We start from the raw sequence: 72,089 nt of genomic DNA, 5'->3' as shown, positions 1-72,089 counted from the left end.
ATAAGTCAGGCAGAGAAAGACAAATACTGTATCACTATATGTGGAATCTAAAAATAAAACAAATGAGTGAATATAAAAAAATAGAAGCAGACTCTACAGATACAGAGAAGAAACTAGTGGTAACCAGTGGGGAAAGCGAAGGCGGGAGGGGCAAGATATGGGTAGGGGATTAAGAGGTACAAACTATTATGTATAAAATAAACAAGCTACAAGGATATATTGTACAGCCCAGGGAATATAGCCAATATTTTGTAGTAACTTTAAATGGAATATAAGCTATAAAAATTTTGAAAGGCGTCATAGGAGTGATGGTGGTCCAAAGGAGCACCCTGGAGACAGAACCTGCCTTAATCTATGTTGAAAGAGAGGAAGACTTCACCTGAGAAGATCGCCTGGGATGAAGAGGGCAGATGGTAGCAATGCTGACTTACAGGGAGTCAGAATAAGTAGGAGTCAGAGGGGCCAGGCAGGGGATGGTAGTTGGCTGAGTCCAATGGGGGTCTCCAAGATCCCCACAAAATTCCCCCAGGAGATAATGAGCCCTTATTTGGCCATCTGCCACACGTAAGTGGGCAGATTATAACTGTCCGGGTCTGATCCAACATTTGCGGCCCCTCAGCTCTTCTCTCTCTCTTCCCTTGAATCCCAAAGGAGAACAGTAAGTAGGGGACACTGAGTAGAGAGGCCAGGTGAGGGAATAGAACGGTGCTAACCCTCTCCTGGCCACACTGCAGGCTTCCCAGCCTCAGCCAGGATGGACCCGAGGAGGGGAAAGGCTGTGAGTTAAGTGTGTGGTTGGCATTTTGCTATTGGACTGTTTCATATCCAAAAGGGACAAGAAATGCTATGGCTCGGATATCCATCCAAGGGCAGGGAAGAACAACTCTACAGAAAAGTGTAATGATGCAGTGTTGAGAAAGAATGGAGTTGGCTTCTGCTCTTTCCATGCACAGTCCAGCTTGGATGGGGGGCTTTGGGAGGTGGGTGGGGAGAAGGGGAGCAGGCAACAGAGCAATGCTCTCTCTAAAGGAATGCTCTCTCTCTAGGCATTTTTAGTGGACTTTTTCACTTTCTCTTGTGTAGCTTGGAGGTGGTTGATGGGTGATGGTGGCAGAACTGGTTCTGCAGAGATAGTCTGGCTTCTATTCTCTAGCTTTGAAGCATCGGCCAAACACACGGAGAACACAGGAAAAGTCACATTTCACAGCCTGTTACAAAAGGATAAAATGAGTTGATGTGAGCTAAATATTTTGCACCTTGCCTGGTACACAGTAGGCACCAGGGAATGACAGCCACTGTTGTTTCTTTATGGAAGTTAAATAATCTCAATTTTATAGTAGGCAGAATAGTTGCTAAAATTCACCAGAATCTTTAACTGTTATCTATAATCTGAAATTCCACTCTCTGAATAATAATTTTTTTAGAAAGTGGTTTTTCATTATGGGAATAAAAATGCTGAATAATTGCCTCTAAGTCTAAAATGTGTCACCTGAAGAATTACAATAGCCTCCTAAGCCTGCTTCTCTTCTCCCAGTTCTCTATTCTGCTCCAGAGTGATGGCTCAAAAACAAATCTCACCACTATTATTCAACATAGTTTTGGAAGTCCTAGCCATGGCAATCAGTGAAGAATAAGAAATAAAAGGAATACAAATTGGAAAAGAAGAAGTAAAACTGTCACTGTTTGCAGATGACATGATACTATACATAGAGAATCCTAAAGATGCCACCAGAAAACTACTAAAGCTAATCAATGAATTTGGTAAAGTTGCAGGATACAAAATTAGTGCACAGAAATCTCTTGCATTCCTATACACTAATGATGAAAAATCTGAAAGAGAAATTAAGGAAACACTCCCATTTACCATTGCAACAAAAAGAATAAAATACCTAGGAATAAACCTGCCTAGGGAGACAAAAGACCTGTATGCAGAAAACTATAAGACACTGCTGAAAGAAATTAAAGATGATACCAACAGATGGACAGATATACCATGTTCTTGGATTGGAAGAATCAAGACTGTGAAAATGACTATACTACCCAAAGCAATATACAGATTCAGTGCAATCCCTATCAAATTACCAATGGCATTTTTTACGGAAGTAGAACAAAAAATCTTAAAATTTGTATGGAGACACAGAAGACCCCAAATAGCCAAAGCAGTCTTGGGGGAAAAAAGTGGAACTGGAGGAATCAGACTCCCTGACTTCACACTATACCACAAAGCTACAGTAATCAAGACAATATGGTACTGGCACAAAAACAGAAACATAGATCAATGGAACAAGATAGAAAGCCCAGAGATAAACCCACGCACCTATGGTCAACTAATCTATGACAAAGGAGGCAAGATATACAATGGGGAAAAGACAGTCTCTTCAATAAGTGGTGCTGGAAAAACTGGACAGCTACATGTAAAAGAAAGAAATTAGAACACTCTCTAACACCATACACAAAAATAAACTCAAAATGGATTAGAGACCTAAATGTAAGATCGGACACTATAAAACTCTTAGAGGAAAACATAAGAAGAACATCTTTGACAGAAATCACAGCAAGATCTTTTTTGATCCACCTCCTAGAGTAATGGAAATAAAAACAAAAATAAACAAATGGGACCTAATGAAACTTAAAAGCTTTTGCACAGCAAAGGAAGGCATAAACAAGATGAAAAGAGAACCCTCAGAATGGGAGAAAATATTTGCAAATGAATAAATGGACAAAGGATTAATCTCCAAAATATATAAACAGCTCATGCAACTCAATATTAAAGAAACAAACAACCCAATCCAAAAATGGGCAGAAGACCTAAATAGACATTTCTCCAAAGAAGACATACAGATGGCCAAGAAGCACATGAAAAGCTGCTCAACATCACTAACTATTAGAGAAATGCGAATCAAAACTACAATGAGGTATCACCTCACACTAGTTAGAATGGGCATCATCAGAACATCTACAAACAACAAATGCTGGAGAGGGTGTGGAGCAAAGGGAACCCTCTTGCACTGTTGGTGGGAATGTAAATTGATACAGCCACTATGGAGAACAGTATGGAGGTTCCTTAAAAAACTAAAACTAGAATTACCATATGACCCAGCAATCCCACTACTGGGCATATACCCAGAGAAAACCATAATTCAAAAAGACACATGCACCCCAGTGTTCATTGCAGCACTATTTACAATAGCCAGGTTGTGGAAGCAACCTAAATGCCCATCGACAGACAAATGGATAAAGAAGAAGTGGTACATATATACAATGGAATATTACTCAGCCATAAAAAGGAACGAAATTGAGTCATTTGTTGAGACGTGGATGGATTTAGAGACTGTCATACAGAGTGAAGTAAGTCAGAAAGATAAAAACAAATATCGTATATTAATGCATGTATGTGGAACCTAGAAAAATGGTACAGATGAACCGGTTTGCAGGGCAGAAGTTGAGACACAGATGCAGAGAACAAACGTATGGACACCAAGGGGGGAAAGCCACAGGGGTTGGGGATGGTGGTATGATGAATTGGGCGATTGGGATTGACATGTATACACTGATGTGTATAAAACTGATGACTAATAACCTGCTGTATTAAAAAATAAATAAAATTAAATTTAAAAAACGAAAAAAAACTAATACTAAACTTTCTTTGGTTTATTTGTATGGAAATATGTTAATATAAATGTTTCAGACATTACATGAAATTCCTAAAAATCTTATATGTTCTGGTATAATGTTATAAGTCATAATTCTAGTTATTATTTTAAAATGTGTATCTCAGAAATAACAACAACAAAAAATCAGAACATGGCATTGCCTTGCTTTAAAACCTCTGATACTTCTGTTCCTTGCAGAATGAAAACCACACACCTCAGCATGGCTTGCGAGTTCTTTTGGAACCGGCCTTAGCAGTCTCATAGCAATGATGATGAGATCACACACACACACACACACACACACACACACACACGCTTATACAAATACACATGGGATGACTCTCAAGAATCACTCCTCTGTGCTTTTGCTCCTACTGTTTCCTCTGCCTGCATCCTTTATCTGCCTGGTGAAGTCTCATCTTTCAAGCACCAGCTCACCTGTATCCCCTCCGCAGCTTTCTGCAAGGCGTCTCTTGCTCCCTGTGTTCCAGGAAGAGGGCTCACCACATCCTGTGATAGATATTCTTCTTCCTAAGAATCCAGCACAGTACCTGACAGAATAATTGTGTGTGTCTAGAAGGGCAGGGGCTGGGGATAGATTATGCTACTCAACAAAATCAAAGAAACAAGAGGACATATTTTTTTAAATGACAAACGTGGAAGCAAACTAAATGAATTTAAAATGTCATTGAGGGACTTCCCTGGTTGCGCAGTGGTTAAGAATCCGCCTGACAATGCAGGGGACACAGGTGCGATCTCTGGTCTGGGAAGATCCCACATGCCGCAGAGCAACTAATCCCGCGAGCCACAACTACTGAGCCCGCGTGCCACGATTACTGAAGCCCGTGCACCTAGAGCCCGTGCTCCACAACAAGAGAAGCCACCGCAATGAGAAGCCCTCACACTGCAATGAAGAGTAGCCCCTGCTCACTGCAACGTGCAGCAACGAAGACCCAATGCAGCCAAAAATTAAAAAATTAATTAAAATGTCATTGAAATGAGAACGAAGCATGTGTGACAATGTGTACATACTTTCAACCCACAAAATAAGGAGACGATGATATCATGACCTTTATGTTCAAGTGGTTTGATATGATATTCTGTCCAGTTTTACTTTAATCACTGGAATAGTATAATCCAGCCTTAAAATAAGAGCTATTTATTTCTATATTCACCAGGAACAAGTAATTTGTCAGGTGTTTAGAGAAGAACCTGATTTCCTTATTACTGTCAACAGCACAACCTCTGAATGAGGATGTGGGCTACTAAAAATAAAAACAATGTTTGATACATTTTTTCCTATTTATCTATAGGGATAAAAAGATAAGCTAGACTTTAGACTGGAATTTTAAAACGCCCAGAAAAACACATTTCTCTAGTTATGTCTGTAGACAATGAGGAACACTGGGCCAAATTCCAATAAATGATATTCAGATTCACAGCACGGAAATTAAAGGTCATGTTTTGATGACATGCACGTGGTGAAGAGACGTGGTGAAGCAGAGTGGGTGTGAATTAGTAGGGTTCTCCTCTTCCATCTTCTGCCCAGAAGGAAATAAATCGGTTCATTTTACAAGTGCAGATTATCTCCAAAAGTCATACTGGGAATTATGTTCACCTGTCTAATAGGATAAAATTAATCGGCAGCAAAATGTATGTCATAGTAAAGGCAGAACAACAGAGAGGAGACAAAGTATAAATTCTGAACCCTCTAGCAAAATATTGCAAGATGTGTCCTTTTAAATTTACAGACCCTGGCGGGAGCTTTTTGCAAAAAGTTTGGTGAAGAGTTAGCTGAAATTAGGATTCTCTGGGGGAGGGTAATCCAAAATGGAAGAATGAGGTCCACAAAGGGCAAAGGGCAATTCAAGCCCTCCTATCACCAGGCTGCAGAGTGCTGATTCCCCACGCCAGGCTTCACTTAGACACTTCTGGGCCGTCGCTCCCTCTGTCTCTGCCCGGACTGTCCTTTCCCAACCTTCTCTGTTGCACAACATCTTACTAATCCTTTATGACCCAGTGCAAATGTCACTTCTGTGACCCTCCCACCCTGACCCTGAGTTCCCGGAAATAGCACTTTGTACATGCCTTTCTTATAGTGTCTATCTCTGCATCATGACTGTTAACTTATAATTCTATCTTGTCTTCTAAACGGAGCCAGTTTGATCTTTCTGTTGCCAGCACCAGGCTCAGTGTGAGCACTCAATGAATGCTTGGTGGAATAATGAATAAATTAATGCATTGATGGAAACTAGATTTCTGGACCAAGCCTGTCGATGTCATCCCTCATTTAAACTCTGTAATCCTAGTTTCTAGTATCCCTTTGTTATAAGGGAATGCAATTCAATGGTTTTTAAAATAATTACAACTCTAGCATTCTATGGCTGTGTTCTTTATCAGTTAATTATTCTGCATAACAAACTACCCCAAGACTTAATGGTTTACTATTTATTATTTCTCTAGACTTTGATGAGTGCTTTTTCCTCTGGTCTGGTCTGGGCTCACTCATCCAACTGCATTTAGCTGGCTGAGATGGAAGGTCCAAGATGGACTCACACGTCAGGGGGACTTGGTGCTAGCTTTCAGCTGGGTGCCTTGATTGTCTTCCAAGATTCCTCTCATCCTCCATCCATCCACTAGAGTAGCTTACTTACTTGGACAGGCTCCATTACATAAGCGTTTATCAAGCCTCTGTTTAGTTATACATGGTGTTCTCGTTGGCCAAGGCAAGTCACATGGCCAACCCCAGCCACAAGGGAGGGAACTTAATTAGACTCTACCATTTGATAGACAAAGTGGCAAAGAATATGTAGTCATTTTTAATCCTCCACTTCATAGAAATCCTATTAAGTTAATTGTATCATTGTCGCTGTTGTGAATGGACCTTTTTTTTTTTTTTTTTTTTTTCTGTTTTTCTTCCTTCCAATATTTCTACCCTTCAATTTAGGTTCTTATCCAATTTCACTGGTTAGCCCTTCCAGGTAATTGTTGAAAACTAGTTCTGAACTTATCAGGAAAGCTTCTGTTATTTCACCACTTATAATATTGGCTACTGATTAAAGTGGATATTCTTTACCACCGAGGGAATTCTCTCTCTCTCTTTTATTTCACTAGGGTTTTTGTTGTTGTCGTTCATTTGTCTTAATTAGTAATTCATGTTGAGTTTTAACAAAAAAGAATCTTTTAGTATGATTATTTGTTTTCTTTTGATTTATTAATATGATGGATTACGTTATGGGCATTCATTCCATTTCTTAAACAAAGCCTCCCTCCCCCACCCCCCACCCTCTGCTGCCAGGTTTGTGTGCATGGTTGGGAGGGGGACCACTGCCCTGAATACAGACGGTCCATTAATCCCAGTCTTCCAATCCCCGTTCTCCTGCTTGCCCCATCTGTTAACATCTCCATCTGTGCCGACCAGTGCAACGGTGACCAGCCGCAGGAAGCAATTAAGCACTTGGTATGGACCAAGTATGAACTGAGGTGTGCCATGAGTGCAAAATACATATTAGATTTAAAGGCTTAGTACAAAAAATAGTAAAATCCTTCATTTGGAATTTTTATGATGAGGACATGTTGAAATATTACTACTTTGGATATACTAGGTTCAATGTAAGTATATTATTAAAATTAATTTTGCTCGTTTCTTTTTTATTTTTTTAATGTGGCCACTAGAACATTTTTAATTACTTTTACTTAGATGAATACATATGTACATACCTAACGACATATATCTGTATTGGACAGCAGATCTAGCTGAATTCTACTCTTTGGTTGTAAACATTCCTGAAATAGTTTGACATTCCTATTCGAAGATGGTTGAACATACCTGTGATAGATGGTAGCAGTAATGGCCCGGATTTGCTCTCATCACACTTTATCCAGACCCCAGAAAATCCCTTCCCCACTCACTCTGAGCTTGTCCATGTGACTTAGCAAATGTGAGCAGAGGCTTGAAGAGTGCCTGTGCATCAGAGCTGCCCTCTTGCTACTAGAACCCTGAAGCCACAGGTGAAGCAGCCCTAGGCAGCCTCCTGCAGGATGACCCTAAGGAGAAAGTCCATGCTGTGCTAGGCAACCCAGCTGTCCCAGCATAGCCTGGCCCCCAGCCCAGATACCACAGACACGTGACTAAGCCCAGACAAGACCAGCAGAAGCATCACCCAGCCAAGCCATAGGATCAAAAGAAATAATAAAATATTATTGTTTCAAGCCATGAAATGTTGGTATAATTTTTATGCAGCAAAGGCCAACCGATTCAGTATTTTCAGTCTTTGAGATATCATGCTATCTGTGTAGTGAGGATTGGTCATAATTCACTTTAATTATATATAAATGTAAAACACATTGCCAAATTATCTCAAGTCTGTTACAAATGGATTTTAAACTAGCTAAATCTTCACCAGTGTGTCATTTCTTACCAATGTTCTCTCTTTTACTTTCACCTGCCTTATCACGCAGTTCACAATGTACATACCTTATAGGTTTCTCTCAAGAAACTTCCTCCTCTCCTAACCATTTATAGATAAGCACTCTCGCCTCCATGAAGTAGGTTTTATTGCCCCAACAATAAGTAACTTTTCATAGGTGATGTGACGAACGATTTAGCACTTCTGAATTAGGTCGTTACTTCTCCAGGGAGCCTTCCAGCTGACTAATCCTCTAAAGCCAACCTCCTCCCCATGGGATCAGCAGGTCCCCAGGCAAAAGAGGGAGCAGGCGTCTTTCAATTAATTAAATCTGTTATTTAGAGCAGAGCGACCAGCTAACTTGGCCAGCAGCCCAGTAACATCATGATCAGAATTGTTCATGAATTGTACCCTAATGAAATCAATTGTCCATGAAATTTAAAACATATTCAAATCAAATACCATGTAGCTGGGGTCTGATAACAGAAGAGGGTATCTATCGACTGACCATCCTCCAGGTTTCTTAAAGAGAGATTCCAATCCCAATGTGTTCACTTTCTTTTGATTCTGCCTTCCTCATTATACCGGCTGTGGCTGTATTTTGCATCCCCTTAACAAAGTATTATTCCAATTTGGAATTTACATTTGAATTGTATTATTCCAATTTGGAATTTTGCATTTGCATTGTCCAATTATATATGTACATTCTACTTTCAGAAATGCTCCATTACATTTTCAATGACTGAGAAAAAAATTTTAATAAGCTTTAGACTTCTGTATCAATACTGGCCAGATATTTGGAATTCCCTGGTGGTCCAGTGGTTAGCACTGGGTGCTTTCACTGCTGTGGCCCCAGGTTCAATCCCCAGTTGGGGAACTAAGATCCTGCAAGCAGCAAAGCATGGCCAAAAAAAAAAAAATGGCCAGAATCAACTTCTAACATTTTTATATAATTCCTTCTGCAAAACGAACTCAATTTTAAAAGCGTCTAGGTTTTCAACACTTGAATTTGACTTACAGAATGAATACCTCAGGTCTAAAAACAAAAGGAGTATGAGCCTAGGGTTTATGCTCTCACTGGTTTGCAGACTGGACACCCTTGTTCTAATGCCACCACCTCATATGTTGCCTCTTTATCATATATCCTGTAGCTACAGAAAACTAGATGTACCTAAATATTACCTTTTATTTCAAGTCACTACCACATCACCCATATGAACACACTGCTCTCCGCTATGCTCTTAAGACTTCTAGGTTCCCATTTTTATTATAAATTTTAGAAACACTATATAAAGAGTATAATGAGGTTTAAGCTGATATCACTCAAATACAGATTAATTCAGTTTCATTAATGTTAATAAAATGTTATTTTAAGTACCTACTTTATGTTACCTATTTTATAAAGGTTATCTCATTCATCCTTATACCAGTCCTGTTGAGTAGAAACTAACTGCTCCATTTTAACTTGAAGACAGAAGTTAAGCTTCTGAGAGCTCAGATGGGCCCAATGGTAAGCAATGCACAGCAGAGCTGGTTGACACAGAAGGTCTGCTCTGTGTCAAAGCCGGTGCCAGTTACCTTCACTCCATCATTCTGAAGTCGCCTCTCCTCTCTGCACCTCTGAATTCACATTAGGAAAATAAGGAGATTAGAGTCCCTGCTCTCTTGGTTCTTCCAGCCCCAGCGTTAGCTTATTTGCACATACCACGGTGGGTTTGCCCATTTCTCCATTGCTGGGTTTTGTCCACGTCTTTCTGACGGGTAACTGGGTCATGAACTGAAGTATGCCTGTCCGGTTGTAAACATTATATGTTGTTATTGATCCAGGTGAACTGAAAAACTGATAAAATGCCTGACTGATGGCATCAAGCTTCACACTGACAAGTTTTGCAAGTTTAACAGGTTCTGTTCTGAATTGCTTCTACAAGATTGAGGTGGAGAGGAATGCTGAACTGAGGAGAAAATGGCCTTTCTCAAAAGCTTATGCTTAGAAAGGTCTCGATTTTTTAACATTTGCTTCCTAGCCACTAAACAAATCTCATGCCAACCATAAAGTGAGTAATATGCATTTCTGCATGTTTCGATAGCCATCTAGATGTTAGTGATGTGTAACTCCTTTATCTGTCATATTTTAGTTGTTTCAGTGAAATTCACCCCACTTCTGTCTGCTGATGTGAAACATAGCTGTGCACGGGAACAAGACAGGAAAAAAACTTTCCAGAACAATTCTACACTGTTTTCTACTCATCAAGGAGTGTCAGAAAACAAATATGTGCTGCAAGTGTCCAGGCAAGGGGATTATCTTGTCCTCAAATCAGGAGGGAGACCCTTTTTTATATTCCTTTTTCATTCCCAAGTCCAGAGGACCCTTCAGTCAAAACAACTGCTTGTTAAATTTATTCACTTTTACTTCATCCAAAATAATTAAATCTTATGGGATGGAGCAATAGTTCCCCATAAAGCCACTATAGTTCTGTTTGATATTTTTAAGCTAAAATTTCCTCTTAAATCTAATTTAAACTTCCTAACTGAAGTTTATGGACTAAAAGTATATGGTCTTTGCCTGTGTTACTAGGTTCAATGCATTGCTCACATGTATTTAGAATTCACATAGCATGACTTTGTAAACATAACATTAGGTCATTCATAGGATTGTCCTAGCTGCTTAGCTACCACAGGAAAGTGTATTCAGAGTTCCAGGAAGAAAAAAGAAAATATGTTTCTTACTATTTCTAAGTATACAGTACTCACCACTATTATGAATAAGGCATTAATAAAAATGACCTTCTGAAAGAAGAAATAATGTAAAAATGAGAAAATTTGTTCTATGGATACTCTGTTTACCAGTCTACAACATATTTGCCAAATATATTCTTGAATATATGCCAAATGTGAATTGTGAGGCTCATGACTGATTTATATGTTGAATTTTGCCCTTACTATTTGTTGCTAGCTAAAGAGTGTTTCTGTATCATGTGTAAACGTGAAAAATACTTAGAAAGACAGAAAAATACCACCCAGTTTTTCTTTCTGGTATATGTGCATATTGTTTATTGTGTGTACATTTCTGTGAATGACTTGATGTGACATCAAAAGAGAATTCAGCTCTTCCACTTTTCACGTAAGACCAGGCCTAGTTATAGCCATAAAAGACTGTACATTCACAATTATGGAAGAAAAATTAGTGTCATAAGAATATGGGACTTGACTTCAAAGTAAGAGAAATTGAGAAACTTAGTTGGCCATGAACTTTTTTTTTTTTTTTTTTTTTGAAGGCACCTTTTATTTATTTATTTAAATTTACTTATTTAATTTATATTTATTTTTGGCTGTGTTGGGTCTTTGTTGCCGCACGCGGGCTTTCTCTAGTTGTGGCGAGCGGGGGCTACTCTTCGTTGCAGTGCATCGGCTTCTCATTGCGGTGGCTTCTCTTCTTGCGGAGCACGGGCTCTAGGCGCACGGGCTTCAGTAGTTGCGGCACGCAGGCTCAGTAGCTGTGGCTCACGGGCTCTAGAGCGCAGGCTCAGCAGTTGTGGTGCACGGGCTTAGTTGCTCCGTGGCATGTGGGATCTTCCCAAGCCAGGGCTCGAACCCATGTCCCCTGCACTGGCAGGCGGATTCTTAACCACTGTGCCACCAGGGAAGCCCCGGCCATGAACTTTTAAAAGTAATCTTTTTCAAATTTAAAACAATCTAGAAAAAGGAAAATTTGAAAATGTATAAAAGCTCAAAGAAAATAAAGATCATTTGTGAATCCCATCACGCCAAGAACAGCAAACATTTTGGTATATCTGCTTCTAGTATTTTTCTATACACAAATTTTTTTTAACTTAATTGGTTTCATGCTTCAGTACTATTTTATAATCTGCTTATTATAAAGGGCACTACGGTGAATATCCTTATAGCTAAATCTTTCCACATACTCTGTTTATTTCCTTGGAGAAAATACCTGGAAGGTTAATTGAGAAATCAAAGAGAAGGCACATATTTAAGGCTTTCAAAACAAACTGCAACGTCTCTTGTGAAATATAACACTTACTCTACCTCCTCCAGTGACTTTCCCCAAAATTTAGCCAAAATTGGTAACATTTTTTCCCCTTGTCCGATTTAAAAAGAGAAAAAATGGTTCCCCCACGTTTTATTTTGCATTTGTGTGAGTAAAAGGGTCATTTAGTTGATCACCTTTGAATATGCTTATTAGGTGTTTATTCTCTTCTGTGATTGTGCATTTTCTTTGCCCATTTTTTGTGATATTGTGTTCTTATTGATTTACCAGAGAGATATGAAATATTAACCTCTTTTCTGTCACAAAAATGAAAAAGATTTGTCCTAATGAAACAGAGTAGGGTCCTTGCCCCTCATGTCCTCAACCTGCCTTTTGTCTATAGAAAAACTTTAGCTAAAGAATAAGTTTAATCAGAGAAGTGAGAAAATGCAGAAACAAAGGAAAACAGTCCAATAAGACTAAATAATAATAGTTTAGTCATTAAGCAAAGTCAAGGACCTTTAGTTCCTCCTCAAGGGCTATAGATCATATTCTGAGTCGTATCCTGTGAGCTGTCTTGTAGGTACTGAAACCCTCACCAGGTGGAAGAAGTTAACTACATGATGACCAGGATGTAGCATCACATAAGCTGCCACAGTTCTGAGAACTGGCCTCAAAGAAATGGGAACAAATTGACCCTGGAACTGAAGATTAACTGTACTTAAAACAATCAAGATGAAACTGTTCAGACCTCTGTATGACCATTTGAAGATGACTGTCAGAGCTGACTGTGCTGTTTCTGCATGTAGCCCCCTCCCTTCGTCTATAAAAGCTCTTGCTCCTGGGCTTCCTTGGTGGCGCAGTGGTTGAGGGTCCACCTGCCGATGCAGGATACGCGGGTTCGTGCCCCGGTCCGAGAAGATCCCACATGCCGCGGAGCGGCTGGGCCCATGGGCCCATGGCCGCTGAGCCTGCGCGTCCGGAGCCTGTGCTCCGCAGCGGGAGAGGCCACGGCAGTGAGAGGCCCGCGTACCGCAAAAAAAAAAAAAAAAAAAAAAAAAGCTCTTGCCCGCTGATTGTCAGCGGGGGTGGCGGGGGGTGGCGGGGGGTGGCGGGGGGTGGCGGGGGGTGGCGGGGGGTGGCGGGGGGTGGCGGGGGGTGGCGGGGAATCCGTCTTTGGACAGGAGTTCACCCTCCCCTCCCAGGTTGCCGCCTCCGAAACAAAGCAGACTTTCCTTTCCACCAACCTTGCCTGTTTATTGGCTTTAGAGGGGCGAGCTGCGGGATCCCCACTTTTGGTAACAGTTTCTTGGGCTTCCAACGCGAGGCTGTGCTCTCGCGACATCTGGCTCCCGGGGCTTTCCCCAAGCAGAGCCGCAGCCATGATGGCGCGCCAGGATGGCTGTCAGGAGCCCGCTGGCTCAAGGCTTGCTGGCCCCAAGAGGGGGATTTGGGGGGACGTTCCTAGCAGCTGCCGAAACCATGTGTTTCGGGGATCCTCCCTGTTTCTCCCCTGCTTGGCATTGGGCGGCAATGTATGCTTTTCCTTGGTGGAACGGAAACATGCATCTGGACGAGCTGACGAGCTCCAAGACCGAGTAAGTCCACCGGTGTGCATCCGGCAAACTTCTCTTTTGAGCTGGAAGTGCTATTGGTCATTTTTGTCTACTGTTGAGGACTGTTTGTGAGCACAAAGTGTTATCTGGGCATTTTTGCCTATTGGTTCTGACTTGTGTTTGACTTCGAGGGCAGTTTGTGAGTACAATGTGCTATTGGTCACTTTTGCCAGTTGGTTCTGATGTGTGTCTGACATCAAGGACCGTTTGTGTTGGGGAAGTGTTTGAGACTCCGTATTGGTCATTTTCTTGGCGGATTTCTGACAGTTCTGTCTTCCGTGTGTGAATGTATATTCCATTTGTGTGATTGCTACCTTTGTTGTCTTTTGTAAAATGGGAAATTCAGGCTCAATTCATTAGAAAAATTTTAGCTATGAAATTTTGACTAAAGAAAAAGAAAGATGATTTTTAAAAAAATTATTTAGTTTTGACTGCGTTGGGTCTTTGTTGCTGCACGCAGGCTTTCTCTAGTTGCGGCTAGGGGGGCTGCTCTTGGTTGTGGTGCGCGGGCTTCTCATTGCGGTGGCTTCTCTTGTTGTGGAGCATGGGCTCTAGGCGCGTGGACTTCAGTAGCTGTGGCTCGCGGGCTCTAGAGCGCAGGCTCAGTAGTTGTGACGCACGGGCTTAGTTGCTCCGTGGCATGTGGGATCTTCCCGGACCAGGGCTCGAACCTGTGTCCCCTTTATTGGCAGGAGGATTCTTAACCACTGTGCCACCAGGGAAGCCTGGTGATTTTTTTAAAACAATGTATGGCAACAGTATTCTTCAAACTCCAGAGAAAATTAGTTAAGATGAAACTTTTGAAATTCCAAAACTGGTTCTTTTTGCATATGCAGTTAGAGAAAGCTAGCTTGATAGAAATACTGTTTTCAGAATTCTGACCCTGAGAGAACAAAAATATGCCTTGGAGAAAGCTTAAAGTTAACTCTTATCGTGTCCTTGAAATAGAAACACATCCCACTTTACCTGAAAGTTCAGCCTTGGGTTAATTAATAGTACTTCAAAAGATGTTTGGGTTTATTAAACATGCATCATATACCACATTAAAGAGAAATGATGCTATGAGAAAAATATAAGTTTTTAGAGGTTATGGAATATGTTCTTAAGTTTGCCAATCAGTAAATGCTGGTATAACAGTTCAATTACTTGTTTCTTGGTTTTGTTAAGGCTTTTAAGGGTTAAAAATTGTCATATGTAATTAAAGCTACTAAAAATGACAAGGGAAGCATTTCAGTGTGTAAAGCAAGCAGGATATGTGTTGTCGGTGAGAGAAGGTACAAAGAATGGAGATATTTTTGTTGAGGAAAATTGATGATAATAATTTTTTCCTAACACTGGTTGTTTCAGGATGGGGAAAAATAAGGAACAAAGCATATGGATACAAAAAGTGATAAAAGGTTTGTGGGAAAATGGAACTTTGAGAAAAGAATTTTGTACATTGTCAGGAACGATTAGAATTAGATTGGATTTAATTAGGTCAATGAACTTTGTTATTAATAGTAAGCTGGTATAAGACAAGAATTTGGTTTTCTTTCTCCCTGTTAAGAGAACAGAATTTTCCTGGAATACTGAGCTGCTTTTGATAACAGATTATAAGTTTCTTTCTCTAGCTAACTTTGAGTATTCCAAAGGGCCCCTAAGCATCTTAGAAGAAACATTAAAGTAACTATGGTTATTTGGTATGTTAAATTATATGGAAAACATTTGATAACTTTCAGTTCACACTGCTGAACTGGGTAAGAGATTTAAAGAATTCTAATGGAAAGCTATTGTTTTGCTTTAAATCATATTTTTGACCCCAATGTTCAGGATGGAAAAAACTGTCTAGTGAAGTTGTCACAGCGTATAACTACTCATGGCTTTAAGTTTACTGCTAAACGCATATGTACAATGCTTGTGTGACAATTAGGTATAAGTGATAAAACATATAGCCTATAAAATATTTCTCCATCAGCATACCTCTGTACTTGTTTGTTATGTCTGATTAGTTTTCCCCCAATGTGGATAACTAGGCCAATATATAAACAAAAAGTAGGCCTAGCACTGAGGGACATGAATGGACCCAGAGCAGGCAACTGAGCCATTCTGGCAAAGCTGGAAAAATATATTGATTATCAATGCTTTCTATGGAAGGATTTGCAATTAAAAGGGGAAAAATGATGGAAGAAATTTTCACATAGTGAGGTATGGGGAAGTCATTCTGGCTTATACATGATTTAATTTGAACTTTAGGCTAACCAAAACAGCCTGTCTGTGGCCTATTAAACATACATTGTATATCTGTTTTAACCATTAAGAGAAAAAAACACATTCCGAGAATAATACAAAGATGCATTTTGATTATTATCCTCATTGTAATATGCCTACTAATTTTCAACTGTTTGTCCAGGTACTATGACAAAGTAATCAAAGAGAGATGTAATGTTTTCATAATATAAAATAATGACCTAAATGAACCTAGTCTGTGGCCTGGTAAATCTTTCCCTGCAGTAGATGGATATGGACAGGGTTGAAGAGAAGCAGGCTATGTAAGCACAGCTACTGATTCCTGGGACCAGCCCTACCCCAACCATGCATCCCCACCTTTGTAAAGGAGGCAGCCTTGATGCTAGGCCAAGAAGGGTTAGAAGCCTCTAGAAGATAAAACTTAAGCAATTTCTTTTTCTTTTTAAGTGGCATGATATCCTGTGGTACCTTCTGATATGTACAAGAGGGATGGCAAGTAGATTTTTGCTTTAGATAGTCAGTCACCACACAGGAATGATATAGAATAAATTTAAATTGATTTACTGCAGACTTCCCTGGTGGTCCAGTGGTTAAGACTCCGCGCTTCCACTGCAGGGGGCGCGGGTTTGATCACTGGTCAGGTAACTAAGATCCCACATGCTGCGAGGCCAAATAAAAAAAAATAATAATAAATAGATTTACTAATATGGCATCATTATTCACAATAGACAAAAGGTGGAAACAACCCATGTCCATCGATGAATGAATGAATGTGGTCTATACACACTGGAATATTATTCATCTTTAAAAAGGAAGAAAATTCTGACACATGCTACAGCATGGATGAACCTTAAGGACATTGTGCTAAAAGAAATAAGTCAGTTACTAAAGGATAAATATTGTGTAATTCCACTTACATAACTTGCATACAGTAGTCAAAGTCACAGAGACAGAAAGTAGAACAGTAGTTGCCAGGGTCTGAGAGGACAAGAGAACGGAGAGTTGTTAAATGGGTAAAGAATTTCAGTATTGCAAGATGAAAACATTTATGTAGAGTCAACAATGTGAATGCCCTTAACACTACTGAACTGTACACTTAAATGGTTAAGATGATACATTTCATGTTCTGTGTATTTTACTATGATTTTTTAAAATGATGTATGCTGTATCTTCCTTTTACTGTGTAGGAATTTTACAAAATTTCTTTCACTTAACAAACTAAGACTATTTATTGAGTACCTCCTACAAGCTAAGCACTATTCCAGGTGCTGAGATATAGCCACAAACAAGACCAGCAAGGCTCCTAGAATTTGGAACTTAATGCAGTGGGAGATACAGAATATAAATCGGTCAATACACAATAAGAAAACATTTGGTAATGATAAGTTCTGTATAGAAAATAAATTAGGGTGATGTGATACTGAGCTAATTGGGGGCTACTTTAAATTGGATGTCAAAGGTTATCTATTTATTCTCTACAATATTGGGCACACAAAACTTGAAACCAGTTGTCAGGCTATAGGTCAACAAGGAAAGCTAATGACATATGGACGGTCTTCATTCACTTCAGGCTGTTTTAATGCTATTTAAAAAGAGGATGATCATAGTTTATTTATTTATTTATTTATTAAACAGAACAGAGTCACACATTTAGTTTTTTTTTTTTTTTTTTTTTGGCTGTGTTGGGTCTTCGTTTCTGTGCAAGGGCTTTCTCTAGTTGCGGCAAGCGGGGGCCACTCTTCATCACGGTGCGCAGGCCTCTAACTGTCGCGGGCTCTCTTGTTGCGGAGCACAGGCTCCAGATGCGCAGGCTCAGTAGTTGTGGCTCACAGGCCTAGTTGCTCCGCGGCATGTGGAATCCTCCCAGACCAGGGCTCGAACCCGTGTCCCCTGCATTGGCAGGCAGATTTTCAACCACTGCACCACTAGGGAAGCCCCATATGGTTTAATTTTTATTCTATAACCTACTGAACTGGATTTGCCACCGGAAGACTAACAACAGTGTTGAGGGCCTTATTATGTGGAGAGAGTAAAATATAAAAGACCTGATATAGGGACTCTGAGGACACCCCATAACAGCACACTGATCTGTGCTCCCCAGAGTTTGCAACGTGATGGTATGCAGGCTAACAGGGGCCCCAGCATTAGTCCATTTAGAATTCGTCGCCGGGAGCCCCCTATTATCTGGAAACACAGGGCACTGTAAATAGATTCCTGCCTTACCATAGGGCCTCTCTGCAGAAGAGAAAGCTATTCTAGGGCCTGAGGATCAGCTTACACAGACGGGTACTAATTTCAGCAATAATTCATTCCTGCCACATTGTGATTCATGCTTTGTTTCTCACTCAGCCTTGTGATAAACTCAGAGGCCCAATGGAACAAAGAGCCCAGATCTAGAATCAGGTGCCACACTTAGTGCAATCATCTTTTATTACCGTAGAAAGTTACCCCCACAGGGCTACACTTTTTTGTCATAAATATTGGAGCTACCCTGTATCTCATTGTTTTCTATGCTGTAAAAAAAAAAAAACATTGAACCAACCAACAACTTCACTAAAATGCATTAACAATATATTTTGACCAGACAGTCATCTGTAAGAGAATTCCGTGGATACTATGTGAAAGGATACATGGCGGAAAGAGATAAAATGGATTTGTTGAGTGGCTACTATGGGCCAGGCCATCAAGATGGATTATAGGGCGGAACCAAACAACACTATCCCTGCCCTCAAAGAATTTATCCTTGCCCTAGACAACTAAACGATTCAAATAATAAGGAATTGTGGCAAGTGTTACAACAGAAGAGGGTGTGTATAGAAGTCCAATAGGAAAAGCTAATCTATGGGATTGAGAAACCTCCCAGAGAAAATGGCATTTAAGCGAAGATCTGAAGGATGCACTGGGTTTGGGAAGTGGCAGGCAGGACTCTAGGGAAAGAAAAGAGCATATGCCAAGGTCTAGAGGCAAAAGGGAGCACAACACTTCGGAAACAATGAGGAAAAAATTCAGTTTTCCTGAGTTGTGGGGTGAGGAGGTGGCGGGGTAATTGGAGAAATTGTAACCCTTGTGTACTGTTGGTGGGAATGGAAAATGATGCAGCTGCTATGGAGAACAGTAGCACATTTCTTAAAAAAATTGAAAACAGTTACCATATGATCCAGCAGTTCCACTTCTGGAGAACTGAAAGCAGGGACTCCAAGAGATAGTACTATAACCTTGTTCGTAGCAGGATTATTTGCAGGAGCCAAATGGTGGAAGCAACCAAAGTGTGCATCAAAGGATGAATGGATAAATAAAATGTGGTATATACATGTGATGGAATATTATTCATCCTTAAAAAGGAAGGGAATTCTGACACACTATGAACATGGATGAACCTTGAAGACATTATGCTAAGTGAAATAAGCCGGTCATAAATACTGCATGATTCCACTTGAATGAAACATCTAGAGGCCTCAAATTCATAAAGACAGAAAGTAAAATGGTGGCTGCCAGGGGCTGGCGGGTAGGAGGGTTGTTGGTGGAATAGGGAGTTATTGATAAATGAGTAGTTTCAGTTTGGGAAAATGAAAAAGTCTGGAGATGGATGATGGTGATGGTAGCACAACACTGTGAATATACTTAATTTCAATGAACTGTACACAGTGTTTAAGATGGTAAATTCTGTGTTTATGTATATTTTACCACAATTTTTTTAATTTAAAAAGCTTCAAAAAACAAAAGACCCATCCTTGATATTGTCTACTCTAGAATGTTCAAAATTACTTCAAACCAATGCTTAATTAACTTTGATTTTTAGAAATAATTAAAATTTTAATCAGTTATAAAGGTTAACACACTTCCATTGTAAGAAATACATAAAATGAGGAAAATATTGTTAAAGGATAATTTTTAGGAAACTGTAAAATCATGATTCTCACACAAATGTAAAATGAACGCGTGTCAAAGATTTTATTTAATTTATTAAGGGAACCAGTATGTTACAACCGATTTAAAGAACAATGCAAAGGACACACATATATAGGCAAACAGGCCTACTAAAGTGAATTTACAAATCAATGCCAAAGCAGTCTGTATCCGTCGGGCAATAGTCATTAACATTCTACTGACAAACTCATTTGCGTTACTATGGACAAAAATCACTTGTGACACTACAGGTTTTCTGTAATTTACAGAGTTGTAAACAGCTCAAAGACAATGAAAGTCTCAGGACCCTAGAGGTAGACAAACCTGAAAAGTGTGCTAGACAGGGCACACACACACACACACACCCCTTTATTTTTTCGTCAGTTACAAAATGTTTCAAGAGGCCAAACAAAGAAAATAAAATCCTCGGTAATTCCTCATCCCAGAAACACAGTCGCTTTGATTCTTTTCCATCAAGGTTAATCCGGAGTATGGCGTCTTTTTTAAGCAAATTAAACAAAATACACAAGTGCAACACTCTGGGACACGCTTCTCGACCGGGAAGACCCTCGGTGCACACCTGCCCAGCGCATCTCGGGCGGTTTCGCCCACTCGGCCGTGGGTGTCTGCAAGCTAACAGCGCAAAATTTCGAGGGGCCATCGGATCCCCGCTGGGGGTGGAGGGAGGACAGGCTACAGGTGCAGGGTCGACGGGCAGGGACCGGAGAAAAACTTTAGTTACCGAGATCTGCTGAGAAGCAGGGACCTGCGCAGTGCCCGGGCCAGGTGCGGCCGTTCGGGCGGCGCCTCCTCTTTCCTTCCCCGCCCCGGGCCGACCTGGACCCGCGGAGCCGCGCAGAGGTGCAGGGGCGGGGCGACCTTTGCTCGGTCCGAGTCCCGCAGGGCCGCGCAGCTTCCTGCTCGCCACTCCAGCCCCTCCCATCCGGACGGGTTTGGCCGCGGCGGCCGCCACCTCTGCGCGCCGGCATCTCGGGCCCCGGTTTCGATCAGACTTGCCCGCGAGCTGGTTTCGATTAGGCGGCTGGGCGGGAGGTAGGGCGGAGCGGCCGGGACGCGGGGAGCGAACTAGGGACGGGCAGCGGAGCGCAGACAGCCCCGCGCCGGAGACAAAGAGCGGCCGGAGGAGAGCCGGGCGCAGGACTCCGGGCGTGGCGGCGACGAGCGTGCGGACTTCAGGGAGCCGGAGCCCGGAGCGCTCTCCGGGGCGCAAGGGCTCGAGATAGCAAGCCGGCGGCCGAGGCGGAGGCGGAGGAGTGGGCAGGTACGCCGTCCAGGATGAGGACGCCGGTGGTGATGACTCTGGGCATGGTGCTCGCACCCTGCGGGCTGCTACTTACCTTGACCGGCACGCTGACGCCCGGCTGGAGACTGGTGAAGGGCTTCCTCGACCAGCCGGTGGACGTGGTGCTGTACCAAGGCCTGTGGGACATGTGCCGCGAGCAGAGCAGCCGCGAGCGCCAGTGCGGTCAGCCAGACGACTTGGGCTACTTCGCCGCCGAGCCCGTGCGGGTGGCGCGGGGACTCATGATCACGTCGCTGGCCGCCACGGCCCTGGGGCTACTGCTGGCGACGCTCGGCGTGCGCTGCTGGCAGGACGAGCCCCACTTCGCGCTGGCCGGCCTCTCCGGCGTCGTGCTTTTCGCCGCGGGCCTCTTGAGCCTCATCCCAGTCTCCTGGTACAACCACTTCTTGGCGGATCGCGCCGTCTTGCCCGCCCAGTCCAGCCCGGTCACCGTGCAGGTCGGCTACAGCCTGGTGCTGGGCTACCTGGGCAGCTGCCTGCTGCTGCTGGGCGGCTTCTCGCTGGCGCTCAGCTTCGCGTCTTGGTGCGCCGAGCGCTGTCGCAGCTGCCGGAAGGCGCCCCCAGGCAGGGCGCGCCGCAGCAGCATCAGCACCGTGTACGTCGACTGGCCGGAGCCCGCGCTCACGCCGGCCATCAAGTACTACAGCGACGGCCAGCACCGGCCGCGGCCCGTCCAGCTCGGCCCCGCCAGCCAGCGCAAGGCCGGCTTCCCGATGCCCCGGCCGCCGCCCAAGGCCTACAGCAACCCGGTGGAAGTGCTCGATGGGGAGAAGGCTCCCGACTCCCACCACGGCGGGTCCTCCCCCAGCACCCGGTCCTGCGGCAGCGCGCTGCCCTGCGATTCCGACCTGTAGGCGGCGCCCCCAGCCTGCTCTGGCCGGGCCCTCTCTGGATGAAGGACTCGCCCCACAACGGTCCAACCTTGAACTTGGCTGTTACCTTTCAGCTGGAAACACCTGGCTCGGAGTCGGACCCCCGGACACATTCCTGTAACTGGTTTGGAGGGCGATCTTCCTTTCCTGGCCAAACTCGACTCCTTGGACGATTAGTTCAGGTTGGGTTTGGTTTTCTTTTTATAGAGTTTAGTGTTTATCGCCCGAGGGATCAGGGCCCTCTTCTGGACGACAGCCTTTTCATACTTTTAGCTGGAGACATAGAAAGGGTGACTTTGCATCTTGCTGATAATAACAATGTCAGAATCAGCAAATGGAGGCTCAAAACCGATTTAACATCTCCAAACAACATTCTGAAATGCTGATGAACCCTGCATCAATATAATTATTATTAATTTATTTTCTGCTGCATAATTCATTTTCACACAAACTCTCAAGAGACTGGTACCTTGCTGGTTATATTTGAATGGGACTCTTGAAATAAACGTAGAGCCATGCAAATACCAGCAGCTTTAGTGGCTTTTATGGAGTGAAATGACCTGATTAACTCATATTTACATTTCTTCATGTATAAATAGGATCTATCATTTTTATCACTTATTTTTGGTGTGAAAGTTGAGGTCACTCCAGAGTTTCTCTTCTAGAAGCCAGAAGGAGAATGAAGGGACTGATGCTGTATTCTGTTTCTTGGCTACCTCACCCTGGACATAAAAGACTATATATTAAATATTTAGAACAAAATGGAACCTGTTAATCACATTAGGCTACCGTACATGTATATATATCTCTTATTTATAAATAAAATTTGAAAGCAAGAGTTTTACTCAACTCACAAAAGTTTTTTTTTTGTCTCCAGTATAATCTTTAGGAGTTTAAGCATTCATTACTAACAATTTTCTGGCTGCCTATACACTGTTTCTGAAATCTAGCACTCAGATCTTTGCACTTCTTAGCATAAGATTACTAAAAGTAGCCAATGGGCCCCACTTCAATCCCTGATTGCTTTATTTTCAGGTTCATGCTGTTTTCTGTGCAAAGCCAAGTCTATTGTTGAAAAAACTAGAAGCACCAGTTTCCACATGAGGTGAGACTAGAAATCTTTTCCTCTTGTAACAGTGCTGCCTAAAATCACAGGTAGGCAGCTGTGTGTTCCATGCTCAGGACTAAATCTCTAGCAGGACCGGCTCCAATTCCAATTAGTTGGTTTTAAGGGCATCTTGAACTGAACTGAATCTCATCTTTAAAACCTGCTGTCGAGGGACTTCCCTGGAGGCGCAGTGGTTAAGAATCTGCCTGCCAATGCAGGGGACATGGGTTCGAGCCCTGGTCTGGGAAGATCCCACATGCTGCGGAGCAACTAAACCCATGCGCCACAACTACTGAGCTTGCTCTCTAGAGCTCACGAGCGACAACTACTAAGCCCACGAGCCACAACTACTGAAGCCCGCGTGCCTAGAGCCCGTGCTCCACAACAAGAGAAGCCACAGCAATGAGAAGCCCGCACACCACAACGAAGAGTAGCCCCTGTTCGTGGCAACTAGAGAAAGCCCACGGACAGCAACGACGACCCAATGCAGCCAAAAAATAAATAAAATTAAATTAAAAAATTAAAAAACAAAAAAACCCCACACCTGCTGTGGGTAGCCAATTCAGAGGTAGGAACATTCAGTGCAGAAATTACTGACAACACAGCTATAGTAGAACTAACTAAACAGCACACACTGCTTGTTAGCAGTGGAAGGGATATTATAGATTCACTTCCCTTGCCATTTTGTACTGGAATCACCTATTTCTTTTTGCATCCAAACTTCAATGTGCTGGCATATCACTCAGGGATCTTTTTCAAATGCAAATTCTGATTCAGTAGGTCTGGAGTGAGACCTGAAACTGATTTCCTAACTAGCTCCCAGGAGATGCCAATGCTGCTGCTTCACAGACATCTGCTGGAGCTGCATGGCTTTCACTGGGACTGTGCCTCACTCAAATTTCAATCCCAACTGGCAGCACGTAATCAGACCTTTGAGAGCTATTGCCTAGATGAGTTAGGGGACTTGATTTAGGGAACAGAGCCAGAATGGAGAAAAGGCAACCCTGCTTTTTTCAGCTGACACCTCAAAAGGCAGGAATTGGGCACCTGAGAAGTCAGGACCTGGCAGACAACATAAAGATTTTGGGTTTCTGGCAAGTACCAAATCTACTGAATCTTGCCTGCATCATAATTCCATTGTTTCTAGGGAATCTGTGGTAAAAACAATCAATACTGGTTCTTTGTATGTTTTTACTTCTCCCTGCCCACTGTCCCTGTCCACTGGCTTATATCCAAAACACTTCCTCTTTGGTGATTAAGATTTGCTCTGAGTTAGAACTGCATTTTGCCTCATCCACAGAAATAAAACCAAAAATCCCTTTAAGAAAACTAAACTTCTTTTTGCTATAAAAATATTCACTCTTAATAATTCTACTGACATACAGAGTATGTGTCCCCATTAATGAGTGAAGTCTTTTCAGGATTACTCAAGCTCTGCCTGGAGGAGTGAGGAATCTGTGAAAGTAGAGCAGACCCTGCATTAACACAGCTTCTGCTCTGCCCATCTGCCAATCGGGCTCTGATCTAGACGCCCACCCTCATTAAGGAGAAGTAAGGTTCTTGGCACACAGGCTGTTGATCCCTTGTGGAGGTGCTGTCAAAGATGCTTCAGCAGGCACCCTCCTCTTCATGGCCTAGATCATTTGTAAGTTTGGGGGCACCTGTCATCCTGTCAGGACATCTTTGGATGCCTTGGAAAGCAAATTTATTCCAGGCCCAAGTTTGTAGAACTTGCATACTCTAGAGTGAGAAAGATGTACAAGGAAAACGAAGAATAATAAACCAGGGTCAAGGACTGGAGAAAAAAGGCAGTATTTTAAGAAAGGTGGTCGGGAAGGAGAGGGGGCTTGCGCAGAGAACTGAAAGAAAAGATTGGACATCAGAGAGAACGGCAAACTCCAATTTCCCAGTAAAGAAATATTAGTGAAAACAGGTTTCCATAGTGGTCTTGGTACTGGCTTGCTTTACTTCTCCTTCACTCTAGACAGGGATGGTAAGGACAGGAAGAAGCTGGGGGTACAACTGAGTGAATCTGAGGACCTCTTCTGGTCTAATAGCTCTTTTTGGAGGGAATACAGTCTGGATTCAGTCTGTTGTATAGCATGTTTTCAGAGTCAAATATAAACAATTTGATATAAGAATAGCAGGTGAAGAACATTCTATTCTGCCAGTGTATAGACAGCCTCACAGCACGGTAGGCAGAGAAAGATCTTTCAACTTCAGAGCCGCATCACGTCCGCAAGGTGATGGGAAAGTTTAATAACCAGAATCTCTCTCCCCACACTCACCTCACATCTTCACCCTGACCTTCCTAAAGTGAAGGACGAATTCATCTTCAAAACTCTCAGGATCTTCCTTACCTATCATTCACTCTTAGCTTAAATTCCATTCATGATTTGGCCAAGGCTCAGGTTTTTCACCCTCATCACTTTCTCCTACACACATACCCTAAACTACTTTCCCCCATCAGCTTAGAGGTGTCATCTTTGAACGTATCATTTAAATATTCAAATGTGCACTTTTCTTGGTATGCTTACTCATTTTACCTCAAAACTTAAGGTAGGGGCATGGGCAGCTTCTGTTTATTTTTGTAATCCTAGAATGGTTATAACACTTCTTTAGAGCCTGTTAGAAATTTAATATATTAAAGTTGCCTCTAAAAGCCATTTCTGTACCCAAGTACTTCCTCACCTTATGCACGGCTTATCAGGTACTTGGAAAGTAATTCGTGGCCTGAGGCCACTGCCTCGAAACCCAGGGGCAAGGGCTCACCAGCACTGGTGGGGAGGAGGCCACAGGAGCAGCTTTGTCAATTGGGTTACGATTGGCTTACAAAGACCAGTAGAGCACAACCCATGCCTCCTCTATTCCCAAGACATTACAGATGAGATCTTTCTCCCTTTGGGAAGGGAGGAAAATAAGGAACTCAATCAATATTTCTTCTTCTTTTTTTTTAATTTGGCCACACCACAAGGCTTGAGGGATCTTAGTTCCCCGACCAGGGATTGAACCCGCGCCCTCGGCAGTGAAAGCGTGGAATCCTAACCACTGGACCGCCAGGGAATTCCCTTAATATTTCAAGTGAAAACTTACGTGAAATTCTCACCCCATCTTCCCAACAAATTCTGCCCACATTCTGTTCTTTTTTCACTAAAGACAATAAAATGACCTCCTCCAGAAAATCTTTATGAAGCAGGACTGAACACAGGAAAACAAGGTTTAATTTGCACAAATAAAGGAAAATGTAGACAAGGCTGGGGGTATGGGGGAGACAGTACTGACCAGAGGGCTTGATTCTCCAGTGGGACAAGGGGAGAGAGCGGCTTAAGTACAGCCCTACCGCATCCTTGTCCAGTGACCAAGCACCTTGGCCATCCATGTGACAGATGGCCTGTCAACCCTCCCCCACCACCGTGGGTGCCTCCAAAAGAACTGCCACTCACCACAGGGCTGAAGAAACTGAAAAAGTCACTGCAAGTTTTCTAGAACGTGGGTAACAATATATTCCCTAATTATAGCCTAAGCCCTGCTCTTGCTGGATTTCAGTTTCTTCAGCTGTGTAACTGGGAAGACTCGATTCAGTGTTATCAGAGGGCCTTCCTGAATTTAATATTCTGAGAGCGAGGGTTAAGAACTAGAGGAGGCTGACAGAAGAGATGTGAAATTTGAACAGTGAACGTTGGGGAAGCTGATTGACCCATAAAATTAGTAACTGGCCTGAGAGCAACAAACTCCATATTCTAGTTCTCATTTTTCCTGAATTTCCTAAGCCACCTAGCAGTTAAAACAGTTGGAACTTAGTACAGCACACCCATCATCCATGACCCCTCCCCTAATTTGTTTCCTAAAGAGAATAAGCACAGTCCATTTTCCATATCTGCGGGTTCTGCATCCGTGGATTCAGCCAAATGCAAATGGAATATTTTCAATGCACAACCCATGGATACGGAGGGCTGGGTGTAAGGACCTTGAGCATCCGTGGATTTTGGTATCCACGAGGGTCCTGGAACCAACCCCTCGCGGATACCAAGGGACAACAGTATAAAATGCCTAATTTAACTCTTAATTGCTAGCAATAGACACAAAAGGTCAAGTTTTGTGTAGGGATCTTTGAGCCTAAACCATAAAACAATTAACTTTTCCAAAGCTCTTTTTCTTCCAGAAGAAAACTCAAACCTATTTACCAGGTTACAGAAGTTCAGTTTCTATAACGAAGTTCAAATTTTCTATCTTCTACAGGAAAAGCTCTTTTTCTTCCAGAAGAAAACTCAAACCTATTTACCAGGTTACAGAAGTTCAGTTTCTATAACGAAGTTCAAATTTTCTATCTTCTACAGGCTTACTGCTATGATTATTAGCTGTAGAGGAATTAAGAAATTAATGTAGAGATTATCACACTAGAAAGCTTTTATGCTTCATAACATGTCCGTTGCTCCAAATAGATAAGGTCATGAAATTGACATATTACAATCAATTTAGGGGATGGGATTGTTAGGAATTAAGTATAAAATCTTAAGTGTTCTTTCATAAAATTAAGCCTTTCTGATGAAAAGGACATTGAGATATTTTGTGAATTCTTGAATAGAGAAAGCGTAACAGGATGTGTTAAGTAACTTCAGATGGGATAACACCTAGGCACACATTTATAAAGGACCAAAAATAGGAAAGATATAAGTAAGAGTGGGCAGGTTGGAAGGAGTGCATATGTGACAGTTTGGCTCCAGTAAGCTCTCTTTTCCCCAGGAAGAGCAGACAGGGGGTGTTTCTGGGGCCCAGACAGGAAATGGGTCTGCAGAGCAGAAGGGAGGGCTGAGAGTGCCATTCCAGCAGAGCCCACAAAAGTGGACTGAGCCAGCCAGGACACCAGCCCTGCAAGTCTGGTGGAGGGTTAGGGTCTAAGGAGCCAAGGCCGCGGCTTAAGCATGTCCAGAAAGTGATAATTCTGTTGTATATCTTCCATACAGGCTTTCAATCTGGAGGCTTTTGTGTCATTGGTACGCATTTTTGCAGACAGAGGCAGAGCTTTGCCAAGGGCAGGCTTGGCAGTGAGGATGGCTCTTGGGCGAGATGGCAAGAGAAATGTGAGATTCACCCTGTGGATGAGAGGGGTCTAGGGCACTGTGCGGCTGAGATAGGTTCTCTCAAATACAGCTGAGCCCCAGAGGCAATTTGATGATGTTCCATGTGTCTCCCAGCCTCAAGGAAGGTGAGCCCCCAACGTGTGTTCTTCAGGTCAGGTTGATCTCTACTTGGGAAGTTTTATACTTGACTGCAAAGCACAGTTGGTTTTATGCACTACACCCCCAGTAATAAGCCTAGAACTTCTCTTTATCCTTGGCATCCTATACAAATTCATTCTGCAAGAAACTAAATATGAATAGTCTGGAAAACCCCAAAGCAAGAAGTCTTCCAAATCATTGTGTTTATTAAAATTTAGTCTCATGTTATCAGTCTCAGGTACCAGGCTAAGCAGGCATTTTTGTGTTTTAATTTGATACCCAAATGGCCTGATGTAGGTTCTGTTAATCCTATTTTTATCATTGGGTAACAGTTCTATGATTAAGTGATTTGCCCAAGGTTGCTGCTGTTGAACTTTAGACCATACTCCTGCTTTGTTACCTGTGTTCCATCACAGATTCAATGCCCTTGATTCCTTATGTGGGTATGAATAAAGTAGCGATCCAGGAGGACACACAGAGGTACTGGCACAAAGGGGCTTTGGGATCTAAGTAGCGTTTACATGTTTCCCTAGCAGACATGAGCTGGTTGAGATGACTTCTGGTCCAAAGCCCCTTTGTGCCAATGCCTCTGTGTGTCTAGTTTTCGAATCCAATGTGAATATCTAGGCCAAAAGATAAACAAAAAGTAGGCCTAGCATCAAGGGACATGAATGGACCCAGAGCAGGCAACTGAGTCAGTCTGGCAATGCTGGAAAAATAGATTGATTATCAATGCTTTCTATGAAAAGATTTGCAATTAAAAGGGGAGAATGATAGAAGAAATTTTCACATATTGAGGTATGGGGAAGTCCTTCCGTCTTATACATGATTTAATTTGCACTTTAGGCTAACCAAAACAGCCTGATTGTGGCCTATTAAACATACATTGTACATCTGCTTTAACCATTAAGGAAAAATGTATTAGTATTTAGTATTATAGATACTAAAACCCCCACCAGGTGGAAGAAGTTAACTACATGATTACTAGACTGTAGCCATGACATAAGCTGCCACAATTCTGAGAGCTGGCCTCAAAGAAATGGGAACAAACTGACCCTGGAACTGAAGATTACTGTACTTACAAAAGTCACGATGACACTGATCAGACCACAGCCTGACCAATTTCAAGATGACTGTGCTCTTTCTGCATGTAGCCCCCTCCCTGCACCTGTAGAAGCTCTTGTCCACTGATGGTTGCAGGGGGAGTTGGCCTTGGACAGGAGTCCACCGTCCCCCCTCAGTTGCCGGCTTGAGAAATAAAGCAAACTTCCACCAACCTTGCCTCTTTATTGGCTTTTGAGCAGTGAGCAGCTGGACCACACTTTTGGTACCAGTCTCACTCCTGGGCATATATCTGGACAAAACTATAATTCAAAAAGATACGTGCACCCCTATGCTAATAGCAGCACTATTCACAATGGCCAAGACATGGAAGCAATCTAAATGTCTTTTGACAGCTGAATGGATAAAGAAGATGTGGTACATATATACAATGGAGTATTACTCAGCCATAAAAAATGAATGAAATAATGCCATTTGCAGCAACATGGATGGACCCGGAGATTATCATACTAAGTAAAGTAAGTCAGAAAGAGAAAGACAAATACCATATTATATCACTTATATGTGGAATCTAAAATATGACACAAATGAACTTAACTATGAAACGGAAACAGACTCACAGACATAGAGAACAGACTTATGGTTGCCAAGGTGGGTGGTGGGGGAGGGAGGGATTGGGGGTCTGGGGTCAGCAGATGCAAACCATTATATAGAGAATGGATGAACAACAACGTCCTACTGTGTAGCACAGGGAACTATATTCAGTATCCTGTGATAAACCAGAATGGAAAAGAATATGAAAAAGAATGTATGTAAATGTATAACTGAAACACTTTGCTGTGTAGCAGAAATTAACACAACATTGTAAATCAACCATACTTCAATAAAATAAATTAAAAAAATAAAAAGCAGTTATTTTAATATGAAGTTACCATTTACCACAAACTGTTACAGAAGTTAAAACAGTACACAGTGAAATATATAAACAGTTTTTATTGAGATGTTTCAGCTCCTTTTTTGTCAGGTTAGTCAGTTTGTAAAGAGGTTAGCAAATCCTGTAGAAAAAGAGACTTGAAATTAGAGAATACGCATTATATTAAAACAAAGCAAAAACACAGAAGTGGTTGAGCTATGTGGAAGTTAGCAGAGATCACGGGATGGGAGGGACATAAATTTTAAGGGTAATGTTAACTAACCCTGAATACACCTCACTCCACCCCACAAGAGTACTGAACTCCTTTTGGAAGTCCACCAAAAGCCAAATTTCTTGATTACTATTTCATGTATGTTTCAGTTTGGTTTGAACAACAAGAGACTGAACAGAATCTGAAATCAAAAAAGTTACTGAGCATTCATTTGGTCTACATGATAACATCATTTGCCAATAACAAAAAACTCTTTAAGTTAACACTGCCTACTTTCACCCTGCTAGGATTTTTTGGAAGGGGCATTTTGTGACTGGATCTCACCACCTGTTTTCCTCGAAGACAGTTCCCAGGCATACCTCTTCATCATAGGCTTCATTGACAAAAGTCTCACTATTCATTAGATTCTCCTCTTCTTGGTTATTCTCTTTATGGCAGGTCAAATTCCTTGATGATGCTGTACTGTTTCTAGAAATCAGAGAAAGTCAAAAGAGTTGTTCCTTAAGGTAGAAGCTGGGAATGGGCCATGGTTAGAAATGGCCAACTCGTCCCCTATCAAAAGTTGTTATGGGAACTATGCCCTATTTTAAATGTCCCTTTGACAAAGAACTGGCCTAGAATGGCCAATACTTGAGTCAGTTATGATTTGTTACTAGGCATTCACTTAACTTCCAAAATGATACATCTTCTCAATTGAGAGGAAACTAGGAAATTGGAGTCAGTGAGAACTGAATCCAAAAACAGGTAAGTAGCAACTGGACACAGGTGAGTTAAGAAAGCAGGTTAATGTAGAAGACAGGCCTGACTGACAGAAGCCCAAGGGAAGCACCTCAGTTCATCTTAACATTAACCAGTTGGCTGGCTATTGACCAGTGTTACTTTAGGCAAAGATATATCATTTCTCCTGGCCTTTTCTTCAGTCTGCAAGGTGAAGGCTGGGCAGAGGACATGTAACTTGTAAGGATTTTGGTCATCTCTGTAACATCTCTCCATACACAGGCTGCTTAATGTCCTTTGCCAATATGTTTATCTAATCAATTGCTTCAGTTAGTGTATCTTCCTAAAGCTTATTTTGTCATCATTCTTACTCAATCATTTTTGAGTTATTCTTGTTTGTTTCTTTAACCCAATGACTCTTGCTTTTAGACAAAACTTTATGCTTTTGCCTTAAACCTCTCATGAGTTTATTTCACCTCCTGTCAAGGGCTATGTTGTGTCCCCCTAAAATTCATATGTTGAAGTCTTAACCCCTAGTACCTCAGAATGTGACCATATTTGAGGATAGGGTCATCAAAGCAGTAATTATGTGAAAAGGAGGTCATTAGTGTGGGCCCTGATCCAATAGGACTGGTGTCCTTATAAGAAGAGGAGATTAGGACATGAACATGTACAGAGAGAAGACCACGTGAAGACACAGGGAGAAGTCTGCATCTACAATCCAAGGAGAAAAGCAAACCTCAGCCTCAGAAGAAACAAACCCCACTGACACATTGATTTCAAACTTCCAGCTTCCAGAACTGTGAGAAAATAAGTTTCTGTTGTCTAAGACACGCAGTCTCTGGTACTTGTTTAAGCAGCCCTAGCAAACTAACACACCTTAACAAATGTTTCCTCCAGACGGTCACTGGCCCTGACTCTGCCTCATTGGAGGGGACTCTCCTGACATCACCCCTGAGACTGTGTCACTGACTGCTGTTGAGGCAGATTTTATCTGCATAAATGCCACGTACCCCTTACAATATCGTTTGTCCCAGGTCTCACTCAAAGAGACGGTCCCAAGTATGATTTTTCCAGGTCAGCATCCAGGCTGCTTTGTTGCTCAAATCTTTTCTCAGAGGGCAAATTTCTAGAGTGGGTTCATATCTCCAATGTCATTAATCTTGTTTTAATTTTATTTAATAAGCCTTCTTTGGAATAAAATTCTCCCATGAGGACATTAGTAGCTGCTCACCGTTTTAATTTGTGTTCTCTTCTGAAATATACAAAGGCTCCCAGAAGGACCAGAACAGCTGACAGGGCTATGGTTAAGCTGAGGGCCATGTGGCCAGGGGCAGGTCTACGTGCTGCTTCTTCACAGAACTCTCCGCCGTATCCCATCAGACAGCTGCATTTTCTCAGCTCTCCTTCCATTGTACAGATTCCCCTTCCATTACAGAAATCACTGCTACAGAGCAGAAGTTTTCCCTTCTGTGAGTCCTTGGGCTGAACTCCTTCCTTGGTTTCTGGAGTCTTGCTGTCTACAGCAGGCATCAGAGGGGTTAGCGTTTTTCTGACAGGATAATTCATCGCCTTTGGACCTGGAGATTTAGCCTTGGTAGACTTGGTACCCTGGAGAGGTTGGGCAGCTTTTGGTGTCAGTCTTTTTCCAGCCTCTGACATTTTAGGTGTTGGTGTCGAATGGGTTTTATGTGGATAGGTACCTACAAAAACAGTAGGTGTGAGTGTGAGTATATACACAAGTTTGTCATTGTAAATTAAGACTATTTCAGAAGAACAAGAATTGTAGTGAACTTAACCAGATAAGTTTGAATTTATGAAATCATGATCACTACCATTACTTTTGGCTAAACAAAAAAACTATTAAAAGCTGATAAAAAACTACATATCTTAAGGCACTTAAAATACTTCGTTTTAGTGGGCTTCCCTGGTGGTGCAGTGGTTGAGAGTCTGCCTGCCGATGCAGGGGACATGGGTTCGTGCCCCGGTCCAGGAGGATCCTGCATGTTGCGGAGCGGCTGGGCCCGTGAGCCACGGCCGCTGGGCCTGCGTGTCCGGAGCCTGTGCTCTGCGGCGGGAGAGGCCACAGCAGTGAGAGGCCCACGTACCGCAAAAAACAAAAACAAAAAAACTTGGTTTCAGGACCAGTGTAGTCTATCATACCAATCTGTCTTCAAATGATGGTGAGCAGAATTTTAGCCAAGGTCAATCCCACCAGTTACAAAAATGTTTTACTCTATAAGGATGAGTGTAGTAGATCGAAGCAGTAAATATCCAGACTAGAAGGATTAGGTTTATTGGTAAATATTTCAAATTTTTTGAGTCCAAGTAAACTACGTTTATCAAGATGTACAAGTTGCAAATATTGAACCAGATTTGATGGCAGTGTGGGAGGGGCATTCATAAAGCAGGGAGTAGGCAACAGGGTTCTAACCAAAGAGGAATCCAAGAGTTAAGTTTGTGTTTAAGGCATTTCACCATATTCTCTGTCACTGTTGGCACAAGTATTATTCCTCACATGGAAGACAGAAGTACCAGGAGTAAAAACAGCAGAATTGGCAAAAAAACTACTTCTTGCCTCTGCCCTAAGCTGGCATCACAGGAGGATTTCCACTCCTGGGCATTTAGGGTCCTTGATGGTAGGGTACATCCAGAGGAAGTCAGCCTAATCTTATACACCCAGTGCCATTTCCCCCAAAAAAGCTTTATGTAAAAGTCAGGGTGAAATCATTAAGAAGCAGAGTCAGTACTTGGGCCTGGGTCATCAAGAATGGAAGAGCAAGAGAAGGCTAGGTTAGGTCAGGTTTCTGGTTTCATTTTAAACCAGAAACCTAGCCTAACCTAAAGGGTAAAGGTGATAAATTTCTCACTCATTTACCCCCATCCTTGAGTCACTGCCAACACAGCACTTTCAACAAAACCACCCTTATTTGCTAAAAAATAGAATCAACTCTGGGAATCAAAATCGCTCATCTTTCCTATTTAAGATGAAGTGTTTAGAGGTAATAAGTGGTCTTCCAGTTAGTCAGGTTTTAGGGAAACAAGAATTTAAGTTGAGAAGTCAAGGAGAACTCTTCACTGTAAGGCTCCTTTTCCAAATCTCTTCCTTTACTGGTTATGACCAGTTTCGGTACCAAGCCCACTGTCTCTTTGACTCTACAGTGAAGGGGACTTTGATACCAACGGAGCTATAGCTGGTGGTTCCAGCAGAATTAGGTATTTTGGTCACTTAGCTGACTGGCCACGGTGACATCTTCCCATGAAGGCATGATTTGGAACAATATTTCTGTAACAACCATCTGAGGCTAGCATTTAAGTACTAACATGACGGTGTTATACACTAATATGACAGCTTTCTACACATTCTCTTGGATTCCTTAACAACTCTATGAGATAGAAAGTGCTATTTCCACATTAAAAAGGGGGAACCAAGACAAGTCAAATAGTTTGCCCATGGGCTTCCTTGGTGGCGCAGTGGTTGAGAGTCTGCCTGCTGATGCAGGGGATACGGGTTTGTGCCCCGGTCTGGGAAGATCCCACATGCCGTGGAGCGGCTGGGCCTGTGAGCCATGGCCGCTGAGCCTGCGCGTCCGGAGCCTGTGCTCCGCAACGGGAGAGGCCACAGCAGTGAGAGGCCCGCGTGCCGCAAAAAAAAAAAAAAAAGTTTACCCAACTGCTTACCCCCTAGGCGATGCTCACTATTGTGATCAGTTTCCATGGACTGAATCAGATCTGGGTTAGATGAGTGCTCTTTCAGACAAAATACACTGTTGAGCCCTGTGGAGCACACTCTCATACAGCCTACTGTAAAATCAAATCAGCGGGGACATAAGCTTTTCACAGAGTCCACATAATCTATATCCAATTGCCCCCAGTTAGAAGTTTCATATTGTTCAGTTTCAAGAGTACACAGTGAGAAGGAAGTAACAGTTTAAAGGATAAAATCTTGAGGGACACTGTGGAATTAGATATTACTAAAGGTAAATCACCATGGTGACCAGTGGTGGGTCCTGGGTGGGAGTTACTCACAGTCCATTTCATCAGATCCATCCAGACAGTCAGCACGACCATCACAAACCTGCGCCACAGAAATGCATTTCTGACCATCCTTACAGGATTGTGACGGTGCAGAGCATCGGACAGCTTCAATACATTTCTTTACGTCAGCCAAGTAGTACCCACTGGGACATTTACAAGTCTGTCCTTCCGGGTTTGGTAAACAGATATGGCTGCATCCTCCATTGTCTTTTGAGCAACGGTTACTACCTGTGGATCCCCACCCCCCCAAAAAAAATATTGATTTAGACTATTTCAGAAGGGTCTCCTGCAAACTTTTGCAAATAGACTATCAGAGTTAGAGGACCCAGATGTTTTTTCCCAGAGTAGGTAGCTTTTCAATTTAATTCGTTTTAGCCAACTAAATACCAAGTAATTGGTGATTCTTCTTCATGGATAAGGATGGTTTTAGAAGGCCAGGAGTTCAGACAAAGGACCAGCTTAAGAAAACTTGAGGTGAACTCTGGCCCATCCAAGATCCACTGTAAGTTCTCTTTCCCCTTTGCACCACGTAGCCAACATCGGAACTAGAAGGGCCTTAGAAATAAAGCTCTCTTTAGATGCGAACATGGAGGCTGTGGTCTCTCTCATCCCTCTAAGAGTCACAGATACAGAGAACAGATGGGTGGTTGCTAGGGGTGGGGGTTGGAGGGTCGGGGACAGGAGTCTGATTAAGTCAGCCATTTATAACTAAGGCTTCTATCTCAAGCCTTGACTTCTAGTGGTTTTACCTCTTGACATATTCCAGGAATTCTGGAATATATTATGGATATATTGAAGATAAAATGTACTTCAGAGGTGACAGGGACCCTCCTTCTGGTTCTCAGAAGTAAGTGATAGACCATCATCACTTGGATGACAATTTATTACACTGAAGAATTCTAAAAAGGTTCTCCCCACAAAGCCAAGACTTCAGGAGTTTAAGCATGACTCATACTGGTTTATAAAGTTTAGCTTTCAAAAACCAACCAGTGGAGCAGCACTCCCTTAAGACTAATACACCCATCATATATGGTAGTGATAGGTATGGTTAACTATTTAACACTAATTATTGTTGGTGTTTATCTCAACTAGGAAGAGATTTCATCTATTACTATGTTAAGCCCAGCATCACCCTCCTCAAACACTCAGTTAGGCATCTGTGTCTATAAGAAAGGTGGAGAAACACATCTGAGCACCTGGAGTTGATATATCAAAGTTAACATCACAAGTAGATACAAGTGACAATGAGTAGAATGAAGACCAGTTCACTTTAGAACTAAAAGGGGATTTCGATTATATCACAGCTGTAATTCAGTCTACAGTAAGAGAACTTAAAATAGAACCCAAGTGTACCAAACCCCAGCCCAACATCCTTACCACCATTGTGTCTACTAGCTCCATAACAGGACTAGCTATATACCAGAACCAGACCATACATAATGCATAAAGATAAGAGTTATGCAGATCTACAGGAATGTGCCAGAGAAATATTTTAATGGGAAACACAAAGATATTCCAAGGAGATATTGCAGGATGGAACAATCCCTTCATGGGGAAATTCAATAGACTTCAGTGTTGTTATAATCACTGCAAGGTTGCTTACCCTGTTGGCTAAGTTTACTATAAACTTTTAAATCCACAATCTTCTGGTCTACTTGGAACCACTGGTTTTCTGAAAGTTCTGCTTTGCTGTACCAAACTTTATTGATTTGGGCTGAAACAAAAGCCAGTGAACAATCATTAACAGAAGTGATATTTTATCTTATGGTCATTTCCTAGGCAAAGACCATTGCTCAGTATGAAAACTGTCACTCATCTGCAAAAATTCCAGGTGAATAACAAGGGTTTTAAGAAGAGACGTGCATTTTTCTAAATCTTGTTTCTGGGAAGAAACTTCAAGATCAGTAAAAAAACAGTTCTATGGCTTTGCTGAAAATAAAGTCTGGTGGAAGTTACATCCAGCACATTGATATACATCCAAATATAAAGACAGAAAATTAGGATACACCTAATTAGGAGACACCTAATGTCTCCTAATTAGGAGACACCTAAAATTAGGAGACACCTAAATGCAGCTCGTGCGATTGATGGATAATGATTTTAAACATTGCTCTAGAACAATATTTCTGAAAATGGCTTGTCTGCAACAAGAGTCACCAGGGGATCTTAAAATAAATGGCAAAGGTCTCACCACATACCTAATAATTTGCATCTTTGGGGTAGGATCTGACAACTTATTTTTGCAATTTTCATGAGACCAGCCCAACTGGTCAATGGACCAACATTGGGAAATATAAAGAGACAGATTTACTTTAAGCAGCATTTTCCAGTTTTTACCAAATCTAGACTAGTCAGAAATAATATACTAGAGTACTGTGGTTTAGACAATCTCTTTGAATACTAGAAATACCTTGCAAGTATAGAATGCTCTACAGTTCATCTAGTACTTTCACGTGTACTTCGTCAACTGAGACAGGTACACTTCCTTCATGTTATAGGTAAGGTGTTACAGCTACTAACTGACAAAGCAGTTTTACCACCTATTTCCCATTCCTGACCCAGTTATGTCTGTACCATACCCGGGTGTCCTCCAAAGCCAAGAGCCTCATATGACAGCCAGAAATCTCAGGCAGAACAGGATTAAGCATATTCATATATATAAAGAATAACCAAATAAGTAAAAGCTCCTCTAAAGCACAGAATCACTATTAACATATACATGTTAAATTAGGGAAGTTGCTTAGCTATTCTTCCAAAAGAAAGGCACTGCCAAAGATCAGTGCTAAGCAGTAGCAGCTTCACTTTAGATACCCACTAGTTAATTCAGCTCACAAAGACAATCAGTTGTAGAGTTAAGACCTACCATCATCCACTGTGCTCCAGAACATCATGCCTTGGCCATACGTAAAGAGGTTAAGGCCCTGAATTCCTCTGCGGTCTAGTCTGTATCTAGAGCCATCCTGTTGAATACTTTCTATGAGTCCTCTCCCTAGAAGGAGAGGTTCAGTTAATTTCTTGGGGCCCAAACAGCTGTACTCCATCCTGTAGCTCTTTATGTCTTGTCCTGCCTCCTCTCCAGGAGATCACTGTCTGCCATGCATTTTTTGAAGACCAGTTCTTATTTATTCTACTCTAACAGTAATACACAAAGATTTGCTCATGCATATTTGTTAAGTTCTTGATTTCATTCCTTCACCAAAAGGCAACGGCAGGACTCTCTGGGCTACCATATGCTGCTCAGGATGGGGAATGATTGTATTTGTTTAGAAGGTGGTGCAGAAAATGTAAACTCAGACCTAAAAGCTATTTGAAGTTATAGCTGAAGACCAGAAAGCAGAACATCTCTATTTCTCTGGCAGGGTCCCTCACACTCAGATTTAGGGTGTAGAAGATAACTGCTTACCAGGATCAGCCCAGTACAATCGGGTCCCTGCATCAGAAAAGGTCAGGCCCACAGGGACCTGGGGTTTCTGCCAGAGCACCTTCCTCTTGCTGCCATCCATGGAGGCACATTCAATGCTGGAGCCACGCCTACCGTCATCCTGGGGACCCAGGTCCACAAAGCACATGACTGCAGTCGGGGGGTGGAGCACGACAGAGGTGGGGCGGTGAAGACTTTCACTGAGCAAGACCGTGGCATACTGGCCTTTGGAGGAAGCTACGTTGATGTAAGGATTCTCACTGTCAATCCAGTATACGTGTCCACTCAACCAGTCCACAGCAAGGTCAATCACTGTGCCCTCCACAGATATGATTTTCCTCCAAGAGAGCTTTCCAGATTCTTTGAGCCTCAGTAGCCAGATATCACCCTTATTCAACTCAGACAGGTAGAGTACCTTCTCCTGGACAAGGTAGTCCATTGATGCAAGCTGGTTCACATTGGTAAAGGGAAGAAGCCTATGTTCTGGTAAAGTTGCTCGTCCTCCTGAAGCTTCTAGATTTTTCAGATAAATCTATGGGAAAAAAATTAAGTGGATGGCACCAGTTGAGTCTAATTTAATTCTTCATCTTGATCTTGCTGTTAAGATACTTAAATTCAGATTTTCATATAGTCTATCGTCTAAAAGCAGATCGTACTTCCCTCCCTTCCTGGAGCTTCAAGCACTTAAAATTCCTTGAATCCATGTGCTTTGAAGATTTACTCCTCTGTGAAAGGCCCTCCCCTTAATTTTTAAAATTTTTATTGAGATAAAATTGACATATAACACTGCGTGAGTTTACGGTGTACAACGTGTAGATTTGATACACTCATATGTTAAAGACCCTCCTCTTTAAATGAGATTCCACTTTTAAGATCTTACTGAAACTGAAGTCGGTCTTCCAACCCCAAAATATGTTTTGTCATTTTAAAATGCCGAAGTCGACAAGTCCTCTGGATGGTAGAAGGTAGGGGTGAATTGCTTGTTACTACCTTTTACCCTCCTATGATTTAAGAAAAGTTCCCTCACAAAATGTGCTTGCCCCTAGGCTAGAACCCAGCCGAGTTGCTTGTATTTGGAATTACTCTACATCATCAGCTAGGTGCTTGGACAACTCAACCGAGTTAAACACACTGTCAGATTCCTAACCTCATTGTGTTCTGAGGTACTAAGCATTTCTTAAGGAATTTGAGTAGAAGTGGTCTTCATTTCATAGCTACCTTGTTTTGGTCATCATAACTCCCAGCACACAGTGACTATTCAAATTTAAATTGCATTTGAAGAATATTCCAAGGGGAATTCTCTTGAATTCAAGAGAATTCAAGTTACTCAAAGTCTGAAACAGACTGAGGCCCAAGCACAGACATGTGACAGGATAGGACAGTACCTGCATGATAACTGTGGGCAACCCAAGGAACAGAAACGCAGACTCCTTGAGTGGAACACAGTTGATGCCATCATCTGCAAGCACGAGTCCAACTGGGCAACGACAGCTTCCCTTGGATTGCGGGCTCAGAAGGCACAAGTGAGAACATCCAGTGTCCAGACAAGGATTCGAAGACCTGGGCTGTAGCACTTCGTGCATTATCTGGAAGAAAACAGCTAGATGTCACTCTGCATTGCCGAATCCTTCAAAATGGCAAGTGGTTCAATCTTGCCGTTTAGTCATTATAGATGGATGTCACTACAGTTTGTCCTTGGGCAGCTCATACACATAGCCTTTCCAGGGAGGATCGGGGATATTTTGAAACGTAAACTATAGACCTTAAGTCCATAAGGCTGCTCCAAACGCTTGATGAGGACAGCCCTGTTCTTGCCCGTCGTCTTTTTCATGCGCTGTACTGTTCTCGTCTTCATTTCAGACCAGAAGACTTCATCTTCAAACACAGCAACCAAAAAGGGGCTCTTGATTTGTGTTAGCTGCAACATCTAAAATGGTGATGGTGAGGTTCCCGGGGTGAGTTTTACACAAGGCACATGACATCTCACACCAGCCTAATACCAAAAGAACACTTACGCGAATACCAGTACCGTCTAGATTGACAGAGCCAATGCAGTGAAATTTGTCATCAGACCAGAATATCTTCCAACTCATCTTGTCGAGAGCTATGCTAGTTGGCCAGCCAAGACCTTGATTGAGGAGTATTTTTCTGCTGCTCCCATCCATTCCAGCTTGTTTTATTTGAGGTTCTCCTCCAGTTTCAGACCAGTACATTAACCTATGTGGATAAGTCAGCCTTGAGATAAAGTGTTACCTCATGGAAAATAACATCCGTTCATTCCTTAAAACACTGATTTACAGCCTAATTATTTCTTTCCCTCAAAATTAAATGTGGTCTGTGCCTTAAGCATAATTTGTAAGATAGTAAAACGTTTTCCTTGAAATTTTATGGTGATTGTTTATTTATCACTTAGGGATAAAATACCTATAATGACAGCTGTACAAAAAGTCTAAGAAATATATTAGTCCCTAGCCTGGAAAATATCAATCTTTTCTGGGCTAGCCAATCTTTTGGGAACCTGCCAGTCTTTTCTGGACTAGCAAGTAGGCTAGTTCCACATGCAGATGTGTGCCTCAGAACTCATTCTTGGCCACCAAGTCATTAGATGCATCAGGAAGCTCCTGCCAATTTCCTGAGAACTACGTTACCAGATTCCTGGTTGGAGGTATTGAAAAGGTGAGAAAAGCAGAGGGAAGGTATCTGGTCTGGGTCACCTCTGGATCCCGAGTGTTGCTCTGTCTTGTTCTTACATTTGATACACATGGCCATCCCAATCAGGGCTTAGCTCAGACAAGTTGGAAATGCTGTCTACAAGTTCCTGGCCCTTGCAGAGGGAAGGGCTCTAGACAAAAGAACCCAGGCTCCACCCACACACCCGATTACTCTGCCCCCATCACCACCACCAATCACATTACTGTAAATTAAACACAATCCTTAGTTTCATTCTCCCTCCTCCTGCCATTTTAAAGCCATAATAATTTTCCACTCTGAGGTATATTTGTTTATTTTAGCAAAAGAAAGTATAGATGGGCCACCAGGTGAGCACACCTACATCTCACTTTCCGGAAATAAAGGACTTTTTCCAGGAGCTTTCAAAACAACTATGTATGGTTGACTCACATCGTCATAAGATCTAAAATAAAGTCAGATAAGGTTTCTGTTCACTCGTTCTGTGTTGAGGGAACACAACCAAAGTAGAACTAAAGAAGAACAACAAACAGACTTGACCAGGCATTGTGACACCTGGACTCACCCATTTAGGGGATCTAAAGCCAAAGATCGTGGTTGGTTCAAGTCATTGTCCAGGACGATCGTGTACTCAGATTTTCCTCTCCAAACAGCAGTCAACTGAATTGCTAAAATCTGACCAGCTGTCCCATCTGTCCAGTAGAGATTCCTCCCAATCCAGTCAACTGCTATATAGTCTGACTTTATTCCTGAAGAAAGGAAACCATTCAACATGTGTACTTAGGTTAAATTATAGGTTTTTACAAGCTTGAAGCTCACAGGCATCAGACTTGCATGCCATGTTAATTCATTTTCCAACTGGTATATGCATCTCCATCAGAACAGTCTTCATTTAAATGTTCCCAAAGTACTATTTGTAGAGGAAGATGACCATTATGAGTAATGATCACTGACTTATTGTTGGACTTCATATCTATTGCGATGCATCTTCTCATTTCTAAGCAACTAGCAAGGCTTGATCCCTTTTTGTTAAGGAGGTATAAACCAATGTTTAGAAAGTTCATCACCACTCATCTTATTTTTCATGCTGCGTGTATTTAGTAAGGGCAAGATGAGAGTCTCTATAAGGGGACATACCTTTCACCACAGTCCCTTTCTTCTTTGTGTCCATGCTTATCCATCTAATACTTTCCGCACTGGTATCGGTCCAGAAGACTTTCTGATCCACTAAGTCATAGTCAATAGAGAAAATAATCAGGTTCTTGTCTATAGTTGCCAGAATATCTTCTTTTAAGCTCCTCAATCCATAGAGGAGTAGCTTAAACTGAATTGCCACAAGCAGGATCGGTTCAGTACCTGTCAAAAAAGAACTGCTTTCTTAAGGAGTTTGAACAGGGAACCCAGCACTGCTAAGGAATCAGAGGACAAAGTAGTTTTTGCCTTCTCATTGCCAAGGCTGTGAAACCATCTAGCTGGCATCTAAGTAGTTCTTTCCTTCATGTAATGGTTAAGCTAATACCCATGGTTTGAAGATACTCAGAATAAAGGCATAATTAGCTTAAATTGAAAACCACATTTACAACTAAATATTTGGGGGTAGTTGGGTAGGAAAGAAGTGCTTTTCAGGGCTTTGGATATTTATTCTAACTTCTGGTAAGGCTGACCCATGCATACAGAGGTTCAAGTATGATTTTCTTATAATAATGCCTTATTGGTAGATACTTTCAGACTTGAATTCAGTCTGAAATACGAAGTATAAAAAGGGAGCTTTGGGATTGTGCAAGTCTTGTTCTGAAGACAGATAAAGCAGGCAGGAGCACTTACGACCTAAGAAAGAGAGATGTGCATTGGTTTTCCTGGACGATTTAGGACCTCCAAACTCTGGACCCACAGCTTAGGAGATACTCCCAGCTCGTTTACCTGTTGCTTTACAGGTATGGCCATCAGGCTCCAGCGAGTAGCCAGGATGACAGGTGCAGCTGTAGGAGCCCTTGGTGTTGATACAGGTCTGACTGCAAGGCTGACCACCCAGTCTCTGGCATTCATCCACATCCTCGCAGATTCGGCCACTGCTTTTCAGCTCAAAGCCTCGCTCACAAGCACATACCTGAGAGAGGTTGGAAAACATGAAGACTTTCTGAAGACAAGTACAATATTGATAAAAGGACCTCAGCCTTGATATAAAAAGCACACGGCGATACAATCGATGTCAGCACCTCAAACCGTTCCTGGAACCGACTTCATCTCGAATGCAGTCACTCTCTCCATCTCCTGCCGCACACCCCACACCCCTGCCACCACCAGGGGCCCCAAGTTATCAAAGGTGCCCAGTTTAGCCCAGGACGCCCAGACCCCAGCAGAATCCGTTAAGTGAGGAGACTCGTAGACTTCACTGAACTGGTTTTCTGCCAATAGAGATGTTACTAGGACCAGACATCAGCACAGTTTTCTTCCACTTGCCCATCAGAATCAAGTTCACCATGTCTAGCCACCCAATAATGCCAGACTAGAACACGGACAGTCCTCCATTGAAGGGGAAGTCATATTCTAAACACCCACATGGAAAGGACTTCCACATGGATATGTACTCAACTTCCTGAGCCGCAGCATGGTGGGGAGTTGTTTGGCTCTTGGGACAATCCCCCCAAAACTTGTTGCTTCACCCTGAATGTCACCCAGCGCTCATAGATGGCATGGGAAGCACCACCATAGGAGAGCTTCTGGAGCCGGGTAGTAGGGTTCCAGAAGCCATGAGATAGGAAAGGAGCTAGCAGGACTCAGCAGAAAGGCTCAAGCACAGGGACATGGGTGGACAGGTCAGCACGGCTCTGCCGTGTAAGACTCAGCGTGTAGGGAGCAGACACCCTGAATGAGAACAGCACCCCTTTCCCTACACCAAGTCTCTAGCTGCCAGAGCATAGGAACTGAAGCAACTCACAGGCCCACGTGGGGATGGGTAGCAGGTGTGGAAACACTGTCTCTGGCTGCACGTGGACGACGAGCACTGCTCGCCTTCATCGGAGCCGTCGGCACAGTCCTCCTTCCCATCACACACCAGGCTGAGGTCCAGGCAGGCAGAGGAGCGGCACTGGAACTCGGAACTCCCGCAGTTCTCCGAGGGGCCTGGAGAGGATGACTTTCTGCCTTTATAGTCAAACCACCCCCTGCACCCCACTCCCCGCCAAACATCCCTCCCACAGCAAGGCTCTCTCCCGTGCATACAGTCCGGATGCCTCCATCCTGGCAAAGGGATGGATTTCAGGTCCTGCAGCATTTGCTCGCTGAGCTGGGTTCCCACGCTGAGATGCAGCAAGCAGCAGGCGCCCCTTTGAAGCCATCTGCCTTCTCCCCCTGCACTTACATCCGGCCTCATCACTGCCGTCCCTGCAGTCACTCTGCCCATCACAGCGCCAGGGCTCAGGCACGCACTGGTCTCCACTGGCACAGGGCCACTGCCTCGAGCCACAGCGAAGCTCCTCGGGGTCACAGTCCTGAGGAGACAGCGAGCGACTTGGTCAACACCACCTGCATTCAGAGCCCAGAAGGGTCCTCAGAGGACGAGGAAGCCTGGGTTACAAGACAACCCTCAAGTCCCTTCTGCAAGGAGACCAGAGCCTGAAAAGTTGGGTGACATGGTTTATAAGAAACTCCTTCCGCAGCTGGAGTTTAGGCAAGGAACTGTAGGTGATACCAACGTGGGTGGGAAAGTGGGAAGAAATCTCTTGTTTTGCAAACTGAGCATCCAGGAAGCCTTAATTTCATTTAAGAAGCATAAGCAAAAAAAAGTCTGCTCTAGAAACTCTTCTCTAGAATTCGCACCATTTCTAACGCACACTCCAGCATTTTGCACCTAATCTGACTTGGATTCTCAGATCTGGTGCAGGATGTCTGGTACAGGAGGGAAGGATATCTCAGATCTGTGCATCTGCTACACCCCAGCCCCTCAGACACTACTCGTTTTACTGATGAGGAAATAGAGCATCAGGGTATAAGTGCTTTCTTAAGGTCAAATGCAAGCAGTAGGTTCAAACCCGGGCTGCACTGCATACGATGCAGGAGCATCATTGTACGTCTTGATGACTGTTAGGTGGAGCTTCAAAGCATCTCTCTAAGCAGGACATTTAAGCCACGACCATCAAGACCTAACACTTGCAAACCTCCCATAAAGACCTCTTACAGGTTTGACTTTCAACAAGAGGTTCTTAACACTTTGGACACTTTGATGTAGTTATGAGTGGCTTTCTGGGCAGGAGTTGTGGGAGACTTCTCTGTTCTTGCGTTTTCCCAAGTTTTCTGTGAGGAAGCATGTGTTACTGTTACAATTAGAAGTCTACTGTGTTTTTCTGAAAGAGAGTGGGTTACCTTCTCATCAGTTCCATCTTTGCAGTCTAAGTCGTGGTCACATATCCAGTCTGCCAACACACACTCTCCACTCCTCGGGCACTTCACCTCCCCTGACGGGCATGGCAGGGGCCAGGCAGAACAGCCCTCTTCATCCGAGTGGTCCAGGCAGTCCCGGTTCCCATCGCAACGCAGGGAAGAAGATATACATTGGCCATTCTCACATTTAAATTCAGATGCACTGCATTTTTCATGAACTGAAAAACAAAGCTCTAGGTAAGAACTCAGCCAGATGGAGAAGCAATTTGATGGCAAATAAAATGACTTGAAGACTCTCAGTCTTCTGCTGTCACCTTGGGAACTAAGCCCCAGCAGGTATTAGGGCAGGAAGGTGGTTCAACTAGAGTGTTAGGGCAGAAAAGGCCTACTAAGCTAGCCCAGAAAATCCTCTTTGTATTGGAAAACGAGGGCTGAGGGACAGGGATGGGAGGACTGTAGAAGGATGCTGGGATAGGCAGGGTAGTGGGATTCCCCTCTGAAATCCTAATGTCACGCATGAAAAAAGAGATTCTCCCATAATACCCAACAGACCCTACAACTTATGTTCTTGGACTCAGTTCCTCTAGACAGAAGTTCATTGGCTTGATTCAAGAAAAAGAGGGCTTCCCTGGTGGCGCAGTGGTTGAGAGTCCGCCTGCCGATGCAGGGGACACAAGTTTGTGCCCTGGTCCAGGAGGATCCCACATGCCGCGGAGCGGCTGGGCCCGTGAGCCATGGCCACTGAGCCTGCGCGTCCGGAGCCTGTGCTCCGCAACGGGAGAGGCCACAACAGTGAGAGGCCCGCGTACCGCAAAAAAAAAAAAAAAAAAAAAAAAAAAAAGAAAAGAAAAAGAGTCAGGCCCTAGGCAAAACTATACATATGAATTGAGAAGTAAATTATACCTTGGGTTCCTCCCTACTTCTTTCTTGTACCTCTTGCCTCCTGATGTTCTCCTAAAGCCCAAGTGCATTCACATCCTCTGGTTACCCACTCAGCCACCTTCACATCCAAATCCATCATGGTGCCTTACCTGGCCTCCTCTTCTTTTCACTTCAGTTCTCCAAATTCCCTCTTCTACCCTAATCCCACAACATGGTTAAGGTCTTCGAAACATGTCTTTCGGAAGAATAAAGGTAAAGATGTGCATCCCATAAAAATGAGGGGAAAGCAATGACATCTACAATGAGGTGGTCCATCCCATGAGAAGACCCAGGACCAAAATCAAAATCTTCAAGGAGGTAGCTTTTCGCCCAATGAGGAATAATACTTTATATTGATATGCAGACTGGTTGTCCACTAATAGAATTCTTCTTTCTTCTTGTCATGGAAAGGGGAATGTTACAGCATGATCACCAAGGTCCCTCTAACTCAGAAACCTTCATATTAGTCTTAACTAAGTAGCTAAGTACAGTCGATCCTCATTATTTGTGGATTCAGTATTTGCTCATTCACCTACTTGCTAAAATTTGTAACCCCCCAAATCAACACTCCCACACTTCCATGGTCACGTGAAGAGATAACACAAAGCATCAAAAATGTGAGTTGCCCAACACACGTCTTTCCAGTTGAGGCTGAACAAGGCACCGTTCTGCCTTCTTGTTTCCGTTCTCATGCGCATATAAAAAGTGTCCATTTCGGACTGTGGTTTTCACATTTTTGTACTTTTTGGTGATTTTGCTGTTTAAAATGGCCCCAACCATAGTGCTCAACTGCTGTCTGGTGCTCCTAAGGGTAAGAAGTCTATGGTGTGTCTTATGGAGAAAATACGTGCATTAGATAAGCTTTGTTCAGCATGAGTTACAGTTTGCTGTTAATGAGCAAACACTCTATGTTAAGTCATCTTTCAACAGAAACACACATAAAATAAGGTTATATACTGATTGGTTGACAAAAATGTTGTGACCAGAGACTCAAAGAAACCCACCCTGTATTTTATCTAGGAGCAATGATTCAGTATCCTTGAATTCAATGTTCATGGCAACTTTATAGAATATATAGTTATATAGAATATAACTACCATGAATAAGGAGAATCAACTGTAATGCAGTTGGAAATACTCCAAGGAACTCCCATGGAACTTACTACATCCTTGTTCATCTTTTCTGTCAGAACAGTCAGGGTTGCCATCACACAGCCAGCTCTTGGGGATACAGCGGGTCTTATTGTCACAACGCAGAGAGCAGTCTTCAACAGGCTTCCAGCAACCCAACTCGTCTGAGCCATCCAGGCACTGCCGGGCCCCATCACAGTGGTACTTCTCCTCAATGCACTTGTTTCCATCCAGACACTGGAAGACCCCTTCAATAGAAAAGGTCAAAAGCTAGCACCATATGCTCATCATACTGAAGATTTATAATTAGGTTAACTCACACTCATTCTGGAGTTTGAGGGGTAAGTAGACTGACCTTATTTGTTTGAGTTCTATATCTTAATTGATCCGTAAGTGAGCTTTAATAAAGTACTAAGGTTAATTAAGCTGAACCAGGTTCTTGAAATACTAAGGCCTCATATTGGTTTGGTTACTTTAACAACTTGTTAAAACACTACCAAGTCGGTTATAAGTGGTCCATTTAGGTCACTCTGTGCCAATATAAAGGCAGATATTGGAATACTTAGGCAAATTTGAGGGAGCAAGGAAGCAATAGTCAAATAATACCTGGCAAAACACTGTGGACTTAAATGTCATAAAATGGGCAATCATAGGATCCATGTTCTGACAGACTGGGACTTGTATCTATGAGAATTTATAGGGAAAGCAAGTGTGATTACAACAAACACTCTGGCAATTCATATCATGCACCCAAGGCTGAATCAGCATACCTGGAACAAGAGACTGAGAACAGGAGACGGTGACCCACCTGCTCTGTTGCAGAAGCGGGAACAGTTCTCTTCGTCCGAGCCGTCCCCGCAGTCCTGCTTGCCGTCGCAGAGGTACCCCCGGGAGATGCACTCCCGCCCGTCCCGACACGGCACAGAAGATCGGGTGCAGAGGAGAGGAGGTGGTGGAGGGGGTGGTGGAGGGGTGGGTGTGGCAGCTCCTTCGACCTCAGGATCTAGAATAAACCGTGTGTCAGCAGGTCAGTCCATTTGGTTTCAGCAATGGAGATGTGCCTCTACTGCCCCCCTCCCCGAAAACCCATGTCATGGCTGGGTAGCTACGTTCTTCTCTCTCATAGGAAGAAAGAATAAGGACCCTTGATCTTTTGACTACGTGTGTGGTGTGTTGGCCCATCAACTCATGGCTTTGAATTTGGGCAAAGTGTTTTCTCCTTTCAGGCCTATAAACTTTAACCTTAATTTTTTCCCTGCCTGGTAGTATATTCTAGGCATGCAAAATAAAGTAAGTTTCTGAAGACAGGGACTTGTTCTTTCTGGTTCCTGCTGTAGCATCTGATGGTCTAAGACAGGGGCCTAGAGATGCTGAGATGTCTAAGTTACACTACCAAAAGTTACCATTTAGTACTCTTCAGCAACGGTTGCAGCAACGTAATAGATTTGTTAGTAGAATAATCAAAATTGGATTTTTTACCAAACAGTTAACTTTTTATTAGCATACTTTACCACCTAAGAACTATGTGCCTATGCCTAACGCTTCTTAGCCCCCCAAATCAGGTTAAACCAGTGAATCAAAAATTACGGTAGTTTAGACAGCAGGGGGAGTTTAGAGACCTCTAGGGAGCAGGTATAGAGGAGGAGGAACAGTTCTGTCCATCTTTGTTTCTGCTCTTCCTTGGGATTTCCAGCTGCTGCTGGCAAGAACGCCCCCTGAATCCTGTGATAGGATTTCTTCTTCTTCTGCCTCAAGATCCAGAATCAGAGTTTTGGGTGCCATGCCAAAGGCTTATATGAAAAGAGTTAAACCAGCATTAAGCAGATTAACGTGAATGACCAAGGTGCAGCTTCAACAGAAGAGCTGCTTCTCCTGGTAACCAGGACCCAGAGCAGAGGGTCCTCGAGAGATGTCACTGCTATGAGAAAAGGGGTTCCTTGGTAAAAAAAAAAAAAAACAGCTTGGGAAACTGGTTTAGAGCAAGTTAAATGGATCTCTTTACTGCCAGACTAAGAGCTTTAATATGCTAAGGTGAAAGATGATTCCCAAAAGGGGCTACGGTGTGCACCGTGCTTGGGGTATTACTCGGGAACTGGTGTCATTTAGCAACTTTGAGAACCGTGTTAGATTCTCACTCCTCCAGGACAAGGACACATCAGGGAGAAGGCCTGCTGAACTGTGGGTTGGGACCACTGCCAATACGAACTAGAAGATACCCAGGATTTTCTCCTAGAAAAACACACTGAGGGGACCCGGGTAAAGTGGATCCCCAAGGATAACCTCCCAGGGGAAGACTCACCTGGCACCTCCAGGTTCTCTGCCAGGATGATCATCTTCTGTATGTAGGGCTCTTTCGACACTGAGAAGGGCTCTGGCATCCTCCTGTTCCACAGCATGAGAGCTGTTCTGTTCAGAGTCACCAGGTAGGGCTCGTGGGCCACGATCATCCCATCACTCCAGGTCTTGTTCAAAGTGTAGGTTCTATTTTTTCGGAGACTCAGACTTTGCAACCCTAAGGAAGAGTCAGGTTCTTATAAGCTGATACAGAACAAGTAACCTGTGACAGCAAGAAGGCAAGGCCACCATTGGATTGAAGGGTAAAAATAAGCACAGATTCTTCTATTGAGTTTTGTAGGTTTTAGTTTTATAATTAAAGATAACCCAAGGAAGCGTTTAAAGCTCCAGGAAAGTGAGGTCTGCTGCATGGAAACATCAGATGTGACTTGACCACCTTCCATGTACAGTCCTACAACCCCCGGTCATCAGCACACAGCTGCCAGGTCTCAAGGATGACTTCTGGGTGAAAAGACTATCACATTCTGCTACAAAGGTATAATTGGTACCTGCTGCAAGTTATAACTGGAGCACCTGTACTTCATTTGCAATGGAAGTTTGGTTCCATTACTTCTACTTACGGAAGTAGAAACAAATAGCTTTTTGAAGTGTTCAAAATTATGTTATTTCTGAAGTTTTCTATCTCTTCAATCATAAATCTAAACTTATAAATGAGAACAGAGGTTGAGGTCAGTGACTTGTGCCCAGGCTTTAACTATGAAAATCAGAGTTTGAGCCTATGTCTGACTAGTTCTAAAAATGGAATCATTATACTAAAAACAAGACCCTCACTCATCCCCTCAAGCTTCTTCCAACCTCACTCGTTGTGCAGTGCTTACCTAACCCTTTGGTGGTCCAGAGGATGCTAGACGAGCCAAGGTCTAAGGTCATGTGGGTGTCCGCCGTCCAGGTGCCTCTCCAGACTGCCCACCTGCTTTTGCCATCAAGGGTCATGCTTTGCAAGTGTTCCCCACTCTCCACCCAGTACAGCAGCCTCTTCGGCCAATCGAGAAGGAGATGCAGTATAATGCTGCCTGTTCTATACAGGGTATGGGTGTCCGGGCCAGCGATTCTAGTCCTCTGAATAGCACTTGTGTCACAGGGCAGCCAGTACAAGTTCCCAGTCGGAATGTCCACATTTGCTGAACAGACTGTGAGGACAAGTTGCTCCCATTAGAAAGGACACTCAAGTGCATTCACATACTGTCTTAAACTTTGGGTTAAGGATAGAAGGGAGACAACTGGGGGGATGCAAAGATCAGTCCCTACAAGCCTACACACCTTGTTCGCATGATGGTCCCATAATGCCTACTCTGGTTCCAGCGCCTTGTCTGTCCTATGAGCTCATCTGATCCTTGACAACCCCTGGCAAGGTAGACACGCACTGCATTTTATAAGTTAGTAGCTAAGTGAAAGATGGGCAAGTTCCTAAGAACACACTGGCTCCACTGGGTTCTGTTTCTCTCATCCTCGTTGGGCTCTGCCCTCTGCAGGAAACACATGGTCTCCTCTGGAGTCAGGTTCAACCATGGCCAGCCCAGCATGCCAGCATCACAGAATGTTCTTAGAATGATTCCACAAAGGTTCTTAAAAACATGCACTGTTTCCTAAAACAGAATTTGAGGCCCTCTCATCTTCGATTCAGAATTTCATCAGTATTTTCCAGCCTCAATTTTTTTTCTTTTCTTTTTTTTTTGAGATCTATGTAAATGTTTTTATTATTTATTTATTTATTTGTTTATTAAAAAAAATTTTTTTTTGTCTGCATTGGGTCTTTGTTGCTGCACGCAGGCTTTCTCCAGTTGTGGCAAGCGGGGGCTACTCCTCGTTGTGGTGTGCGGCTTCTCATTGCGGTGGTTTCTCTTGTTGTGGAGCACGGGCTCTAGGTGCGTGGGCTTCAGTAGTTGCGGCACATGGGCCCTAGAGCACGTGGGCTTCAGTAGTTGCAGCATGTGGGCTCGGTAGTTGTGGCGCATGGGCTTAGTTGCTCCACGGCATATGGGACCTTCCCAGACCAGGGATCGAACCCAGGTCCCCTGCATTGGTGGGCGGATTCTTAACCACTGCGCCACCAGGGAAGTCCTCAGTTTTCAATATGAGAGCAAGATTAACACATCCAGGAGAAAAAATCACAGATGTCAGTGCACTTTGATATAAGAATAAGCTGAAAGCTGCAGGCCCAGGAGTTGTAAGGAGGCTCTGAGATGTGCAAACAGGTCTTGATAGCAGAGGTCAAGCTGATTACTACCTAGAAAAGGCCTGCCTGGCTTTGTCAAGATTTCCAGCCAACTGTATAGGACAAGCACTCCTGTGTGTCTCCTTTACTATACGTCAATACTTGTGACACCAGATGCGTGTTTTTCCTCCCACACCAAGCAATTCTGCAACACAAGTGGGATGTCCTATGTAAGGAAAAAAAAACCATGCTGCCTGCTGCCATTCCAGTTCTGCAAGGATCAAGCCATCAGCCACCACAGTCGCCCACCAGCAGTGCTCCCCTAGAGGAATTCAGGATGGAGAAAAACAGGAAGCATTCTGTGCTTTGGATACTGGTCCCTAGGTAGTTAAGATGCATTATTTAAGGAAACATTTCGAACGACCCCAGATTCCTGCATCTTCCCGTGCACAGAAAAACACTAAAATCATTAACATGAGGTAGCTGTCCTTCATGATTAGTAGTAATCGTCGGATGCTTGACTACATGTTTTTCCAGCCAAAAAATTCATATGTGTCCTGGCTCCTCCCTTAGCTCTTTGGAACAGTTTCTCAGAGCTACTGAGAGGCTGTCTCCTGGGCTGCAGTCTTCAGTAAGACACTGAATAAACTGGACTCTTAGCTCTTAACATTGTGCATTTTTTTTCAAGTTGACACCTACAATTCAGTTCAATTCAGACACTGTCGACCTGGAGTTAGCATCTGGTCCCGCAGGCTAAGGGCTCAGTCCCACAGGACTGCCCCCATTCCAGACACCAGTCACAAGTCCCAGGTTGTCACTCTGACCCACTGGCTCTAAATCGGGGTTCCCACAACCCCCTCCTTGAGTTCAATAATTTGCTAGAATGACTCACAAAACTCAGGGAAACACGTTTACAGGTTTATTATATAAAGGATACAGATGAACAACCAGATGAAGAGACACATAGGGCAATGTCCAAAGGGTCCCAAGTGCAGGAACTTCCGTCCCTGTGGAGTTGGGGTTCAATACACACAGATGTATTGAAGCTCTCTGAACTCCATACTTCGGGGATTTTTATGGAGACCTCATCACGTAGGCATGATTGATTATTAAGTCCATTTTCAGCCCCTCTCCACTCTCTAGAGTAAGGACTGGGGCTGAAATTTCTTAGCTTCTCATCACGGCTTGGGCTTTCTGGTGACCAACCTCCTAGAGGCAATGATACGGTTTTAAAATTTTTTCTGGCCTTGAATCTGAGTAAGATAGAAGTGGACTTTAAATTCAATTTTGCATTGCATTGCAAAACCCACCAAGAGTTGTCTCATTAAAACAAAAGCTGTTCCTATCACCCAGGAAATTCTAACGGATTTAGGAACTCTGTGTCAGATGCTCCCATCACTTAGGAAATTACAAAGGTCTTAGAAGCTCTGTGCCTGTAACCAGGGACAGAGAGCAAAATCTATATTTTTTTCTATTATTTCAGGGTCACCTACTACAGAGACTCAGTATTCACCACAGAGCCAGCTTAAATGAAATTGTCAGTCTCTTACGAATCCTTGGTATAATTATAACATAGAAACCAATTATCAAAGATTAGCCAGTGGGGGTAGGTGGCATTTGAATTAAACAGGAGGAAATCCATGATCAGGGTTTCCTAGACAGCCATCAGACGTACTGCAAGATCACTGCCCATTTCAGTTTCTCTCAAAAGTTCTTTCAGTCAGGTACTGAAAGCTCCTATGTGCCAGGCTTTGCTCTTGCCCACAGGGCTCTGGGTAGAGTCTACTGCTCTGAAGGATGTCTCGGGAACATGGATTCCAACACAGCACTTCCTGTAGTAAAGCAGATCCTTGGCACTTAGTACCCATGGCACAGGCGTTCAGAAATCAGATTACTCACCCTGGAACTCAAGTCTCAGTTTTCTTTTATGAAATAGATATTTGCATTCATGCTGAGTACAGGGAGCTAAGGGTGGGGTATGCCATGTAGGACTGTGGGAGGGGAGAGAAAGTATATATTATCATATTAAGAAAATATCTTGCTAGTTCTCTCTGAAATCTGCATTGCAAATTGCTTCTAAATTAGTGTAAGAAAAATCTGCAATGCAAAGTTGAAGTATTTAAGGTCCGTTTCCATCCTATCCAGACTTAATGCCAGAAAAATAGAATTTTAAAAACCTAGGATTTTCCAAATCATGGAAGCCTTTTAAGAGTCTGCATCCCCTTCATAAGAACAAGGGTAAATCAGAGACACGTAATATTTAAATGAGTTAAAAACCACTCTTTGTTATTAAGGTTGATTCAGATCAGGGACAGGTAGGGTCTTCTGGTGTGGGGGGTTTGGCCCTACTTAAATTTAGAGCCAGAAAATAAAGGAAAAAATCCAAAATAATAGCCACCCCAACTTACCTGTATGCTCTGTCCAAATCTCTTGCTTTTCCCCTGAATAGCCAGTTGAGCAGAACAGATGTCCCTGGGTATTTGTCCAGTAGACGAGGTTTCTTTTCCAGTCAATATCCAGTAAATAGATGTTCCTTGGATGCTCTTGCACTAGGCTTCTCTCTATAGCAGTTCCCATAAAACCAACTTTCAACAAGTAGAGACGTTTGCCAGAGGAAAATACTAGTTTTAACTCTACCAAGGAAAAAGGAGAGATGTCCTGTTTGACCATTTGTCAGAGAAGCCCCATACTCCCCACTGGAGCAATGCCCCTCTCTCAAGCTGAGGTTCCCCTAGAAAGGGATCTTATAAAGTTTGCTTCTGAAGCAGGTATTCACCACAAATGCCCTGGCTTCCTTAGAGAAGGGAGTCATTTGGGCAAATGAAAGCATTGTTCAGCTTTCCCAAGGCACCAAGTCTTTTGAATTTCTGCTGAAAGGTTAACACAGAATCCTGAGGATTAGGGCTGCAGGGCTGCACCATTTAATTCAGTAATGTCATCAAATTCTTGCCTGTAGCACACAAGTTTCAATACGAAGAATTTTAAACTCTACTGCCGATGTAAAGAAAAGTTACCTGGGAATTTAACTGTATATATCATGTTAAAAACATTTTAAGCTAAGTCTTGAGTTTGGCACAATGGCTTATTACACCATAATCACGTTCCATGGCTACGCATTGTGAATTGCATTCTTCAAAGGTGGTTAGAACATCAACACATTCACAGCATTTACTCTTCTTAAAACCTCAATGTTCTATAGAAAAGCAGTCAAGACATTTGGACAGTGATATTCAACGGATTATGCAGGCTTTACTACTTCAAAAGATGGAACAGCAGCATGATGCAGACGCTCTGCCTACAAACATGAATCAGAATACACAACAGTCATAAGACTGTAGAGGGTTTCTTTCTTATACTAAGTCATTAATCTTTCATGTAAAACTGAGTGGTATAAGCTATTTTTTCTTCTTTTAAAACTAATAAAACCCAAATATCCATTGATGGATGAATGGATAAACAGACTGTAGTATCTACACACAATGGAATCCACCTTAAAAAGGAAATTCTGATACATATTACAACATGGATGAACTTTGAAGACATTATGCAAAGTGAAATAAGCCAGTCACAAAAGGACAAATATTGTACCATTTTACTTATATGAGGTCCCTAGAGCAGTCAAATTCATAGAGACAGGAAGTAGAACGGTGGTTGCCAGGGGCTGGGGGGAGAGGAGTTATTGTTTAATAGGAATAGCATTTCAGTTTGGGAAGACGAAAAAGCTCCGGTGATGGTCGCACAAAAATGTGAACATACTTAATGCCACTGAACACTACACTGAAAAACAGTTAAAATGGTACCTTTTGTCATGTATATTTTAGCACAATAAAAAACTAAGCAAGATCTTTTGATAACAAAACTCTCATTATCAAAGTAGGTTGTCAGGTCAAAAGCGATTGATCCAAAGACAGAAGCTACATTATTTCCAGACCTACCATGGAATGTGCCTTCTTAAGCCAAACCCATTTCGCCCAGCATACTTACCACTACATGTGCCCGAAGGTAAAAGAAACATCCCCTCTGGACAAACACACTTATAGCCCTTGGGATGGACGGGGGACAGGAGACATAAGTGGCTGCAAGAACCTGGAACGCATGCTGGGTATCTGTCTGTTTTAAGATAAAAACAGATACAATTAGGTTGGATACAATTTCAGATGTATTTATCCAAATGTATTTAGTTAATGTATTTATATACATTCAGATGTATTTAGTTCAAAACCTAAGACTCAAGGGGAGTTAAGGCATTTTTGCTTTAAGAGGATCCCAATATACTTGTTACCCTCTAGGTTAGGCAGGCTGACCTTGAACTCCTGGGGCCCCGTGTCTTTCAGACAGTGACAGTGACCTCTCTATATGAAGCCTGGGCCAAGAAAGCTTCAACCAACAGCATCTTCCCCCTTGGAGTTAAGACAAAATGACTGTCTAATTTGCTGATAGGAAGTAAACAGTGGTTCTAGGCTCTCCACTTTGGTTAGTTTCTTGGACCCACTGAAGAAGCATTATCTGAGTTGAAGCTGACATACAACTTCAGATTAACAAGCTTTTAACTCCTAGTCAATGAATATTTGACTTCCTCCTATAAACAGGATGTTGCGCTTGGTTCCATCTTCTGTTATCAGTTGACATGTCAGTGAGGAAGCTATTCTAGCCCTTCTGTGAACAGCGTATTCCCCGTTTTGTGTATCTCAGAAGTTTTGTGTATTAAAATTCTGGTTGCTACATTAGACAAGAGCCAGGTACATGCCTGGAATGAGTTTCCCAGCAGATATTTTCGTTCTGTTCATCTTACTCAGAAGTCCTGGATAGGTCTGGAATGATACCCAGAACGTTTCCCCCAAAATAGCAAGTTCCAACAGAGGGAGGGAGTAATTTAGGGGGTTTCCGTTCGGTATGCATTCTGGTTCATGAGCATTTTGAAAGCAAGCAATAACTTACTCTTAGGCTGCTGGGATTTGTGGAGCACCGAGAAGGCAGATATGGAAGCGTTTAGCAGCACCACTCTCTCCTTTGGGTTGTGGGGTGAAGCATGAAACAGCTGTAGTTTATTTGTCCAGAAGAAAGAGTTCTCAAATACAGCCAGTCCCACTGGATCTTCACCTTCCAAGAAGACCTTGGGGAAGGTGTGCCTCCCAGCTCCATCCACGTTCACCATCTCTATGGACTGAAGGGTGGGAGGGTCTCATGAGGGCAGGGCAGTGTTAGCAAGAGCGGCTGACCCCCTTAGCGCACCTCAGTTTCTTGGACACTGATTAAACACCTTTATCTGATATCATCTTGACAGAGATGAACTTACCTTGGGATCCACAGAGGCTAATGTCAAAGCCAATGGATTGGGCTGTTTCTTATATAAACTGGAGTCACGTATGTTGTACAAGTAGCTACTGTAACTCAGTGTCTGCATCCAGACAGTGTACCAAATCCTTCCACTACATTCCCCAGCCATCTTCTGAGGCAGGCATTCTCTCTTTTCAGAGAGGGCAGTGGGAGCTCAAAGAGGTACCCTAAGTAGCCAGAAACCACAGCTGGAAGAAACAGGCTTAAAACTACAACTTCCAAACCTATGTTTTCAGCCCCCATGTCCTACTGGTCTTTTAGTTTGATGGTTCCAAAGATGAGAAGGCATGAACTGTAATATGAAGACCTAGAAACGTGAGCACAAGACACTGAAGTACTTAAATAACTGCATGTTTTCAAGGAAGAGGTCTGCCATCGTAAAATGTTTTGTATCCCAGGTACCACACAGAACATGACCTAGACTACCAGGAAATTCCGGTGCTGAGTTTGACTGTAGAGCGTTTAAGAAAGTCACACTAAGTCTCCCAACCTACGTTGATACAGTCTGGTTCTGCTTGAAGATTCTGTGCTCTTCTCGGTTTTCATGGCCAGAGGTATTTTACTAAGACGATGCAAGACATAAGAGAACTCTGTACTTACCCACAGTCACACCGAGCCCCACTAAATGGGTTTACCTTTTCCTGACCCCTCGCAGTACCTCTTTATATGCACTGATCCAGTAGAGCCTGCCAGCCACGTGGTCTAGTGTCAGCCCCGAGGGTTCCTCCATGTTCACCACTGCCAGCACCTTCCTGTCAGAGCCATCCATCCCTGCCGTTTCAATAGTCCTCAGGCCTCTCCCTCCTCTATTTACCCAGTACAGGTACCTGAGAAAGGCAAAGGCACAAGTGTTAGAGAATCCCCTCAGGAGTGCGTATACGACTCTGACCAGCCAGGCTCGCCTGGTCTCTTGCACAGACCTCATATCATTGCACTGCTAAGAAAGCTGATCTCAGACTCAGTAGACTTTGAAAAGTTTGGCTCTATGGTATTCAACTTAAACTTCAAAATTAAGAATTTTTTGGAGCAAATGAGACCTAGGTTGAAAAGGTTGACGTGCTCTCGTCAATTTAAATATCTAAGATAACCAATGATTTTGGATATATTCCAAAAGGAGCCCTACTTACTTCTTTGCAGGAAACACTATTAGCTGCTCTGGCACAAGATCCTTTTCCAGGATTTTGACGTAGCCTCTGCCATCACTTAAACCAGCACAGATGACCCTGGCAAAGCTGCTAGCCCAATACAACTGTCCCGTGAACCAGTCCAAAGAGATACTGTTGATTGCTTTAAGTTCTGGGGATACAGGAGACAGTATTATGTTTCTCTATTCCTCTATATCCACCTTACCTTGAAAAAAGAGACTCAGACAAAATTTTTCTACATCTTCTGATTTCAAGCCATACAATAAGGCAACACAAGGAATGAATGAGAGCCACAGCTGTGTGAGGTATTTCCAATATACAGTGGGCAGTAAGGAAACAGTAAGACCTCAGTAGAAGCATAACCAAGAAATCCAAGAGAATGTGACCTCAGTTTGGGACAATATTCATTATAGAAGTCTCCGGGGAACTGTTAATGAATGCTACCTCTTAACTGCTACCAGAGGATTTCTGTGTGCCCAGGACTATGCTAAGCACTTCTTCCCCTGCACTGTCCAACATAATCCTCACACTAACCCAAGGAGACAAGTGCTATTACCTTCATCTTATATATGGTGGCTCAAAGGAGTTAACAGCTTGCGCAGGGTCACACACCTAGTTATGGGGCTGAGACTAACCTTGGCCAGAGCCCACACCCCCATACTTCCAGTACTGCCTGATAGCAATCTCATCTCACGTTACGCTCCACAAAGCTCCTGTAGAACCAAACTACACAGACTTATCTCAAATCAAGATTTTATGTACTCTCATGATTCATGACAAGTGAGTCACAGAAGATGTCCAGATGAACACATATGCTTCTTACATTATGTTCAAGTAGCTTGAAGAAGCTAGGGCTCTTAATATTAAGAAAGATACCTGGATAGAGAGGAACAGAGTTCGGCTTCCCAGGAACAAACATATTTAAGACTTCATCCACCCAGAAGTACATACTTCTCTCCAGATCATATGCAACAGAAGTAGGCCTTGATTTTATAGGTACCAGAGTCTCATAGATGCCTGTTCTTCGATCCAGTACACCAAGTTCTCTATCTGCTGCGATAAGAATTTTAATAGCATCACCTGCAATAGAAGTAGAAGGAGTGACATGTGACTATGAAACTTTCTTTCACACCATTCTCCTTAACTAAAGATGTTGGCTCATGGCCCATGCCAAAACCTACTTATCCCTGAAGTCTGGACTAAGGTGGATCTAGAGGAGACCTGGCTGGCCACGTGAAGCCTCAATTCCTCCTCTGAACTCCAGCACATTGAAATGAACCTTTGGAACTTTTCTGCCTGATTTCAGATTAAGCCCTTCTCCCCTAGACAGAGGTCCTCTGCATGCCTTGTATACAGCAGCCAAATTAAGTGTCCCATTGTGAAAGCAGCACAGGACAAGTTAAGATTCATCAATTGGGTCTCTGGAGCACCTAGCTGTAGATCCTGCAGAGAAACTAAACCATTTTAAAGACACATAATAGGAACTGACACTCAAAATTGATCAACTAATGTTATAATATTGGTAGCAGCTTCCTTCTGGAAAGAGTAGAATCACCTCTAATACCAGACCCTGAAGTGCATCGTCTATATCACTCGTACCTATAAATGCTGCTAAGAATAGAGCAGGAGCTAGGCTTTGCTTCTGGTATTGAAACTCACCTGTAACTCGACAGTCGGTGCCATTGTGGAGCTGGTAACCTCGAATGCACCCACAGGAGTAAGACCCTGGTGTGTTATGACACAGCTGGCCACAGGGGCTGTACGCCATGGAGCACTCATCCACGTCTGATGACAGACAGTCGGAAATCAGAGAAGAACAAGCAACAATCTCAAGTGTTTTTGTTCTTTGGGGCCACTTTTCAGATGCTCATGGAATATGTATTAAGTGGAGATCACTCTGGTGCTGGGACAGAGAGTCCCTGCCTCCATAGAATTCCCACAAATGTGAATATATTTCAGCAGAACCGTCAATACAGGGACCCTAGATGTGTGGCTGCTACAGAATACTTATTTCTGTTACCCTAGCAGCATTCTTGGGGACAAGCCCCTTGTCAAGCCAGCCAGAGCCTAATTCAGAATGAGTGACAAGGATGTGGAGAAATCAGAACCCGTGTGCATGGTTAGTGGGAATGTCAAGTGGCACAGCTGCTGCAGAAAACAGTGTGATGGTTTCTCAAAAAGTTATACATAGAATTTACCACGTGACATAGCAGTTCCACTTCTGGTATATACCCAAGAGTACTGAAAGCAGGGACTGAAACACACTCACACACCAGTGCTCACAGCAGCATTGTCCACAATAGCCAAAGGGTGGAAACGACCCAAGTGTGCATCAACGTATGCATGGATAAACAAAATACGATTACAGTCATCCCTCGGTATCCACGGGATTGGTTACAGGACACCCTGTGGATACCAAAATCCATGGATGCTCAAGTCCCTTATATAAAATGGTGTGGTATTGGCATATAACCTATGCAATCCTCCCATATACTTTATTTTTTTATTATTTTTTTTTTTTGCGTTACGCGGGCTTCTCACTGCTGTGGCCTCTCCCATTGCGGAGCACAGGCTCCTGGATGCGCAGGCCCAGCGGCCATGGCGCACGGACCCAGCCGCTCCGCGGCATGTGGGATCTTCCCAGACCGGGGCACGAACCCGCGTCCCCTGCATCGGCAGGCGGACTCTCAACCACTGCGCCACCAGGGAAGCCCCCTCCCATATACTTTAAATCATCTTAGATTACCTAGAATCCCTAATACAATGTAAATACAATAGTTGCTAGCATGCAGCAAATTCAAGTTTTGCTTTTTGGAACTTTCTAGAATCCCTCACACACACCCCAGTATCTTCAATCTGCAGTTGGTTGACTCTGCCAATGTGGAACCTGCATATACAAAGAGCAAACTGTATACATACAAGGAATATTATTTGGCCTTAAAAAAGGAAGGAAATTCTGATATATGCTACAACACGAATGCACCTTAAAGACAGGCCAAGTGAAGTTAGCCAGACACAGAATGACAAACACTGTATGACTCATATGCAGTACTAGGACAGGTAAATTCATAGGCAGAAAGTTGATAAAGTTCACCAGGGAGGGGGGACAGAGTTATTGCTTAACGAGTACAGAGTTTTTGTTTGGGATGATGAAAAAGTTCTGGAAACGGATAGTGTGATGGTTGCACAACACTGTGAATGTACATCAAATTGCACACGTAAAAATGATTAAAATGGTACATTTTACGTTACTACAATAAAAAGTTGTAAAGATGAGCCTAATGAATTCTGACCTCCACAGCTCCAACCATCCGGCTGTAATCGCCATCCGGTTCCACATGAACACTGGACACCCCAGGCTGTGTCCCTGCACTGCCCCTCACAGCCCCCGTTGGCCAGAGAGCAGTTTTTCCCTGGTAGAGACAGGACAGTGGTCACTACAGTTGAACATGGTAAAGAGCAAACGTTTTATAAACCACACTGTGTCACAACCCTCCACACTTGTGTAAGGAGTACATGGCTGGTTAAAGATAACTTTTGACCCTGCCCTCTTACCTAGGAAACTGGAGGCTTTGGGGGAAGACCAGAGAAGAGGGCAAGTTAGGAATCCCGGAGCAGGGGAAAGGAGACTGGTCTGGACCATTTCAAGTGTCTGTGTATTGTTCACCCGTGGAGGCACCAGCGACCTCTTTTCTATTTTCTCTAGAATTTATGGACAGCTAGTACTCTTAGCTCAGGAAGTGATATACTAATTTACTAATCCCAATGAATTATCTATACAGGACTAGAAACCTGTATTTTGTGTCCCACTGTTTATGCTTTGAATATCTCTTATTGTGTCCCCTTCATGAAAAGCTTCTTTCGCGGCCTTTAACAGTACTAAAGAGCTTTCATCATAATGTCTAAGACTATATGTGGGGGGAAATAAGAGATGACAAAAGGACTGGGGACAGACACCCACTCTCCCTCTGCCCCAGCTGGAACCGACAGTGATTTTCATAGTGAGAACCACAAGGGTTTAAAAGTCAGAGCTGCCTGCTCAGAGGCCTCCTCCTCACCACGAAAGTCTTCCTCAGTCCTTCTTTGGTTAAATCCTTAGAGAATCTACCTTTTTGTCTTGAACAAATGATTTGCTTCTTTGTGGCAAAGTCTGTGTTCCTTATTACAGAATTTTAGGAGCCATGGAGTTTGAGGGCTTTAGCTAGTCTATTTCCATAAAGCTACACCATGAGAATGGCCCTCAAGTTTTACAGCTCAGGTAATATTTGCTCACATTCAGGAGACCAAAGCCAAGGGCTGGAACTTGCAAAATATAAGGGATCCATCACTGAAGGATAATTGCTTCTGGAGGAGTTTGAGCCCAAGTGTTGTTTCAGAGAGTAGACCCCCATGTTAACTAAGGCCCTGAGTTATTGCATTTATTCTCCCTCTCACATGTTGAGCCAAGCAATTGATTTCTTACCACATGTAGTGGGTTCATCGGTACCATCTGTACAGTCCACGTCCCCATCACACATCAGGGATTCTAGGATGCATTTCCCCTCATCACATCCAACCATGCCTTCTGGACAGGAAGCTGTGTGGGAAGCATTCCTTTTCATTAATGCTTGGGGTGGTGGTAAAAATAGACAACTCTTATAGTGGGTCAGGAAGGTAGCAATATTTCCATAACCCAAGGGAAGTCTAGGTAGGAAAGGAAGTTATCTTTTTAAGCAGAGTAATCAGGAACTGGGACTTAAGACTTGATGGCAACTATGTTAAGGCATCAGGGCACTAGACTGAAATCGTATTAAAATTGAACTGAACTAGTATTAAATAGTTCTAATTTAAGAACTATTTTAGAACTATTAATAGTTCTAATTTAATTTAAATTTAAATTAAATTTAATCTAATTTAAATAGTTCATATTTAAGTCAGATAACACTAGCCCTAATAGAAGTATTCTCTTAAGAAACCAGGTTATAAATTATTATTAAAATGTTAGAATCTGAACACATTTGATATTGCAAATTTAACTCTGAGAAGAAAGAGTGAATGGAATTGTGGTTCACCAAAAAGTTGGAGGTTCAACTACATTGTGTACTGAGGGTAAAAAAAGGAATGTAGCATTCACCAAGTTTTGGCGGGGGGGCTTTCTTTTTTAGTGAGGAATGTTCCCCTTCCATATTCACTACAGAAGGATGTAGGCATCTGTTAGGAGACTTCCTTCGGATACTGGTGCTCAGGTGTTCTGTGCGTTGGCCAGACTTGAATAGTGGAAACATTCTAGGCAATGCTTAGAGTGTCCATTGCAGAGTTACTATTTAAGCACTGCTTTATGTTTCCATGGATAAGACAGTCTTGGTTATTGCTAGGAAACATCCCGTGTTTAGATACAGGATGGCAGTCTCAGTCATAGGGATTAAAACACGACTTGCAGAAAGCAGCCCACATAGTCCAACCCTCCCTTTAACAAAAGGTGGGGCGAGGGGCTAGACTCACCACAGCCCTCCTCGTCTGACGAGTCCCCACACTGGTCGATGCCATCACACCGCCAGCGGTCCAGGACACACACCTCGTTCCTGCACTGCCACTGCCCAGCCAGGCACCGGTGCCGGGGGCAGTGCACCTCCCCGGACCCACCTCCACAGTCCTCATCTACATCACAGGGTTCCCAGGCATCACGGCACGGAGGATCTCCTGGACACTGGATTTTTGGGTCTGGACATGCCGTCCTTCTCTCTAAAAGGCAGGAGTTGGCTTGGTGAGGTAGAACCCCTGTACCACAGCCTTGTTAATTTAGGGATTTGTGGTTTGCTCATGAATTTAATCCATAGAAAACCAAGAGCAGAAAGGATGGGAGCCATCGGAGAGGTGGCCACAACTTTGTATTCTGAAGTTTCACCCCAAATAGGTTTTGTTTAAGTCAATAAAGCTAATAATCATTTTCTTAATTTTAAGTACTTTTGGAAAATGGAGAAGTGAGTGAAAACAGTTACCCATAATACCAGAGACAATTTACCGTCTGGGTTTAGCGTGTATGCATAAGGCTATTTAGTGATGGGCTTGTTTCACTGTTGATGTTAATCAATGCAGCTAATAAACAGTGTCACTGAAAGTAAAAATAAGTTGTACGTACCACAGTTAACCTCATCAGAGCCATCTAAGCAGTCACTGACACCATCACAAAGCCAGCGAATGGAAATACATCTCCCATCATCACACTGCCAGGCCTGTGGGTGTCCGTGACATACTTCCTCTGCGGGCAGTGGCGGTGTCCAAGAAGAGGCAGAAAGGAAGAGGTGTTTGTCAGGGCACTAGCAGCTTTTAAATTTGGATTTCATATTAAGTACTTTCATTAGCAAAAGAATAATTAATTCCTGATTTGCCGCTGGAGTCAACCCTAAACGTGCCCGTCCTTTTCACATTACTTCTGACAATATCACTCAGTACCCCTACCTTAGGGACAATCACCTAGCATATCTATAAACATCTCCTCCCATTATTCTAGAACACCGTTGTCCAGTAAAACCCTCTGTGACAATGGAAGCCTTTTACATCTCTGCTGTCCAGAATGGCAGCCACCAGTCACACGTGGCTATTGAGCACTTGAAATGTGGCTAGTATGATACACAAACTAAATTTTTAAATTGTATTCATTTAAATAAGTTTAAATCCTCACATGTGGCTAGTGGCCCCAGTGTTAGTCCAGTTTTATGAGTTCACTTCTCTGAATTCCTTTGGTGTTTGAGATGATTAAGATCTATGGCAACCTGCGAACTGGGGTTTGGGGTTTAGTAAGACGTGCAAGTATTTCCACTTAAGTCTGCCTACGGGCTGAAGCTAGTAAACTTGGGGAGCTGGGCTGAAATGTATGGGGGTCCAAGCACAAGGCATTTCTGCAAGTCTGAAATTTTACTGTAACCTGTAATAGTACACATTTTGATATCCACGGTTTCATGTTAAAGTAGTTACAGTAAGTGACCATCCCAGGAGTGTGCGTGAGGGGTAGCACTCACTAACTGCTTATGGGGGTTTTCCTCTTTTAATGAGGAAAGTTCCCTTCCACATTCACTGCACAGGGAGGCAAGGCACCTGGTGAGAGGCTTTCCTCACATACAGGTGCTCTGGCCTCCCTTCTGGGGTTTTGAGCTCTCTTAGCACAGAGAATTACTTGAACTTTATTTCAGGAAGATATTTACCAAATGGCTGATTTCTGTTGGTTTTATAGTTCTTGTCCCCAGTTTGAAAGCTGTTTTTTCAGTCGTATAAAATCTCTAAGCACATGAGTTGAACTAGTTTATTGTATATAAAAGTAATTGTGTGCACTGGGGGCTGCAGGGATTTCCTATAAAGGAATCCTTGTATTATTCCAGTTTGAGTAACACTGTCATAGATTTTTAGGTCTGAGTTTAAGATGAGGAGCCAGACCTTTGCTGGATTTTTCCATCCCAACTCGCCCTCCACACTCGTTTGGACAACAGTGCTGCCAACAATTAAAGAAACATGCCTGGCCTTCCCCACTGAAAGCCTGCAACAACGCAGAACACCCAACATTTCCGAACATCCCCTAAGAGGGTGAAAACCATAAGAACTGTCAACCAGGCACATAGCAATAAGGGCCAGGTGTGGGTGAGTGCATGATACACAACAGGACACAGCGGTGAGACCACTTACCACAATGCTCGTCCGCCCCATCCGGGCACTCCTGCTCTCCGTTGCAGAGCCAGGCCACAGGAATGCATCTCCCACCACATGCAGCTTGCCTTGTCATCTGACACTGTATTTCATCTGCGATGAAGGACCAAGAAGCAAAGCCATCACAGTTCCTGGATTCCTTGGGTCCAGGAGACCTTTTCATGTAAGCTGCAGTCACCGTTCTCTTTGGAAGACCTTCCTTCAACTATTATCTAGGAGAACGCTAGGGGGTTCAGTACCCTGAAAACCCATGCAGGTTTGCCATGACGATCCCTGGGGACCATTCTTTCTGATGCTGTGGAGCTGTTGCTGGAAAGCTGTCATTCGCCTACTCGTTGTCTTGTTAGAATGGCTCACTTACACTTGTGCTTAAAAAGATACAACTATTCTTCTAGGCCTGATTCAGTCTTAGAGACTCAGAACATGAAGCGTTGCAAGTTTAGAGGTCTAGGCTCAAAGCATTTGACTTTAGTTTCCTTTTAGACATGGGTCGATACAGCTTCAAATGAAGTTACGGTTTGGGGTCCTGTATACCATCTTTATAAGAATACCTCTAATAGCCTGGTTACAAATATTTAAGTTTTCAGTTATTTGCAGGACACTGATTTATATTATCAATTTTATTCAAATCATGAACTTGTGTTTCTCAACCCTGATTGATTAATGGTCAAAAATAAGCCTGTTACGGGCTTCCCTGGTGGCGCAGTGGTTGAGAGTCCGCCTGCCGATGCAGGGGACACGGGTTCATGCCCCGGTCCGGGAAGATCCCACATGTCGCGGAGCGGCTGGGCCCGTGAGCCATGGCCGCTGAGCCTGTGCATCCGGAGCCTGTGTTCCGCAACGGGAGAGGCCACAACAGTGAGAGGCCCGCGTACCACAAAAAAAAAAAAAAAAAAAAAGCCTGTTATGGATGTGGTGCTCAGAGAAGGCCTGGTTGTACTTTTAGTACTATTTTGCCCTAAATTTCAAAGAGAAAAAGCCAATCCTTGGTTCCAAGAAAACATCAGCCACATGTCCCATTTGGCAGAAGTCTCTGTAAGACACAGTGAAGACCCTACCCCAGGGACAATGTAGGCACATGGGATGGAAAGTCGTGTGCAAAGCTATGTGATGGGACTTGACAATGGAAGGCCACCACGTAGACTACACCTTCTTTGGTGAGGAACCAGACCTCAGTCTTACTTGCATCCCTCTAAGATAGTGCTTTTAGCATAGTTACTCAATGTTTGATTTTAAAAGTCTGGCTTATAATTTGCATTATAAATGAAAGACTCAGGAGGCACTGGTTATTAATGAACAGCTAACAACTTTGCCAGCTACTCACATACCATCCGGGCAATCCCACTTGACTTGACCAAAACCATTCAATTGAGAGCAGGTGAGGTCAGCAACCCCTAAGATGGGACCCCAGGCTCAGTCGTCAGGCTACTTACTAGGCTCGAGTTTTGGTTAGACCACGTACTAACAACATCACCTCAGGAGAGTTACTGCCTCCCTCTGGACCTCAGTTTTTCTTGTCTGTAAAGTGAGGCTAGTAAATAAGTGGTTCTAAGAGGAAAATGCAAGGATTAAAAGAGTACAAAGTCACTGGGCACAATACCCACCAAATAAATGCTCCCAAAGTGTTAGCTCTTTTGCTACCTCTTCTAGCAGATCCTTCCAGAAGGGTCCCAGTTAGGGCTGCAGTCAACCCTCAGAGACTCACACTGCTAGGCGAGTCCCACCTGGAACACTATTTGCCCTGGTGATTCTCAGTCTGGAGACCCAGTGTGCACATGGATTCTGAACACCATCTGTAGATGGGTCTCAAACATTACTTTTCAAATTTAGGTACATACTTGCTGTGAATAAACTAAAAATGTATTTATTAATCTATTTACATATTAAGTTCATGGTAGCTTTCTCAGAGTCTGTCAATATACAAAGTACAATGATCATGGGCTGTTCTACAACAGACATCACAAAGATGTCTTCATACCAGAAGGCCTGGGCGAACACTGCTTAGTGAAAAAGGCAAGAAACTTTAAATCCTGTTTCCGGAGTGGAGCAAACAGACCACCCAGGACAAGGAATTCCTGCCACAGAGACGCCTCACCAGGTTAGGCAAAAACCCTGAGGGTCAGAATCCCTCCTGGAGGGCAAACAGCTCAGAGACTAAGTGACATCTCCTCCAAACCAGTTAACAGTACCTTGACCAACAAAGTGTCTGCATAAGTTAAAAAATGAGTTAAAATCTGCCTCCATCCATGAGGGCCAATTGGGAGCACCTGTCAGGAGAGATGGGCAATCCTGCAGGCCAGGTCGTTTGACAAACACTGGGCACCTCCTGCACCTGCCCAGGTCACCAGCCACCAACCCTATGGGAACTCAGGGTGTCTTAGTCACCCTGGGACCCCAACTCAGCTCTCCTCTGACTTGGGGTCCGCCTACACTTGAGTGGTATTAACAAGCGCCGCTGGAAGTTGCTTGCTAACCGCACCTGGGCCCAAGCTCCGTTTCCCCCGGGGCTGTTTCTGGAGGGAAGCACCTGTTCCCAAGGTCCCGGGCCTCCAAGAGGCTAAATTTGCTGCCTGGTTAAACCTGGGGGGCGGGCCCATCAGAGACCAGGGCTAGAAAGCCAATCCCACTCCCTTGGATGTTGGGGAAAGGAGGAACCTAGAAGGGAGCGTGCGCCCTGCACTCAGGTACGGAACGAGCTTCCTTTCTCACCGGCCTGAGGGCCAGAGAGGAAAAGACATCCAATCCATCCGCTGAGCCCACCCACCAGGCAGGCTTGTTAAGGAGTAAAGGGCTGAGAAGCAGGGGGCCCCTCCGGACAGTCTAGCCTCTCCCTCCAAGACAAAAGGTCACCGCAGGACGGGGGACAAGCCGCGCACACCCAGCGAGGGCGCCCCAAGCTCTCCTCCGCCCCCGCCCGGCAGCCGGGCAGCCCCGCGCCCCGCAGCCTGCAGAGCGGGATGAGGTCCCTCCCGGGGCGCCCCACCCGCGGGCCCCACTCACCGGTCGCGGAGCCCCCGAGGCTACCCAGCGCGGCCAGCACGGGCGGCAGGAGCCGAAGGAGCGACCAGAGTCCCATGGCCGCGAGGAGACAGCGCGGGAACCGGGGCGTGAGGCGCGCTGCGCGAGGACGCCACGGGCAGGCGGAGCGCACGGGCCGCCCGGGCGGCTTTAACTCGCGCTCCCGCCGCGCACGGGGAACGCCGGCGCCGGTGGGCGGGTTGCGCGGGGAGTTGGCCTCTCCAGATCCCAGAGAAGAGCTGCCGGGAAGGAGCGGGGCTGTAGACGGAGCTGGGGTGCCTCGCATGCCTCTCCTCCGGGGGTGCTCAGCGGCCATGAGTGCCTGGGGCCTGGGACCTGGCGCCCCTCCTGCAGTGGGACAGCAGACGCTCAGCTGATTGAAAGCCCTTGCCACACTTAAGGTAGGGACGGTCGACAATACTTAAAGCTTCTCAAACTTGTTTTTTAAATTGAAGCATAGTTGATTTACAATGTTGATTTCTGCTGTACAGCAAAGTGATTCAGTTATATATACATTTTAATATCCTTTTCAATTATGGTTTATCAGAGGATATTGAATATAGTTCTGTGTGCTCTACAGTAGGACTTCGTTGCTATCCATTACACGTAATGGTTTGCATCTGCTAACCCCAAACTCCCACTCCATCCCTCCCGTACCCCTCTCCACCTTGGCAATCACAAGTCTCTTCTCTATGTGGGACTGTTTCTGTTTCCTAGATAAGTTCATTTGTGTGATATTTTAGATTCCACATGTAAGTGATATCATATGGTATTTGTCTTTCTGACTTATTTCATTTAGTGTGATAAACTCTAGTCACATCCACAGTGCTGCAAATGTTACTGAACCAAACTTGGGTCTGCTTGCTGGGAGCAGTGAAGCCAATTTACTGTTTACTGACACCTGGTTGTGGTGAAGGACCGCAGAGCCGTTTGTTGCAGGGCCAAGCAAGGAGTCCAGGGCGGCTAGCGCTTAAAAGACCCAAACTCCCTGAAGGCTTTCAGGGAACGGTTTTAAAGACAGGATGAGGGAGGGGCGTTGTGGGGTGTGTGATCAGCTCCTGGACATTCTTCTGATTGCTTGGTGGTGAGGTAATCAGGATTAACATCATCAACCTGGTTCCAACTGGTCTGGGGTTTAAGTGCTTGTGGGCAGCGTACAGTTAACTTCTCCCACCTGGCGGGGGTTTCAGTAGCTGCAAAACAACTTAAAGGATGTGGCTCAGAATAGGATCTATAGCCCTTGAGGAGGAACTTGACTTTGTTTAATGGCTAAACTATTATTATTTTGTCTTGCTTGACTGTTTTCCTTTCTCTCTGCATTTTCTCACTTCTCTGATTAAATACACTCTTTGACTAACGTTTTTCTACAGACAAAAGGCAGGACATGGGGTGGGGGGTTGTTCTGGGAAGGCCCCATAGGGTCCTGTTGGGTTACACAAATGGCATTATTCTGGTTTTTTATGGCTGAGTAGTATTCCACTGTATGTATGTACCTCATCTTCTTTATCCATTCATCTGTCAATGGACATTTAGGTTGCTTCCATGTCTTGGCTATTGTGCATAGTGCTGCTATGAACATAGTAGGGGTGCATGTATCTTTTTTTGTTTTGTTTTGTTTTGTTTTTTTTGTGGTACGCGGGCCTCTCACTCTTGTGGCCTCTCCCGTTGCGGAGCACAGGCTCCGGACGCGCAGGCTCAGCAGCCATGGCTCACGGGCCCAGCCGCTCCGCGGCATGTGGGATCTTCCCGGACCAGGGCACGAACCCGTGTCCCCTGCATTGGCAGGCGGACTCTCAACCACTGCGCCACCAGGGAAGCCCGCATGTATCTTTTTGAATTGTAGTTTTATCAGGATATATGCTCAGGAGTGGGATTGCTGGATCATATGGCAACTCTATTTTAGTTTTTTGAGGAACCTCCATACTGTTTTCCATAGTGGCTGCACCAACTTACGTTCCCACCGACAGTGTAGGAGGGTAACCTTTTCTCCACACTGCATTTGTTATTTGTGAACTTTTTAATGATGGCCATCCTGACCGGTGTGAGGTGATACCTCATTGTAGTTTTGATTTGCATTTCTCTAATAATTAGTGATGTTGAGCATCTTTTCATGTGCCTGTTGGCCATCTGTTTGTCTTCTTTGGAGAAATATCTATTTAGTTCTTCTCCCCATTTTTCAATTACACTGTTTGGTTTTTGTTGTTTTTGTTGAGTTGTATAATCTGTTTGTATATTTTGGATATTAAGCCCTTGTTGGTCCCATTGTTTGCACGTATTTTCTCACAGTTGGTATGTTGTCTTTTCATTTTGTTTATGGTTTCCTTTGCTATGCAAAAGCTTGTAAGTTTGATTAGGTTCCAATGTTTATCTTTGCTTTTATTTTTATTGCCTTGGGAGACTGACCTAATAAAATTTATGTCAATTTACGTCGGAGAATGTTTTGCCTATGTTCTCTCCTAGGAGTTTTATGGTGTCATGTCTTATGTTTAAGTCTTTAAGGCATTTTGAGTTTCTTTTTGTGCATGGCACGAGGGTGTGTTCTCACTTCATTGATTTATGTGTGGCTGTCCAACTTTCCCAAC

At 43.5% G+C, this 72,089-nt stretch overlaps 2 protein-coding genes across 2 annotated transcripts; one reads left to right on the top strand and one right to left on the bottom strand.

Moving 5' to 3' along the window:
* Positions 1-21,091: 21,091 nt before the first annotated feature.
* Positions 21,092-21,973, top strand: CLDN23 (claudin 23; the record flags this gene model as incomplete). The annotated part of the gene is made up of 1 exon (XM_079726782.1): positions 21,092-21,973. The coding sequence occupies one exon, from the start codon at positions 21,092-21,094 to the stop codon at positions 21,971-21,973; it is 882 nt and encodes a 293-aa protein (XP_079582908.1).
* Positions 21,974-24,915: 2,942 nt separating this feature from the next.
* Positions 24,916-66,652, bottom strand: LOC307068585 (low-density lipoprotein receptor-related protein 2-like; the record flags this gene model as incomplete). Its single annotated transcript, XM_079726541.1, has 33 exons — positions 24,916-24,958; positions 30,850-30,993; positions 32,477-32,945; positions 35,272-35,508; positions 36,884-36,994; positions 38,144-38,269; positions 38,684-39,233; positions 40,087-40,287; positions 40,464-40,628; positions 40,717-40,918; positions 41,955-42,138; positions 42,527-42,745; positions 43,310-43,496; positions 44,328-44,512; positions 44,751-44,880; positions 45,752-45,987; positions 47,853-48,068; positions 48,629-48,823; positions 49,440-49,610; positions 50,120-50,332; positions 50,994-51,305; positions 54,739-54,963; positions 56,315-56,440; positions 57,269-57,494; positions 58,326-58,494; positions 58,795-58,963; positions 59,689-59,892; positions 60,472-60,597; positions 62,106-62,225; positions 63,275-63,388; positions 64,294-64,533; positions 64,931-65,050; positions 66,469-66,652. The coding sequence occupies 33 exons, from the start codon at positions 66,650-66,652 to the stop codon at positions 24,916-24,918; spliced, it is 6,519 nt and encodes a 2,172-aa protein (XP_079582667.1).
* Between the last annotated feature and the right edge of the window lie 5,437 nt (positions 66,653-72,089).

This window comes from Hyperoodon ampullatus, assembly GCF_949752795.1.
Source record: "Hyperoodon ampullatus genome assembly, chromosome: 20".
In the NCBI taxonomy this organism is placed as follows: domain Eukaryota; kingdom Metazoa; phylum Chordata; class Mammalia; order Artiodactyla; family Ziphiidae; genus Hyperoodon; species Hyperoodon ampullatus.
This window is presented reverse-complemented; position numbering and strand designations above follow the sequence as displayed.